This window comes from Mustela nivalis (assembly GCF_964662115.1).
Source record: "Mustela nivalis genome assembly, chromosome: 4".
In the NCBI taxonomy this organism is placed as follows: domain Eukaryota; kingdom Metazoa; phylum Chordata; class Mammalia; order Carnivora; family Mustelidae; genus Mustela; species Mustela nivalis.
The window spans coordinates 78,725,784-78,797,872 of record NC_139023.1 but is presented as its reverse complement, the minus strand read 5'-3'; positions in this window follow the sequence as shown (position 1 = coordinate 78,797,872).

Here is a 72,089-nt window from a genome sequence, read left to right as displayed (position 1 = left end):
GAAGGATCACATTTAATACTCTACCTAAACTATGATAGCCACCAGATTTAGACTAATAGATGAATCCATGTGCATGTGTAGTAAAGAAATCTACTGAAATAGAAAAGCAATTTGAGAGAAAATAATAATCTCTAGTTGTCAGATATACATGTCTGGTTCAGGAAAATGAGTCCGGATCAGAGAGAAGCAGGTGATTCATAGTAGAGTAGAATGAACATTCTCATCATTAGTACATGTAAGAAATGTTTCACCTAAGATGTAACAATTTTCAGGGGACTAAAAAAAGTAGTTTATTTTGTATTCATATAATAATCCAAATGGGTGTTAGTCAGTTAATTGGTTTTCTAGTGACTGCCTCTCCTTTCTGAAGTAATTCAAGAAGTCTCCTCTCACTGACTTTGCCTATGTCTATTAGCATCAGCATCCAGCCAGAAAAAAGGGAAAGGAAAAAGAAGGCATCAAGGCCTCTCTAAATCCCTGTTCTGGAAGTCATACAAAGCAGTTATTTTGACATTCTATTGGGGAATTCAAGACTATGCCAAGCCAATATGCAAAAGAAAAAGGAGCCAACAAACAGGTAACAACACCACAGTATGGAAAAGGGGTATAGATATCCATGGTGAAATTTCTTCCGTAAACCACATCAAATAAAACTAAGTATTTCAAGAGCAGGGTGGCCCTTTCTTGGATGGTAGAAAGATGGGGCATTTGTCAACCATCACTGCTGTCTAGGAGGAGAGGGCTCTGATAAATTTTAACACTATGAAAAGAAAGAACAAAGTTCAATGAAAAACTGAAGAATGGAGTAAAAGTTCTTATTTTCCTTTGATAAAGAGGAATTTGTTAAGAAATTCCAAATTAGATCCATATATCAACAAACACCAATTGAAAACTTTACTGGTTTAAAAGGAAATATATAATTATTACCTTGTATGTTCAGACATTTATTTAAAAAAGTCTTACTAATAATTTAACCCACTGAGCCACCCAGATGCCCTGATATTTTAATTTTAATTTAATTTAGGTATTTAGCTTATCAAATTGTATTTGTTAAATTAATTTATTTATCAAGTTATTGGATTCTTTTGAAAATGGACCTAGTTTCTCTATCAAGTTTAATATTCCATGTAATACAGAAAATAGTTTTTAGGATATTACTGAATATCTTGTACTTGAAGAATTGGACTAAAGAGTTCCATTGGCAAGAAAGCATTTTTTTAGATGCCTTCTGTCATGATTAGATAACTATAAAATATTTAAAGATATGCTTTATATTCAAGTAATAATATATTTATAATCTCAGTCCCTTAATGCTGCTGTAAGAAAATACCACAGACTATGTGACCTATAAACTACAGAAACTTATTTCTCAAGGGGCCTGGAGCCTGGAAGTCCAAGATCAGTTTGCCAGCATGATTGCATGAGGACCTGCTTCCTGATGGATAACACTTGATAGAAGCCAGGGGAGACTACTGTAGCCATTGCTTAGCTTATAATGGCTTGGTGGTCAAGCTGGAGATGGTGTTCTCTGAGGCTATAAATTTTTTGCCATTTATGAGCATGGAATTCACAAGAAGATACATAAATTAAAGCATTAAAAATAGCCTTTGGAATTCAAATAAGTAGAAGCTGCCAATTAAAACCATTACGTATAGCATTTTTTCCTGCTGTTCTTATTTTTTTTATTATTATTAATTTTTTATTTTTTATAAACATATATTTTTATCCCCAGGGGTACAGGTCTGTGAATCACCAGGTTTACACACTTCACAGCACTCACCAAAGCACATACCCTCCCCAATGTTCATAATCCCACCCCCTTCTCCCAAAACCCCTCCCCACAGCAACCCTCAGTTTGTTTTGTGAGATTAAGAGTCACTTAAGGTTTGTCTCCCTCCCAATCCCATCCTGCAGTTGTTATTGTCTCAGGCAAATTGTGTTTTAGTCTGTAAACAATACCAATATGCTGAACATGCTAATGATTTCCATTTATTTTGCTACTAAACATTAAATTAATGTGATTTGAGCAAATGGATTACTCAGGCATTATTAAATACTTTTAGTAGTATCCAATATCTGAAATCAGTATATGACAAACTAAAATTAAGCAACAGAGACCAAAAACTACACACTGAGTATTTTATTGACATCTATAATAGTTTTGAATTTAACTGATGACATAAATATGGGTTTTGTTTGGCATACTGCTAATGTTTTCAGGTTTTATTTTCTGGGCATATAAGAAATACCTTCTTTTCTCTTAAATAATCTATAAATCATAAGATTTAAGTAGACCATAATTTAAAATAAACAAAACAAAAATAAAGGATTTATAAATTGTGTATGTTTTTTCTCCCTGCATATTTCTCTAGAATTGGAAACTCTTATTAAGTATTCTTATTTTTATGGCAGTATAATTACTTACATAAGTTCCATAAGAATCTATCCTCCATTTTCCTGGGAGTTAAGGTAATTGGAAACATTGATTTTGTACCTTAGTTGTTCCCTGTAACGTCACATTTGAGAGCGATGCTAATATCATCATATGTGACCAAACACTTTGAAGAAACTAAGTTTAACTCTATGGAGACAATGCTTAAAAAGTTCTAATGAGAAAATTGGCCTGGTATCTGGCTTACAGAATTACTGATCTTTCACATAAGTAAAGATCATTTTTGGCAGGTCCAGAAATCTTAGGATATTTTAGATTCAACAAGGAAGAAAAGGATTTACCCAAATTTACAGGCACTGCAGATGAAATCTGATGAAGTGTTTATAGCTTGGTTTCATACTCTCAAGAAGCTTGTGAAAGTCTAATCTGAGATTCTTCATAAAATTTTCCAGCAAAACAAATTTAAGTATGTCTATATAATAAAATACTATTTTTGGCTCTCCTACATAAGTGATTTGGCCAACTATAATAACACTAGCCTTATTTTTTAATAAAGAATAATCTCTCTTTGAAATTATTTTTGGTCAAAAGAGGGGTAATTGTACACTATTTTTATTTGTAAATAGAAAACTATGCATCTTCTATAGCACACCCTTCCCAGTTACTGCAAGTAACTGATGTGTGTGTGTAACACACACACACATTTTGTTTTATCTCAATAAAATTTAATTGACCCATTCCTTCCTTCCCTCAAAAAAAAAAATTGTTAGCTTATTATAAGAACCATTTTTTTAAAAAGATTTTATTTATTTATTTGACAGAGAGGGAGATCACAAGTAGGCAGAGAGAGAGGGGGAAGCAGGCTCTCCCTCTGAGCAGAGACCCCAATTCGGAGCTTGATACCAGGACACTGAGATCCTGACCTAAGCCAAGGCAGTGGCTGAACCCACTGAGCCACCCAGGTACCCCATTAGAACCAATTGTTAATCCTTACCAATTTTTCAATTCTTTGGCTACAATTCTCCAGTCTAACCTTTCCAGTTTTTCTTCCCCCTTCCTGACTGGACAGCTGAAGAAATAAAAATTGACTTCTTGGATCCTCATTTGGACACTAGCTTGCCTTGTAGTTGGCCCTTCTATCCTATGAATCCAAAACACTGATCTAAATATAGCTCAATAGCTTGAAATAAGCTTCTACCACAGAACTCTCCACAACAGCAAAACATGGGTGGACCAATTCTTCCATGAACACGCTGATGTGTGGGCTGTTAAGGAAGTCTCATGCAATGTTTGGATTCATGTAAGTTCTTATATAAGAGGTAAACAAGACTTGAATAACATCACCATGAACTTGGCATTCTAGCTTGAGAACGTCAGGACTCTAGCAGTTGTGCTGTATAATTGAAAGATTTTTTCCTTATAGGCCTCTTTAAATCTATAATATTGAAATCTTCAGAATTAACATCAGAACTTTAATACAACCTTTTATGTTAATTCTTTTTCTTCATCCGTCTTTTAGATGTCTGAACTTCAAGACCCTAAAAATAAAACCAGATCCCTACCACCACCATTCATCAGATAGTCCAACTAGTGTTAAGGGAATAACTCCACAAAGAATCTCCTAGAAACTGTGTCTTTGATCCTGTTTCACTCTATTCAAGAAGTTTAATTTTGCCTCTTACTTATTTAGGGACAAATTCTTTTTATTCATCTTTATGAAAGAGGAAATTGACATGTTGATTTTATCTGACTTTGTAATCCCAGAAAGTGATATTTGAGAAATTTCATTCTACTGTGATCCTAGAAACAGTAAAATGCAAAACCCATTCTGCTCTTACAGAATCCAGGAAAAGATCTGCTTTCATCTTCCTTCATGACTCAGATTAGGACTAGTCTCCATTCCTCCTCAAGACATTTTTAAGATTCCATGCTGACTCTCTTGTTTACCTGCCTCTATAAAAGTCACTGTTTTGGAAACTACTTGTAATACTGAGCATTCTGTTTATTGCAATGGACTGAATAAAGTCATATTAGTTGCCCTGTGCATTTTGTCTTTCGTAATTTATGTCATCAAATTTACCATCCAGAAATGCAAACTCTTCAACTCTAAACTTATCTAAACATTAAGAATGAGTTAAACAGTCTTATCAAAAATCTTTATATATATTTAAGTGTAGATAAGACTTCTATTATAAATAAAATAGGGGTGCCTGAGTGACTTAGTTGGTTAAGTGTCTGACTCGACTTCAACTCAAGTCATAGTTCCAGGGTCTTGGGATCAAGCCCCACATAGGGCTCCACACTGAGCATGGAGCCTACTTAAGATTCTTTTTCTCCCTCTGCTCTGCTCTCCCTGCCCCTCCTTCTTAAATAAATAAATAACCAAATGGGGTAGACATAGTTAACAACAATGATTGATTATTTGTTTACTTTTTTTCACTTGTTAACTTGGATAATATAATAGAAAAATTAATTCTTTTAAGGCTTAATAATAAGTACTAAATGGCAGTCTTATATTCATTTGTTTGTTGCAGTTAAAACAAAGGGCTTTACAGATATCTAATGTTATATGAATGGAATACTTATTCTCTTTAAAAAAAAGTTTTATTTAAATTCTAGGTAGTTAACATACAGTATAACATTATTTTCAGGTGTACAATATAATGATTCAACACTTCCATACAATACCCAGTGTTTACCACAAGTGCCCTCCTTATCCTTATCATCCCCCCCACCTCCCCTCTGATAACCATCAGTTTGTTCTCTGTAGTTGAATCTGTTTCTTAGTTTGCCTCTTTCTTTTTTCTTCCCCAATGTTTATTTATTTTGTTTCTTAAATTTCACAAATGAGTGAAATCTTATGGTATTTGTCTTTCTCTGACTTATTTTGCTTAGCACAATACTCTGTAGCTCTATCCAAGTCATTGCAAATGGCAAAAATTTCATTTTTTTAAGATCATATTTATTTATTTGACAAAGAGAGACACAGTGGGAGAGGGAACACAAGCAGAGGGAGTGGGAGAGGGAGAAGCAGACTTCCTGCTGAGCATGGAGCTGGATGCAGGGCTCCATTCCAGGACCCTGGGATCATGACCTGAGCCAAAGGCAGACACTTAATGACTGAGCCACCCAGGTGCTCCAATTTCATTTTCTTTTATGGCTTGATAATATCTGATATCTATATATAGATAGATAGATAAAAAAGAGGTGAATATATATATATTTATATACAATAATTTATATAATATGTATTTATATTATAATATAAATATTAAATATAAATATAATATTAAATATAAATATTGAATACAAATATATAAATATAATATAAATATATAATATATATTCACCTCTTCTTTATATATTATATAATATATAATATTTATATAATATGTATATATTTTATATTTATATAAAATATTTTATATTTTACTTTACTTTATATTTTACTTTACTCTACTTTATTATACTTTATATAATATTATATAATATATAATATTATAATATAATTATATATATATATATTCACCTCTTTATCTATCTATCTATCTATCTATTCACCTCTTCTTTATCCATTCATTAGTCAACAACAAATTAAGTTGTTTCCATAATTTGTCAATCAGAGATAATGCTGCTATAAACCTTGGGGTGCATGTATTGTCTTGATTAGAGATTTTTTAAAAGACCTAATTCAAACCTAGAGATTCAAATTCATGAAGTTCCTTGAAAACTTTATCTGTATCAATCAGTTTGGCAAATATCAACTTCTCTATTTCTCTATCAAAAATAATAGATACAGATCTTTGGTGGTGTTTTAAAATTTAAATCCTTTGTTTTCTAAAACTATCTCAAGTGAAAATTAAGCATGCAATATAGCTATATTTTAATAATCTCAAATGATAGCATACACTCATTTAGCTTCTAATATTTTTTGTGCATAAAATGACAATGATTTAAGTTGTTATGCATTGTTAATCATAACTTTGAAGTAACTGAGTTAACTTCAAAGACTTGAACTAAGTGTGTGCTTTCATGTCAGATGAAAGAAGAAAGAACTGTGCCCATCTTTTGTTTATAGTTATTACAGTGTGCAATCCTTACTCTATACTCAATACATTTTTAAGTGAATGGATGACTGAATAAATACGTCAATATATAAATTTGTATAAATGTAGTATAATCCTTTAAAACAACCTTAGCAACAAACAATCCTAAAATTTATATGGAACCAGAAAGACCCTGAATAGCCAGATGAATGTTAAAAAAGAAAACCAAAATTGGTGGCAGCACAATTCCAGACTTCATGCTCTATTACAAAGCTGTAATCATCAAGACAGTATGGTACTGTATCAAAAACAGATACATAGATCAATGGAACAAAATAGAGAGCCCAGCAATCGACCCTCAACTCTATGGCCAACTAATCTTCAACAAACAGGAAAAAATGTCCAATGGAAAAAAGACAGTCTCTTCCAATGTCCAATGGCAATAGATAGTCTCTTCAACAAATGGTGTTGGGAAATTGGACAGCCATATGCAGAAGGATGAAATTGGACCATTTCCTTACACCACACACAGAAATAGACTCAAAATGGATGAAAGACCTCAATGTAAGACAGAGAATCCATCAAAATCCTCGAGGATAACACAAGCAGTAACCTCTTCAAACTCAGACAGAGCAACTTCTTCCTAGGAACATCAGCAAAGTTGAGGAAAGCAAAGGCAAAGATGAACTATTGGGACTTCATCAAGATAAAAAACTTTTGCATAGTAAAAGCCAAAAGATAAATGACAGAATAGGAGAAGATATTTGCAAATGACATATCAGATAAAGGGCTTGTATCCAAAATGTATAAAAACAATTTATCAAACTCAACACCCAAAGAATAAATAATCCAATCAAGAAATGGACAGAAGACATGTAAAGACACTTTCACAGAGAAGACATCCAAATGGCCAATAGACACATGAAAAAATGTTAACATCATTTGGAATCAGGGAAATATAAATAAAAATCACAGTGAGATACCACCTCACACCAGTCAGAATGGCTAAAATTAACCAGTGAGGAAATGACAGATGTTGGTGAGCGTGCAGAGAAAGGATCACCCTCCTACATTGTTAGTGTGAATGCAAGCTGGTGCAGCCACTCTTTAAAACAGTATGGAGCTTCCTCAAAAAATTGAAAACAGAGCTACCCTAAGATCCAGCAGTTGCACTACTGGGTACCCTAAAGATACAAATGTAGTGATCCAAAGTGGCACGTACACCCCAATGTTTATAGTAGCAATGTCCACAGTAGCCAAACTATGGAAAGAACCTAGCTGTCCATCAAAAGATGAATGGATAAAGAAGGTGTGGTATACATACCCAATGGGATACTATGCAGCCACCAAAAATGAAATCTTGCCATTTGCAATGAAAAAAATGGAACTAGAGGGTATTATGCTAAGTGGAAAAAGTCACTCAGAAAAAGACAATTATCATATTGATATGAAGAATTTGAGAAACAAGACAGAAGATCATAGGGGAAGGGAGGAAAAAATGAAAAATGCAAAACCAGAGAGAGAGAGAGAGACAAACCATGAGATACTCTTAATCTCAGGAAACAGACTGAGAGTTGCTGTAGTGGAGGAAGGTGGGAGGGATGGAGTGGCTGGGAAATAGACACTGGCAGGGTATGTGTTATTGTGAGTTCTGTGAATTATATAAGACTGATGAATCACAGACCTGTACCCCTAAAACAAATAATATATTATATGTTAATAAAAATATGTTAAAACATCGTTAGCTCTCCTTCATACTTTTTTTCAACTAATCTGGACATGTGGAGGTAATGTCTTATATTACTATATATAAAAAGCCAACTGAATATGTAAGTAGAGAGAAGAAATCACCTTTTATGTTTCCATATGCTAAAATCCTAGATCTTGCTATATAATGTGATGTATTTGTTGTTAGAAAAAGGAGTGATCGAGGATGTCAACTTAAAAAATTTACATGGTATCACACAGCTAGCAGAATCACAGTTGAATCACAGACTTCATCTATATTGACAACAGTCCAAGGTCTTTTCATTACACCATTTTAAACTGAGAGGAGTTGAAGTATGTGCAGATGGGATGCACATAGAGAAAGTGATGGAATGCAAAGTCTAATGGTTGTACTTACACTACAATTAGAAAATCAGTTAATGAACATTAAATGAAAACTAACTTACTCAATAGCTCAATTAGCTTCCTGTAATTTGATATATTTTGGAGTTCTAGAATAATTAGGTTTTAATTTAGAGATCTTTAGAGAGTTATATATTTATGTATGTACACACACACACACACACACACATTAGAATAAAATTGCCTAGCTATGCTTGTGTGGTCTATAAATGTGTTTTTGAGTGTGTTTGAGAAGATGAAAAGAATAAGGACAAGGCCAGGAAGGAAAATAGAGAAGGACTAGAGAGATGAGAATTAAAATATCTTTAGAATAGTTTTCTCCCTTCCTTTCTAATTTTTGTAAGCCTCAGGTTTTCTTCTTAAGAGATAATATAAAAAATAACAGATTCCAATGCATTGAAAAATAGATATATCAGTCAGTGCCTTTAAAAATCTTAGTCATTATGGCATATTCTTTAAGAAGTACTAATTACACTAAAAATCTAGACAATTTTACAAAAAAAATAAAAAAGAAGAAGATTTTCATTTAGACACAATGATAAAGTCAACTACTTCTATGTAGTACTAACCTTGAAGCTTCTGGCTGTCCATAAGTGTTTAAGAATATGTTCACTCTACATCATTTTTATCCTGTTAGGACATGGTAATATACATTATAGAAGAACTGTAAGGAAATGTGAAGTAAATATTATTTACTTGAAATGAAGATAAAGAAGGTACATTACCAAAGAAATGAGAATGAATTGCACAGTAGAAGTTCAAAGACCCACTAAATTACTATTTGGGAAATAGCAAATGTGTGCTTTCTCAAAACATTGAGTTTTCTGGCATTGAAGCATAATGAAGAGGGAAGAACTGAAAATATAAAGGAGTTTAAACAACAACAACAAAAAAAATAGGTGGAGCAAAAATGTAGTTTGTTTGGGAGAGTTACTTGGAGGGAAAGGTGAAGAGAAAGAAGAAGGAGGAGGAAGAGAAAGAGGAGGAGAAAGGGAGAAGGAAGGGAAGAAAGAGGGAGGAGCCAAGAAAAGGGAAGGGAGAGGAAGAAGAAAGACAAGAACAAGAACAAGAAGGAAAGAAAGATTGGGAATAAAAGGTATTGGCCATTATCTACTGGGTATCTTTTAAAAGACTAGAACACTGATATGGACACAAATGTAACTTTTAAGGCCTAAATACTCAGGGAGATAAAATAAATATATATAGCTAGAAAAGAAAAACACATACAGATATGAGGATTAATTCCAGTCCTATATAAGGGCTTTAGTGATTAATGCTGCTTCATATTCTATGTACTTAAATATGTAGTCTTTTCTTAATGAAGTCTGAAGTTGACCCTTGATCTTGCAAAATTTTCACAAGATATGCAACACCTAAAATGATTTTAAAAATAAAATAAAATTAAATTAAGATGTTAAAAAATAAGGCACCTGGGTGGCTCAGTGGGTTAAGCCGCTGCCTTCGGCTCAGGTCATGATCTCTGGGTCCTGGAATCGAGCCCCGCATCGGGCTCTCTGCTCGGCAGAGAGCCGGCTTCCCCCTCTCTCTCTCTCTCTCTGCCTGCATCTCCATCTACTTGTGATCTCTGTCAAATAAATAAATAAAATCTTAAAAGAAAAAGATGTTAAAAAATAAAATTAAAAATAAAATAAAATAAAATAAAATATTCTCCTAAATTTTTCTATACTTCTTGAAAGTGCTTTTAAACATTTGCTTAAGTGCATTTAACTCAGTTTAGTATGTAGGGAGAGACTGCCCCCTACCCCAAATATGGAAACCAAAACAGCTGGGAAGTATTTACTAAATTGTCTATTTTTCAGTATATCAGGAATATCAAATATTCATAAGCTAGCTTCACCATTTAGATCTATTTTTGGGTTATCTGTTTTGTTTATAGACATATCTGTATATACCTAATTAAAACATCAGAGTGTTCTAATTGTGATTGATTTATGGTGTTTTGATATCACACAAGGCAAGTAACTCTGTTATTCAACTCTGCAATTATATTTGTTAAGCCAATTTTTGAATCAAGTTTTAAATCACATAAAAATCACAGGATAGTGTTTAAAAATATTTACTCTTCCAAAACAAATAAAGAGATAAAGATTAACAAGGTGTATATTTGTTTTCCCCATAATGATCCCATCTGAAAATCCTTATCCTACTCTGTGAGATGCTTTAATATTGACAAATCAAAATAGAATTTACTTTTAAGTACAGATTTCTGGACTTAAAGTGTTTTCATTATTCAAATTCAGTAAAAAATATTATAGAAGTGTCCATCTTATTCCCAGAAATGAATATAATACACTGATTTTTTTTAAATGAAAATTTTATCCTAATTGTTTTTTGTATACATCTATAAATAACTTGCCATAATGAAATATGTGTCAATATCTTGGGGAGATTTGTTGCTGGTATTATTAAATTATATTCAATTAATTGCTTTACTGGTTGAGTTCTATTTATTTTAAACATGCTAAAGTAAGATTGGGCAAAATTTCATTTGTACTTTAAGTAATATATGAATTTGGTTTGAGACGTAGATAGAAGTATTGTTTCTGACATTGGAATCAGCAAAGGGTAACAGACAATAACATGGCTGATTACTAAAGTAGAAGATGTAAATTCTGCTACATTTCTATGCATTAAAAGCCTCAGAATCCCTGAATTTTAATATAACATACAATGAAGTGTATCAAATGAGATTCCCCTATCTCGCCTAGTAATAATGTGGTTAAATCACAATGTGAACACTTTAAAGGGCAAAAAAATGGCTTTAAAAAACCTTTGCCTCACTTAGCTTCAAGAATATCTCATTTTATTTCAAAATCTTATTGAACTTTCCTACACTTTCTTCCATGACTGACTTTTACAATATTAGTGTCTTGGTTGTCACCTCACCTAAAGAACCAAAGACAAGAATGGTGAATGATTCTCTGGCAAGATATAATCTAGAAATTGGATGCAATGAAACTAAGATGCAGAAGTACATAAAGCAAAAAAAAAAAAAAAAAAGAACTATCGTATATTTAAGTGACAAGTTATCTGCTTAACCATGCTTCATTCATAGTGATGAAAAGTAGTGGCACTCAAATAGCGTAAGCTTTTAAAAGTACAAAGGCATCACCTATCATCTGCCTTTGAAGGGAATTCTACTTAAAACTCCAATTTATCTAGTAAATGTAAAATTCAGATATTATTGTGCCTGTGAGACCTAACTTGATTAAGACATAAAATTTCACTAGTTTCATGTAGTAAGAAAAGAAGGCAGAGTATTTTCACCTTTATCTTAAGAATTCAGACTGGTATTTCAGATTACACTGTTGTATATGCAGAATGTACAAAGGCTTTGTTTTATGTTAACACAATCAAATAATCAAGAGAAAACATAGTCTAATGCTTATTAGTATGGTCCTCTGAGACAGACCTCTAGAATTCAGCTTCTTGCTCTGATGCTTACAACCTGTGTGACTTTGCATAAATTCCTAAACCTCTGTCTGTCTTACTTTCCTCAATATCAGAATACGAAAATAAGAGCACTTTCCTCATGGAATTCTAATAATAGCAAAATTTTTTAAAATTTATAAAAAACTTAGAGAAATGTTCACTTTGTGAAATGAAGAGACATTAGAATATTTTAATGGGGGGAGAGAAATGACTTGATATTTATTGTTAAATATTTACATTCGCTGATTTGTGAGGAAAGTACATGAGGGATGGAAGAAAAAGATATACAATGGGATAAGTTATGTAGAAATTGAAGGTACCCAAATTTTAAAAGTTGGTGTTTTGGGCCAAGGTATTAGTAGGAAAAATGGGGATATGTTTTATTCAGAGAGTCAACAGAATTCCCTATAGGATGAGTAGGCTTGAGAGTGATTTTATAGCTAGAATGAAGCAGATCTATGCTTATCTCCAGGTATGCCTTGATGTCTGGTTTTAACATGGCAAATATAATAGAAATTATCTAAATAACTAATAAATGATTTATGATGTCTTTTTCATAGTCTGCAGTTCTCTGGGAGTACCTAGGCCAAGTTTTCTTTCTTTCTTTTTTTTTTTTTTTTAAAGATTTTATTTATTTATTTGACAGAGAAATCGCAAGTAGATGGAGAGGCAGACAGAGAGAGAGAGAGAGAGGGAAGCAGGCTCCCCGCTGAGCAGAGAGCCCGATTCGGGACTCGATCCCAGGACTCTGAGATCATGACCTGAGCCGAAGGCAGCGGCTTAACCCACTGAGCCACCCAGGCGCCCCCCAAGTTTTCTTTATTAGTGTCTTTCGCATGACTGATCAGGTCAACAACCAAGTTTAGCCATATGACCAAAGAGGTATATATAACCCTACTGTGAACTCCTGCCTTGATCTGTCCTGAAACCATATTTTGTCAGACAAATCTTTACATTTCCATCTGGTGGGGGGAGGGGGATGTATCTTTTTAGGAATAAAAAGAATCCCAGGGATTTTGTGCTTGGATATCTTTCAGAACTTCAATGTTTGCCTGCACTCTCTTTGCCATCATTAAAAGTCTTACATGAGGATACTCTTTGAATTCTGGTGAGCTCTTTCAAAAAACCTCCAAGCTTCTTGAATATTTGCCTGGGATTTAGGGATTGAATGAAAGAGAGAAATCAAGGATGATCCCCAAGTCCTGACAGGGGCAACTGGCTAAATCCAGTGCCATATACTGAGAGAGGGGCAGTGTTGGGATATAGAGATATAGAGCAAGAGTTTATTTTGTACATGTTAATGGTGACATACTCATTAATTAGAGCATATTAAGTTGAGATACTGTGTAAATACCTAGAATTCAGAGAATGGATTGGTGCCGAAAATACAAATAAGCTTTGCTTAAGATTATTCATGTTATTTAAGACCATGAAAGAAATGATATGAGAGTTACAGAGTGAATTAAACATCAATCAAGGAAAGGGAGCTAGAAAAGGAAACTGAGAAGATGAAGTCATTTAAATGAAATGAAAAAACAGGTGTGCATTGTGACAAGGTCAAGAAAAGAATGTTTTAAGAAGGTGATTTGACTTGAACAATTTCAAAAGTATATGTAAGATGCATTCAAAGACATACTGCTGAATTTGGTCACATGGAGGCCACTGGTGACTTTTTTTTTTTTTTTTTAATTTGACAGACAGAGATCACAAGTAGGCAGAGAGAAGAGAAAAAGGCAGAGAGAGGAGGAGGAAGCAGGCTCCTCATGGAGCAGAGAGCCTGATGTGGGGCTCGGTCCCAAGACCTTGGGATCATGACCTGAGCCGAAGGCAGAGGCTTTAACCCACTGAGCCACCCAGGTGCCCCACCACTGGTGATTTTAAAAAGAGAAATTTTACAGTGGATTTGGGAGGAGAGAATTCTTATAAGTGGATTAAGATGAACTCTTGAGGGCTGCTATTATTGAAAATTCTTTCTAGAGTTTATGTAATGCTAGAAAATGGAGACATGGGGGACTGGTTATTGAACCAAGGTAATATTTTGTCTTTTTTTTTTAATAGAAGGTGCTTTAGTATGTGGATATCTTATGGACATGTTCTAATAGAGAAGGATTAATAAATGATATGAGGGGTTAATAAACGATTAAAAATCATATGAAATGATTTTAGAAGAGATATCCTTGAAAAGTCAAGAGCACAAATGGAGATACTGAGCTTTGATAGAACAAAGGCTGCTTCATCCACCAAATAGAAGACAATAGGTACAGGTACAGAAATATTTATAGAAATAGTACAGATAGAATGATTGGAAGATGAAGGAATTCTAGGTTTATTGGTGCCATTTTCTTAATGAAGTAAGAACAAGTTCATAATGAAAAATAAAAATGGAAAGAAAAATAACAGAAGGAATGAGGAGAAAATAAGAAACCATGAAATATTTATTTGGAAATGGAAGGATTCCTATAAATAAAACAAGAGACTTAGTACTAGCTAGCAGTCTTAATGTGTCATTTGTGATGGATGTTGTTGAATTAAGTGTTGTTAAATTCTTCATATTTATATGAACTTTTTCCTCTATTAAACAGATTCAATTTTCATTGCTACCAAGATTACTCTCATTCTAGAGATGAGGAAGAATCTGTAAGATTAAAAAAAAAATTCAGCACAAATTTTCTTTGTGGTGAAATTTTTATGTGGTAACTAGAGAAGAACTTTTCATAGAATTTATTCAAGTGATCATTTGAATTATTTTTTGAAATTTAAGTGCTTGTAAAGCATATACATATATACATCCATAAACATATATGCATATGCATATATACATCGATACATATGTATATGTATATGTTTATATATTTTGCCTTGATCATTTCTTTTTTTTTTTTTTAAAGATTTCATCTATTTATTTGACAGAGAGAAATCACAAGTAGTCGGAGAGGCAGGCAGAGAGAGAGAGAGAGGGAAGCAGGCTCCCCGCTGAGCAGAGAGCCCGACGCGGGACTCGATCCCAGGACCCTGAGATCATGACCTGAGCCGAAGGCAGCGGCTTAACCCACTGAGCCACCCAGGCGCCCCTTGCCTTGATCATTTCTTTAAAGTATTTTCTGAGATCACCCTGATTACTTTTTCTCAATTTCTAAATCTTTCTAAATTCCTCATAATGCTTTCTTTAGTAATGGGAAGATGGATATTGCTTTAACCCTGTTGGGTTTTTCTTGAACATATTGCTCCTCTGCAAGCCATAGAATATTTCAATTAAACTTATGCTCCACTGATGTGTACATACTCTATTGTAATTGGTATTTCTTAAGTGTGTCTTTACATATTTTCCTCCAAAGATGTTCTATTTAGATTTTAAACATGTAAAAGCATTGCACTCTGTCTATTTACCTAGCTTTGCACATATCCATAACAGCTCTGGGGATATTTGCCACTAATTCAAGTCGGTGTTTATATACTAAGCGTTTGTTTATTCATGACAGTTTCAAATGTTTAAAAAGTGTAAAAAAAATCAATAATCTTGTGGTCATTGAAATGCTCCTTAAATTTCAATTTAAGTTATGTTTATATTCTCAACATTTTACGAACACTTAGAGCAGTTTAACTGTTGTTTCCTTTGAAGTAAACCTGGAAATACTTTTGCCACAACAACTGCACTTAAAACAGTAGCTAGTTAGGTGAAATGGTGGTTCTCTGTTGGGTGTGAGTTCAGAATTACAGGCATTCTTACATCAATGTCATCTTCCTTTTTTCCTAAAATACACACGTGCACACACACAGGTACACTCTGCATTCAAATATTCTGTGAAGCACAAATTTTTTCTATATGTTTTGATGTATTAGTTTTGTAACCACAGAGTCAGTGAATTCAAGATTATTGTATCAAAAAAGTTATTTTAATGATGGCTGATTGTGAAAGAAATATATAGATTTATCAATTAGCCTTTTTTCACGGTCTTAGCAAAGTTCTTCAATTATCCAGTTACTCGTATTAGTTTCCTGTGGCTGCAAAACAAGTCACTACAATCTTGACTTAAAACTGCAGAAATTTACTCTCACAGTTTTGGGAAGGCCTGATGCCTGAGGTCAAGCTATCACCAAGGCCATACCCCCTCTAAAGAATCTAGAGAAGGATCTGTTCTGTCTCCAGCTTCCAGGGGCTGTTGGCATTCCTTGACCTGTGACCATGTAACTCCAGTATCTGCCTTCATGGTTACACTACCTATTCCTCTTCTCTTTCTCAAGTCTTCCTCTGCCTCTCTCTTATATGAACACTTTTTATTCGATTTAGGGCTGACCAGAATAATCTCGGATATGTTCTTCTTTTCAAAACCTTTAATTTCACCACATATTTTACTCTATAAGGTAATACTAACTGGTTCCAGAGATTAGGACCTGGATTTATTTTTGGGAGTGGGCACCATTGAGCTTACTATACATATTACCTTTAGTATCAGATGATTCTGTTCTTAACATATTAATATGTATTACATACACCAGATTACATTTTAATAGGAAGGGAATATTAGTCAATGGGCAACAGTAATGAGAAGGAGGTTTCTCAGTGATTTGTCAACACATGGACACTAATGAAAACAGCAACAGGGCCATCCAAGCTGGAGGTGATGGGTCTCTTGCAGCACCCAGTCCCAGTCCCCATCTTCTCTCTTCACGACTGCTTTCTTCTGTGGCTTCATCTCATTCTCAAATTTGATAAATTTAAGAAGTGAACATATGACTGCTCTATAAGACTACACTAAGAATGGGATAAAGTATAACTCTAGTTTTTAAAAAAATCTAAAATAACACATTTTTATTAACAAAGAAAAAAACAGTACTGTAGATAGTAAGTGGATCCATAAATGGCCATTTCTGTGTACAAATTATAAGAACATTACAAATCAATACACTGGAAGCTGTGTTTTTATAGTCACTAACATTCTAGTTTTCCTGTATTTCCTATTACTTGACCAATGGCTAGAAGTTTTCCTGTATTTCTTTTATCCCTGACTTCTGGGAGGAAACAGACCAAAATGCATAAGAAAAATAAAATATAAAATTGATAAGAGCACTTATTGAGTGTTTACTATTAATAAATATAGGATAAATATTACTATAACAGTAATAATAACTGGTTTATTTTTTTTAATATGTTATTTATTTATTTGACAGAGATCACAAGTAGGCACAGAAGCAGGCAGAGAGGGGCGGGGGGAAGCAGGCTTTCTGCTCAGCAGAGAGCATGATGCAGGGCTCGATCCCAGGACCCTGGGACCATGACCTGAGCCAAAGGCAGAGGCTTTAACTCACTGAGCCACCCAGGTGCCCCAAACTGACTTATTATTTACATGATTTTATTTTGTCTATTTCACAGGTGAAGAACCTGAAATACAAAGCATGAGAGTAAATGGTTGGGGTTAAAGAGCACAGAGCTAAGAAGTATCAGATTTAGAAGCTGTGATAGTTAATTTTGATATCTAGCTCATGAGATGGCCAGATATCTGGTTAAATGTTATTTCTGGGAGCCTCTGTGAGGATGTTTCTGGAAGCGATTAGCATCTGAATGGATAGACTGAGCACAGTTGATTGTCCTCTCCAATGTGGGTGGCAACACCTAAGCCACTGAGGTCCTGAGTAGAACAAAAAGTTGGGGGAATTCACACTCCATCTGTTTCAGCTGGGATATCATAGTCTCCTGCCTTTGGAGCTCCTGCTCTCAAGCCTTTAGAACTTGGACTGGAATCTACACTGTTGATTTGTCAGCTCTAATGCCTTCCAACTATATGACAGGCTTTCCTGGGTTTCCAGCTTACAGAGAGTAGCCTGTGGGATTGGCCAGACTCTATGATCCTATGAGTCAATACTTTATAACAAGTGTTTTCCTAGATAGGTGATAGATAGATAGGTAGATAGATAGATAATAGATAATCTCCTACTGATCCTGTTTCTGAAGAATCCAGACTAAAACAGAAGTCAAACTCAGGTAGCCTTGTTCTACCATCTGAGTACTTACTGTTTAGATTATGCAGATTTTTAAATAAAATATTGCTTTATAAAACAATGTCAATATTAGCATCTAAAATTTTCATTTTATTTTAAGAAAAATAGAAGTTTTGTTCCAGCCTCGAGACATGCAAATCAACTGTGAAGTTTCTTCTTAGAACTGCCTTGAAGAATCTCTAATGTGAACCAGAACTCCTTTTTTCATTTTGTATAAACAGAAACTTTTGAGTCAGTCTCACTTATTACCTAACTTTTTAGGAACTGCTAAGGTTTAAAGCTCCAGAACAATTATTTTGGATAAAGAATAAAATTGAGTCACTCTGCATTCAAAAATATCACAGCTTCCAATTATTGACTTTCTACCACACATCAGATCACATATATTATCTTTAACTCTTGGAAGAATTATAGGGATGAGAGGGTGAGGTTCAGGGATTTTTGAACTTGATGAAGCTCATTCAACTAGTAAATGTGTAAGCCGGGATTTGGATCAATCTTGGATTGAATCCAAAGTTCGTGGTTTTTACACGAACAAATTTTACAGGACAAATTGTTTTTGACAGTATTGTAAAGATAGACCTGTTAATACTGCAAAAACTTTCAAAAGTATGTTAATTTCTCCTAAATTATAGCTAAGAACTTAGAAAATTTGGCTTCATGGTAATATTAAATCATAGTGATTGTAATGGTAATTATTGAGGGGATTAGAGTAAGGTATCTTTAGGCTGAAATCTTTCATTCAGTTCCAAGTTTATAACATTATCATTTCTCTGAAACAAAGAAATGTTCAGGCATGTCTTAGTTAAATCTGTTTTTTCAGAATAAAGTCAATACCAAAAAAATGAATATACTTATTCCTCTAGTATGCAGGTACAATTGGAAAAATAGAACATAAACCTTGAAGGGCTTGGTATTTTTAGAAGTGCTGTCAACTTCACTGGTCACAGTCACTTTCTTTTCACTAGAAACTGATGATGGATCAAATAAAAGCAATAGAAGTCATACCACATTAATCAGTATCTTAAAATTTCTACTTTATTCCTTCTGAGATAAATTCTACAGTTTCACTCCAAATTCTCCGTGAGAATAAAAGCAGTCTAGTATTACAATGCCAATATTTTTATAATTTTCTGTAGTCTTTACTATCTATCTCCCCAAATTATCATTTGAGCATCAACATTGCATTTCAGATGACCATTAGCTGTAAAATAAATAAATAAATAAATAAATTTAGCTGCTTGAAATAAGCTCATTTCTCATGATTGTTTCATTGTTTATGCAGAATAGAAAATTAGATACTTCCTGGCAAGCCGTATCAGAGGCCATTTTTGGTATAGATGTAAATATTGACAGAATCATGAACTTATTATATTTTGTTAGAAATGATGGTTAAAGAATGTCAACTCAGCAGAAAATATAGTGTAAGTCTAATTATATAATATCGTGAGTTCATGAAGAATTCAAGATAAAGATCACAAGTAGGAGGCTAAAAACTGGAGTGAGAAGAAAACAAAGAAGAAAGCAAAAAAAAAACATTTTAATTTCTATTTCAAGGGACAGCATCCTCAGAGCAGATGTGCTTGTCCCAGAACCCCTTTACATGGTGACGCCAGTTAATGTTGGATAAGATTTTCCCAGTGATGTTATATAATTCCTGCATCACTATGCATCAGTTCTATGCAAATATTTTGGGTCCCATTTGCCCTTGTTTTATATTTTACACACCATGCATTATTCATCTTTTGTTCTTTGTATTTTTCCATCATTACAGAACATAAAATGAATAGCTTTACCTGTATGAAATGCAAATAAAGGCACATCTTAACTCCCCACCTCTTTCAAACTTGCACTTAACCCCTGACATACCTTTATCTTTAGAAAATCCAATGTCCCCCCACTTAGACTTTCATTAACCGAATTTTTGAATAAGTTTGAGAGTTTTCTCATTTCGTGTTGTGCCAGATGGTGAGGAAGGATCAGTTTTATAATGCTAAGATAAAAAGATTCTAAGATAAAAATACTCTCTTAAATCCTCTAGCACTTGAGCTCCAGCTCTGTAGCCACTGTCAGTAGGTGGCGCTCTGGAGTACTGTCCTGCCTGCTCTACCAGATGCTTGTTTGCTGACTCAACGGTATATGACCCTAATTCAGAGTGACAGAGTCCAGAAAGACTTCAAGTTTACCTACCAACTGTCTGTCATCAGTACTTAGGTCCTTTGTGTTGACACTAATTCACTAGCCTGTTCCTCTCCTTGCAACTCCCACATTCAAGTCCTTAGTCTGAGTAGACTTACTCTGGATAGAAGCTGGGCAATATTGATCATCTCCTCCAGGAATATTCAGGAATCCTACCCTACATCAGTACTTCTCACTATACATCTAGGGTCCCAAACAGAGAACACCTTCAAGCCATGCTATTCTATCAATCACTTTTCCTAGCTGATGAGAACTGTGTTTGTCTACCAGGATAAGCAATTACCTGCTCTTTTCAACTATGGAAGTAGAAACAGCTGGTATATTTATGTATTTTTACTCCATCTAGCATTTTGTTATATCAAATGTTTGATATATTGAATGTTTGACCAGGAAAAAAGGAGAGAAAAATTCTCAAAAGGGTTTTTCTTGAAATTGTACTGTCCAAGATTCAAAATAGTGATTTACATTTTAGCTGTCCAAACATAGTATGTCTTTGGGAAACTTTGGGAAGTTTCTGCTTTAGAAGACAAGAAATACAGGTGCTTTTTATCTTAATGTAATATGTTTTGAAATAAGAAAAAGAAAATTGGTAAAATGCTTTTTGTCTATATTACTTGATCACACATACTTGTTCTTTTTCTAAATAGCCAACTTGCTGAAGTCTTATTCAATTTTTTAAAATGTGGGGTGCCTGGGTGGCTCAGTGGGTTAAAGCCTCTGCCTTCGGCTAGGGTCATGGTCCCAGAGTCCTGGGATCGAACCCTTTATCTGGCTCTCTGATCAGCTGGGAGCCTTCTTCCTCCTCTCTCTCTGCCTGCCTCTGCCTGCTTGTGGTTCCTGTGTGTCAAATAGATAAATAAAATCTTTAAAACGTTGTGTTGCATTCTTAACAGTGCATGTTAATCCCATTCAATGGAATGTAGTAAATATAGCATAACAATATTCTGATGCATAAACACAAACAGTTAATACATTAACTCTTGCAAATTGGTGGCTGTAGTGTTCTAAAATCTCTACAACATTCAGTAAATTTGCTAGTACAAGATAATTTGTTAATAAGCCCTTTCCATATTAAAAAAAGAAAAGTTAATAATGTATTACAAATAATTTCAAATGTCATATATTTACCATACAAAGTAGGCATTTTCAGAAGCACTGATTTCCCAAAGACATATTTTCTAATAAAAATTTGTTTTCTTATACCATCTAGCCATTAAAAGACATCTGCATTGTCAATAGATGGCAGCATAACTCTTTAGGAGTTCTGGGGAATTACTTTACAGTTTAAGATTATAGCTATTAGCATGCTAAAAATGGTAATCTTGGTGAAACTTTCTCATTGCATTTTCCTTAATACTTCATTGCACTGATGCTACCTATTTCCAAAAAGGAAGCTGAAAAATATGTAAACCATAAATACTTTATGGTCCAGTTTCCAGCGCCCCCCCCCCCCCTTTTTTAAGGCTGTATAAATTTGGTGTGAGGTCTGTGGAAGGAAGGAAAAGATATCACTGTTGACACGTTAATGTATGAGTCTTTCACTTCACTGTTAGACCTTGAAATTTTAGTTTGACGTACAGCATGTGAACTTTTAATAAATTATCAATAACTTCTCAATATGAAGGACACTTTAAAGTAATTTTTCAAGAATTTACTGAAAAATATTTGAGCATTAATCTGTTTTTCCTAAGACAAATATTTAATTAGTGAAAGTCAAATCTTTTTTCAACACTTCAGTGGATCTGCTTGGAAGGGAGGAAAGCAAGCTGAACTTTTCAAATTTCTTCCATAAAATCATACATGGGTCAGGTAACTCCTTAAGAAAAATAAAGTTCTTTATGGGCTGTTTGAAATGTATTCAGGTGGCCCAAGTCGCCTCTAAAGTTGAGGTTGCTAGGGCTACAAGACTCCTACAGATATAAACATTGGCCATAAAGATATAATGTGTTAACACTATAAGTGAAGAAAAACAGGAGGTACAATGATTTGTTTCAGTAGACAAGTTTTCTCCCCTGGAGCTATCACCAGAAGAGATATAAAATGCATCAATCACAAAGGGCAAACAAAAGGTAGTAGCTCTATAATTAGCTTTAGTAATTCTGAGCAATCAAAATTATATTATGACTTTATTAATATTAGTAAAGTAATCTTTATCAACTTTCAAGAGGGATTCCTGGAAATTTTCTATTCTTTTCTTCCCTTGTAATTCTTAATTTCCAAATAAGAAAACTCTCAATTTCTATGGAATCTGTTCTGTTTTACTAAGTCTCTGATGGGTATCTTTCTATGACAGGTATTCTCACCCACACAAAGAGTGCTAAGTCTAAGTAAAACTCAGAGAAAGAAAAAATAGTTTGATGATGGACACTGGTGTCCTTTATTATAACCACAGGGGAAAAATGGTTCTCTATTTAAAAGTCCCTCCCTACCAATTGCCTTCAAATAACAACTACTATCATTGGTAGTATTTCTCTAAGTAAACCACTTTGTTCATTCATTCATTGATTATTGATTTATTCCTGTACCAAATATTTAAATGAATGTCTCCTATGTTTCAGGCACTGCTAGGTATGATATTTGTATAGATAGGGTAGGAATCTCTTCCTTTCTTTCTCAACTAATAGAGTACAAAGATACATGAGCAGATGTTATTGCCATGGAGACTTACACAGAAGATAATAGGAGTTGCTCTTCCAACTGACCTCCACATAATCTTATTCTAAGAACATCAAATTGTGTTTCCTTTGTACAACAGACTGATGCCCAGACCATGTTGTACGTGCTAGGCTAGAGTACACTCCCACCAGTCACTTGTGTGTTTACTAAGAGTCAGTGATGTTTGCTCCAAATCCTATTTATGCCAGTCACACCTGATGTTATAATTATATAATCTGATTGCTGAAAAAATGAGGGCAAAAAATAGTTGCAAAAATAGGTTCTTTGAATACTAAGTTAAAAATAATTTTTTTTTGAGAAATGAAAAGAGCAAGGTGGTTAAAAATATTTGCCTTATTAGAAATGGTTGTGCCAGCTATAATTTTTTAAATGAAGGAAATAGATAAAGAATTTAAAGAGAAAAATATCTACATTTTAAAATATCTTTATTTTGTCTGTACTCTAAGTTTTTATTGTATTTCAAAGAAGTAAAAACTATGTTTAGAATATACATGCTTGGTTCTTTTGCAGGTAAGCTGGTGGTAAACTTCAAGAACCTTACCAGAACAAGGAATAAAATATATGTATAAAGAGTTGGAAATGAATGGCATTTTCAGTTTGTCAGTGACCAATAACAATTTACTGTGCAGTTGATAAAATATTCTATTTGTCTTCTAAGGCTAACATAACCAATTACCAAAAACTAGGTAGCTTAAGACAGTAGAAATCTATTCTCTTATAGTTCTGGAGACTAAACATCTCCAGTCAAAGTGTCATGAGGGTTATGCCCCCTTTGAAAGCTCTGAGAGACAATCTGTTCCATGTGTCTCTCTTAAATTCTGGTAGACACCTTCAACTTTTGGAATTCCTTGGCTTCTATACACATTACTCCAATCTCTGCCTCCCTGTTTGCATGGCTTTCTTCCCTGTATCTGTCTAAATTTTCCTCTTCTATAAGGACAGCAGTCATTGGATAAGGTCCTAATTTAGCATGACCCCATCTTAACTTGACATCTGCAAAGACCCTATTTTCAAATAAGATCACATTCACAGGTTCTAAGTGCACATGATTTTTTTTTTTTTTAATTAGTCAACCTAGTATGTACAAATACTGACTATATTTTGGTTTAAATGCTTGGTGGATGTGATCATCGCTTTTATGAACTTTGTTTTAACCATCCTTTTAGTTTAATTCATTGTGATGGTGATGGATGAAAGGTCTAATCTATTATTATGGGAACAGAAGGTGAGAAGTCCTGCCCTTATCCAAAAAGAGAGAGGTTGGAAATGATTTTATTTTTAATGTTTCCATAGTTATACTGAAACAAATGTGCTCATATACAAAATCAAGAGAGTGGGGAGAATAAACCTAATACTCCATTATTAGTACCTCCCAAATAATTTATTTATTTATTTATGTAAGGAATCATTTGCTTTGAAAACAATTTACTCAAGACACCCAAGCTGCTACTAAAGATTAAAAAAAAAAAAAAAAAAGTGCTTAGGAAACAAACTTAAAGTTGCTGGAGGGGAGAGGGTGAAGGCATAGGGTAACTGGGGAATGGATATTAAGGAGAGTACGTGTTGTAATGAGCACTGTGTATTATATAAGACTGATGAATCATAGACCTGTACCCCTGAAACAATTAATACATTATATGTTAATTAATTGAATTTAAATTAAAAAAAGAAGGTAAAAAGACAAGCTATAGAATAGGGTGGGGAATATTTGCTAACTAGATATCCAACAAAGAACTAGTGTCTAGAATGTATAAACTCTCAAAACTCAACAGTGAAAATGAAAACAGTCTAATTAGGCCAGAGGCAGAAGACACAAATAGACATTTTACTGGAGAAGACATACAGATAGCAAATAAGCAGATGAAAATTTGCTCAACACCATCAACTATTAGATTTCTTTAATATAATATCCTTCAAATGACAAAATTATAGAAACAAGCACATTAGTGGTTGTCATAGGTAGGGTAGGGTGGAAGAGGAGTGGGTGTGGCTGTAATAGTGAATAGGAGAGATTCTTTTGGTTTTGAAAATGTCTATAGTTTGATTCTATCATGTCTGTATTCTGGCCTTGGTATTGTATAGTGGTTTTGCAAGCAATTACCATTAATGGAAAGTGGGAAAAGGGTACACAGGATCTCTGCATTATTCTTTATCACTGCATGAATCCACATTTATCTCAAAATAAAATAAAAATGTGAAACAAGGGGCGCCTGGGTGGCTCAGTGGGTTAAGCCGCTGCCTTCGGCTCAGGTCGTGGTCTCGGGGTTCTGGGATCGAGTCCCGCATGGGGCTCTCTGCTCGGCAGGGAGCCTGCTTCCTCCTCTCTCTCTCTCTGCCTGCCTCTCTGCCTACTTGTGATCTCTCTCTGTCAAATAAATAAATAAAAAATCTTTAAAAAAAATGTGAAACAAAATAAAACAAAGCAAAACAAAAGGAATGCTTAAGAATTTTAGAATCTTACCAATTTATCTAGGATTGCTATCTGATATTTAATAATATATAGTTAATAGCTTAAGAATTCTAGATAATACCCTAGGATAAGAAGATTCATGTGTGAGGGGCACCTGGGTAGCTCAGTTGCTTGAGTCTGCCTTCCTCTCTGGTCATGATCTTGGGGTCCTGGAATCAAGCCCTGCGTTGATCCTCCCTGCTCAGCAGGGGGCCTGTTTCTCCCTCTGCTTCTGCTATAGCCCCTGCTCATGTTCTTGCTCTCTCTCTCTCTCTCTCTCTCAAATAAAAATCATTTTGTAGTGTGTCTGTGTAGTTAAAATGCTTTGTCTGGAAGTCTGTACCTATGTCTATGCCTACATAATGACGACACCTTTTTATATTATAGCAACTAATAAAAATAGAATATTTATTTATCCATGAACGAATAAATATTTGGTGAACAAAATTCTAATAGGCCCTAATATCTGACATGTACACATTACAGAAAGAAGTAAAACATTAAACAAATAAATTGTAATTTTGAAATTGCCATGAAGTCGATTCTAGTGTCTAGTTAACTATGTATCCTACAGTTAATATGGGGATTTTAGGTGTTCCTAATTATATGATTTGATTTTAGGAATGTGTTGGTCTTGTAATATCTAAGATAACAAATAATGAGGGGGGATGACAGATATACACCATTTTCTTAAAGCTCTCCTTTGGAGGCATTATCTTTAACTTTGCATGTTTAGGGAGTGAAAGAAATCTGCCCAGGTCTCTGACTGTGATAAGTAATTGAAGATAATATTGAGTGTCTTATAAAGTGACTTGTAATTTAGGCAAACCCAAATATTTTCACAGTAACCGATTTACACTTTTTTTATTAATATAATGTAAGATTTTGAAAGATACTTTTTAATCAAATATTTTAATAATAAAAACATGTCATATAGCTAGCTTGCATAAATACTTAAGATTTTAAGATTTTTAAATAATTTTAAATTTTTTTATAAACATATAATGTATTTTTAGCCCCAGGGGTACAGGTCTGTGAATCGCCAGGTTTACACATTTCACAGCACTCACCATAGCACATATCCTCCCCAATGTCCATAACCCCACCCCCCTCTCCCAAACTCCCCTCCCCCCAGAAACCCTCAGTTTCTTTTGTGAGATTAAGAGTATTTTTTAAATAATTGTTAGTGTAGTTAAAATTAAACCTAGGAGAATATATAATTAACATTACATCATTTAAGAATAAATGTTGACTGTTTTTTTGCAACCACATATAGATGCTTCTCTATTGTTTAGATTAAGGTAAAGGGTAATGAGAGAATGAAGGAAAGAAAAATGAGGAAAAAAAGAGAAAAAGCTAATAATGTAAAAATTATTTTTATTGTGTAAATTAACTAGCATTTTTGAAATTTGTTACTTTTTATTAGCTTTATGTTTATAGAAATATTGAGCTAGAGATATATTAAACTTTTATATTTTTATTCTTCCCACAACTCACACATTATCCCCTGCTAGAACATCTTGCATTAGTTTCATTAGTGTGGCATAGATGTTAGAATTGATAATTATTAACTAAAATTCCAAGATTATATTATATTATATTCATCCTTTGTGTTGTTCAGTTGCATACATTTTGACAAATGCTTAATGACATGAATCTACCATTACAGCATCATAAAGAATAGTTGCATATTCTATTTTGTGTGTTTTTTGTTGTTGTTGTTTTTTCCTCTTTAGATTTCAGTTTGGGTAATTCTACTGACTTATATCAAGTTCACTGATTCTTTTGTTGGCTACTTTTAGTCCGCTGATGGGCTCATCAGGGCATTCTTTATTTCTACAACACTTTCTAAAGTAATTTTTTGAAAATTTTTTTTATTAAAGTATAGGTGATCCCCCAATGTTACATTAGTTTGAGGTATACATCATAATTCTCTGTATACTTGCTAGCATTTATTTTTGATTCTTCCATAGAGTTTTCATGTCTTCTACTTAACATTATGAATTTGTTCTTCTATGTTGTCCAATTTTCTTTTTTTCCATTAGACCCTTTAGAATGTTAATCATAGTTGTTTTAAATTCCTGGTCTGATAAGTTTCCAAATTTTTGTCATAGACCATGTCTGATTTTGCTGTTTTTTTCTTGCCTCTTAGCATCTCTGGTAAAATTCCACTGAAATAGAGACATCATATATTGAGTAATAGGAACCTAGGTAAAGTGGCCTTTGATGTGGGGTTTTATGTTTATCTGTCCAGAGTTAGTCTATATTAAATGTTTGCATAGCTCTAAGTGTCAGAGACTTCAGTTTCCTTCAGCATTCTAATTTTCGTTCTGTCCCATTGTGTTTGGAGTTCTGTAGAAACTCCTACTTAAATAGAATATGTGTGTTGCAGTTGTCTCAGTGGTAATTCACTGCAATTATATAGAGCCAGTGTTTTTGATGTAGAGGTAAGCTAATGAGGAGGAAAGGAGTTTAATTATCTTATGATTAAATCTAGGTTTTTTGAATCAGCCGAAGTCCCTTGTTTGTGACCCTCCAAAGAATTTTTAAGGCTTTTTTGACCCCTTATGTGTGACGGAAAGGATAGAGGGTGCTCCAGCTTTTTAATTACCATTCTCTCCCCTCTTCCCATTCCCAGGTCAGATAAGGCTCCAGTAAAAGTAAAGCAGATTTTTCTGAGGCAGAATTTGATTACAGAGAACAAAACCCTGTAGGCTGGTATATTTCCAAAGGGTTCCTTTTCTCCTGGACACATTTTTAAATGGTTACTTATCCTGTCTACCTGCCCAAACAAAAAGGATAGTTTTACCAACTTTTACCAGGAAACAGGCTCCTGGAGTGTAGGGATCTTCTCAAGACTGGATTTTGGGGTGTTTTGAAGTCTTAGTGCACACTCTGTCTCTAGCCATTCATCAGTTTAAGTATTTCTACCAGTTACTGGCTCCAGTGTGTTCGGCACCTAGTAAGTTGCCATATTCACCCATTTCTCATGTTTTCTGGGTAGTGATTTTCTCCTTTGACCTCTCTGTTCACTGATGGATCTGAAAGGAATTGCTGATTTGCATTTTTTTTGGCTTTGGTTCTTCTTGTTGTGGAGGTAGAGTGATGACTTTCAAATTCTATACAAGTCAGAACAGCAATGATAAGGCTCTTTTAAAGAAATCATCTCAACTGCACAAGTGGTTAGGGGAAAAATTTACACTAAATTTCTAAGGGCTTTCTGCCAGCTTCAGTTTGTTTTGGTGAAAGTGCTTTTTATGGCAATTCAAGATGACTTTTAAATAACATTTTCTTCATTATGGATATAGTTCAAATGTAGTATAAACATTTTCCAATATAAATTTAGATTAGATTATTAGAACACTAGAAAATTAGATTAGAAAAAGTTCTCTTACATAAACTAGTAATTATTAAAATAATGATGGTAAAATTTGAAAAAAGTGTATAAAATAAAAATAAACCTTTTTTCCCTGAAGCCCTCAACATCAAATATTATTACCCTCATATATAAGTAATAACATTAATCTATTTTATATATATATATAAATTTCATAGCATATATAATTTATATATATACTATATAATTTATAATTTATATAATTTATTGAATATAAAGTTAAAAATATATAACTATTATATGAAGATATCCAACATTTCTGGGTCTTTTAACATCTTCTATTTTTTAATAACTATATAATATTCCACATATAGATTCATCAGCCGCAGTATAGCTGATGACAATGAATTTTCTTTCTTTTCTTTTTTTGAGGGGGAGGCTCCATCTCAGGACCATGGGATCATGGCCTGAGCCGAAGGCAGAGATTTAACCCACTGAGCCACCCAGGCACCCCCCTTTAAAAAAAAAATTATTTGACAGAGCACAAAATCACAAGCAGGCAGAGAGGCAGGCAGAGAAAGAGGGGAAAGCAGGCTCCCCACTGAGCAGAGACCCAGATGTGGGGCTAGATGGCAGGACCCTGAGATCATGACCTAAGCAGAAGGCAGAAGCTTGACCCACTAAGTCACCCAGGTCTCCCTAAACAGTGTTATTTTGTGGCTATCTCTGTACATATTTATCTTGTTTATCTTTGCCATATATTAATAGGATAAATTCATTAATAGAGATTACTGGTTTGAATAAAATAAACTTTTTTCCCTTAAAGATTTTATTTATTTGAGAGAAAATGTGAATTTGTGTGGGGGGAGGGGTAGAGGGAGAGAGAGAATCTCAAGCCCACTCTGTCCTGAGCATAGAGCCCAAAGTGGGGCTCTCATGAGCCATGAGATCATGACCTGAACTGAAACCAAGACTTAGATGCTTAACTGACTGAGTCACCCAGGCATCCCTGAATGAAATAAACTTAAAAAAAAAAAAAAATGCTACTTTGCTAAAGTATTGGCTCAACTATCTCTTTTGGCATTTTTACCTATTTTTCTTTAATTTTTTCCAATAAAATTTATGTAAATCCCATATTAGTAAGCTTAGTGTCATGTTAAAGATGTAATGTTCTGGAACTATATTGTTAATTTGTAATTCTAACTTTGCTAATGATCATCAGTACAACATTGCATAAGTTATTATTTTCTCAGTTAAGGGGGGGTTATTAGCATAATAAGTCCCAGAGGGTTTATTCTTAGAAACTGAATTTTTCTTACATCAGCAAGTGCTTATTTCCAACATAGCTTCATTGGTTTTTTTTTTTTTTTTTTTTTGAGTCATTATAGGGACAGTTGGGAGAACTGTTGGATACACTTAAAATATTCTTAATTTCCCTGTTTCTATATACCAATGTCTATAACGAATGACTCTAGGGTATCAAAATCCTATTACTTAAGTAAATCCTAATTACTTAAATCAACAATTCAGAAGACTCAATAGACCTCCACTGAGGTACTGAATAGATTAGGAAACTTCTGTTTATTCTTGTCGTGTTCCATTTGGTTAATTTTGCTTTCTCAACTAGATTGAGGCTATTTGGAGGTGAAGAAATGGAGCAGCAAGTGTAGTTTTTTGAGAGGTGAGAATTTTGTAGCTGGCTTTCATAGGAAGTTTGATTTAAAAAAAAAAAGATTTTTGAGGAAGTGGAACTTGAGTACTTTTAAATAGTATGGGGGGAAAAATCAAGGTGAGGAACAGCTTGAATACATAAAAAAGAAAGAGAAGAGTTGATGTTGTAAATTTTGAGAGAGAGGAAGTGATGTAATCATGTTCATGAACTCAGGAGGAAGGTTCAGTAAGAAGAGAGGAAGTTCTACTACAGTAATTGAACACTATAGGGAGAGATTAATATGAATTCAAGTAACTTTGTTCAACTGGGAATGAGAATTTTCTTCAAGTTATTATCTGGGTCTTCACTAACTTCCTTAACATTAGCATCTTGCATCCAGTGAAGGTTCTTAAAAAAAGAGAGAATTTTTGGGAATTGCTCCTTCCAAGTTTTTTATTCATAAATACATGTAGGCTATAAATCAAGGCACTTAAATTCTTCTACCTGAATCATGAGTTTGAGCTGGAGCTAAACCAATTAGACATTATTAAGATTTTAATCTTGATAATGAAAACAGAAAGCAAGGGTTTGAATTCATTCGTTACAGCAGTGCAACAATAAAATGGAGCATTTTATTCTACCTAGACTCCAGGTAGAGGTCCTATTTTGTTTCTATAGCTTGTCAATTAAGGTAGTAAAGGCTTTTAACCAAATAAAATTTCAGGAAGTTGCTAACTTATATCATTGGAAAGTCCTAAAGAAAATGATTAAGAGTAAAATTTTGTGTGCATATGTTTTATTACTATATCTTTAACCTACTCAGTGTGGAGATGAGGGCACTTAGCAGAAATTTTGCCTTCAACATGCTAGTTTGAGGAACCATGTATGTTTCTAATAATGTATGTGTATGCATACATGTGAGTCTGCATGTGGATGGGGAAATTCCAACTTCAAGATTCACTAAAGACGCTGAAAGACCAGTTATAATTTCATTTAGTATAAATAGATGAGAAAATGTAATGCCTTTAGGGGCAAGAAAAAGAATCTCTGATCCATTTCTCACAATTAATTCAACTTTTAGATTTAGGATCATTAAATAAACACTAGTTTTATTAGCTTGAGGAGGGAGTGTGGCATACTGACATTAAATCACAAATGTGTACCATATCCTGCCTTCTATTTTCCTTTGAGGTGACCTGAAGACAGCCAAAATGGTCTTTTTGAACTGATAAGAAAGAAAAAAGATCGAGACTTTAGGGAGTAGATAATGTCTTTCTAGAAGTTTGGAGAGGGTCCTGAGCTAAGTCTTATTCTTGAAGATGGTAGAGGCCAGTATGCAGGACCAGTGAGACAGGCAACAGACAGTTTGACCAAAGTATATGTCACAGTCAACTTAGAGGAATGTTGAAACCCTGAGATAGTCATTGCTCTAATTCCTACATTTGTATTGGGATACATAATTTCAATACCTGAAGAATCTCCACTGTAAGTGTGGCCCAGAGCAGGAAGCTGGTCACTGAATTCAAGTTACCCTACAAATGTTTTGCAGTGTGACCCAGTTCCAACCTACCTGATTGAATTGGCACAAAATTCCTACACAAATCCTAATAAGATATGAGGACATTTGTAACAGGCAGATGTTTCACTGACAAAAATAACAAAATCTCTTCTAAATAATAATATTAGAATCTTGGTTTGAAATATAAAATATCAAAGGTTATCAATATAAAATTTTGAGAATAAATGCTTTTCTGACTTGGTCCAAAACAAAATGAGTGTTATCTAATTCAACCCTCAGTAGTGTTGGATGTACCTAGCAGAACTCTAACATACAGTGAAAATGAGAGAATCAGAAGTGGGCTCAACATAAACTAAAAGTAAAAGAAACTGACCTAAGTAGATATTCCAGAGTTCCAACACATCTTCTAACAAATTGTAGAGGAACTCCATTCTGGAGGAATCGGAAGAAAAGTGAATATAGCACATTCTCTAAAGAGGTATAATTTTGAAAAGAAATTCTTTACTACTTGTCCAGATAAAGGGCTGACATGATATACGTAGGAAAAGGTGGATTGGAGCTGCTAGAATATTTTGGCTTAATAAGTATGATTAAGTTAATCAGTACACTTATATATGTTCTCTTCTATGAGCTAAGAGTGACCATTATATTTTGACAATGAATAGATCAAAATATGCTAATTTATAGTTCTTTGAGATTTCTTCCTCGTAATTATTTTTCTTCTTTTAGCAGGCTATTATTTTTTCAAGAGGATTTACAAGTAGCATTCACTGGTCATGACAAACCTTCAATTAACTGGCTTTCATGCAGTGTGTACTATTATCTCATTATCAAGTTGTCTTTTTGTTCTTTTTTTTCTTTCCCCACTCTTTCAAGTTATTTATTTATTACAATTGGCACACACAAAATTTCCTTAATTATTTTAAATGACACTTGTATTAGCATTAGCACATTTTTTATAAGTTATTCTTAAAAAAAAAATAAAAACTGAGAACCCAATTTAAATTTGCTCTTAAACACTCTGGATTCAGAGAAACAAGCTCTGATAGGGAAACTGGGAATATAAATTCTAGTTTTGTTTGCTCAAATGAACCCCTCAGAGTCTTGTTTTCTTTATCTGTAAAATTAAAGAGTTATCCCATAAGGTTTTTAGGCTCTACGATAATGTGCATTTTTGTTTGGCCTCACTATTATATAATAAAAATAATAAATGGAATAAAAACTAAGATTTCAGTTCAGTAATTGGCATTAGGTCTCTGTGAGTTCTTGTAAAAAAATTAACTCCTATAGATAGCAGGTTTTCATTTCAAAAATAGGGTTAATGATTCCAAACTTTAATTACTATCTCATTTAGAGTATATGATAATGGCTTCTGCTGCAATCTTAAATATTTATAACTTTTTTAATACCCTCAGATACCATGATTATTTTTCTGATTGTTGTAGCTTTATTGTCACATCCTAAATTTTTCAACATTATATAAAATATAGTGACAACCTACATTTAATTGAATATGTGTCTGGATTAATGGAAGCTAGTTTTATGTTGATTACACACAAGTGTCACATAAAAAATAGTTCAATGAGAACACAACCAGGAGAGCTGGAAAATATTTTAGAAATCTATTTTTGAAGGCATGGAAGATTTCCAATGTAGTGAGGAACTGAGAGGTCAAAATTCTGCACAGGAGGAAATTCAGATGTGAATCCAGAAATTGAAGATATTTTTTACCTATGGACCTAAAAAAAGCTTAGCAGAGGTGAAACTGAGCTGCTGAAAAGCCACATAGTGTCAACTAGAGTGAACATAAGAACAATTTTAGTCTCATAGACCTCAGTATAATTCCACAAATCAACAGAAATAAAATAAAAGTTATTCTTATTTGTTATTTGACAATATTATGAAGATGTTAGATTTGATGAAACTACATAAAATATTAGAGAATTTCAAGGTCTAAATGAGAATCAGAGTATTATCTATAGAACTGGCAGCCTAGAAAGAGACTTTTTAAGCACAGATAGAATTTAGATATATATTTTTAATTCAGTCATTTAGTTAATGGCATTGGGATGGGTGGGGTGAAGTAAATCAGATCAAACTCATACTCTGATGGCTTGGAATGTCAGAGCAGGGAACATTCTCATTTGTGTTTAAAATCAGCCCCACTCTTACACCTATGCTCTAAATAACCTTTCAGCCCAAAGCAAATAAGGTACAATGCTAAGCTTGTTTGTCACCTAAATATTACTTTTTCTTTTTTTATATATTATGAAGTAGAGAAAGAGTCTATAAAAACAAACCACTTGCATTGATGTTGAATTTTTCTTTTTCACTGTTGTGGCATGAATGAGCAATAATAATACCAATCTGAAAGCAAATGTGTTCCTATCTCCATTTAATAGGAACCTATCCATAGTGAGTGGCCATTGTGGAAGAAAACCACCATGACTTTGTCCCTGGAAATCAAATGTATTTACTGTATTCTAAATATCCATTCCATGTGTCTTCTTAGTCCTTACTAGAATGAACAAATCCAGGAGCATCACAAATACAATTTATCTGGTAATTCCTGAATTTTCAAATCACATTTCACTAATTGTATCAAGAGAGAACTATGTCTCCAACTTTATCACAAATTATCTCATTGTACACAATAGATTATTAAAGTTGACTCTTGTCTTCTTAAATGTATACTTTACTAATTACTTACTGTATTAAGCTATTATTTATTTAAAAGGTCTATTTTTGTAGATTCTCTGTGTTTATATATATTGTTTCATTGGCTTTGTAGGATATTTATTACATGCCTTAATAAAGGTATTTTTATTTTTACTCTTCAAAGAAAGAAAACTTTCCAGGTGTTTTTGCAATTATCTTATTTATTATTATCAATGAAAATTAAAATGTATTTCCAAACCATATATAAGTATAGAAAACAGAAATAAATACCTGAGTATGACACATAAAATGATATATAAAAAATATCTGGGGACTATAACTGGTGACTATATATAAAATATCTGGTGACTATAAACATAGAATTTTTTCCTTAAAGCTAAAAACTGACCAGTCCAATAATTTTGAACTTGTTGGTTTAATGGAGGAGTTTAGGTTGACATTTACAAGTTTTTAAAAAGACATGGGTATTAGGATTGCTAGAGAAGATTAAAACTGTGGTCCAAAAACAACAACAACAACAACACCCAAAAAACCCAGAAAACAAAAAGCAAACAAAAAGAAACCCCATAACAGCAACAGAAAATAAATAAATAAATAGACAAATAAATAAATAAATAAAAACAGTGGTCTAGTTTGGAGCCATATCCTGGAATAAGTGAAGAATCTAAATGGATTTGCCAGCAACATTAGGATTGTACCGAAATCATAGTCCATAATTAGACCAGGGAGAGAGTCAAACCATAAGAGTTTCAATCTCTGGTAACAAACTGAGGGTTTCTGGAGGGAAGGAGGAACCTTGTCCCTGAGAGGGACATGGTGGTTAGATGATGGGCTTTAGGAAGGGTTATGGTGAATGCTGTGGATTGTGTAAGACTGATGATTCACAGACCTGTACCCCTGAAACAAATAATACATTATATGTTAATAAAATTTTTTTTAAAAATGGAAGTGATTCATTTATTCTTCTCCTACCCACTTAAGCCTCCATGTTTATAAAAAATAAAAAGTTAAAAAAAAAAAAATGAAAAGTAAAAAATGGAAGTGAAAAAAAAAGTTCACAAGGTTGCTTGTCACACGTAATCATTTTAACATTTTATGCTGTCTTCCTGGATAGCATTTTTTTTTTTTTTACTTAGCTCAACATTTTTTATTTTACACCTTATGTTTAACATAAAATATCTCCCTCTATTTTAGTTTTAAGATCAATGACTTAACACGATCTTATTAGAGTATGTTATTTAACATTTCAGGTGAATAAACACAACAAATATGTTCACAATTACAAAATATGTACCAAGGAAAACATTGGCATCCATTAGTCAACTCTCTCATTTTTATAAAATGATTTTATTCAAAGCTGTATTTAGGCTTCCTGAATATATTCAGTTGACCATATAATTTAGTACCAACTGATATTACAGAAAAGAGCCTACTACTATATGAAATTGGAGAAAACCTTAAAAGGACAATTCAAAATTACGGTAATTGAGCTATATCATTGCCTCCATCTTCTCAAGGATAAAGATCCAAAAAGAAGGCTAATTTCCAAAATAAGAAATATTCAGATATCATAGTTACTCTGTACATATCTAGCAGTAGAATAAGGTAGCTCAAATAGATGAAAGTAAGTTTACATACACTGAAATTGGCAGAACTACACTGACTTTATCCAATTATTTTCAACCTCTCATCATGTTAATCCACACTTCTGCAGATTATTTGCCTCATGGGGAAAAAACAGTGAGATCAATAACTAGTGAATTACTCAAAATCATAAAAAATATAAAGATAGGTCAATCTATCAGTTCTTCTTCCTGCTAGTCTCATGTTTACTACCCCCTGACTTGTGATCTTCATCTAAGCTACTTTTTTTTTTTTTTTGCCTTAGTATCATCATCCCACATTCTTGTATTTTTTTTAGTTTTTTATTTTTTATAAACATATATTTTTATCCCCAGGGATACAGGTCTGTGAATCACCAGGTTTACACTGTTCTCCAAAGAGGATGCACCAACTTGCATTCCCACCAACAGTGTAAGAGGGTTCCCCTTTCTCCACATTCTTGTATTTTTAACCTTTTCCATACATCATCCTGTGGATACACATGAAAAACACATCTCCGCTCCATACCTCTCTCTAGTCATCACCTTATTTCTTTTCTTTCTTTTATAGCCTAGTCCTTCTACAGAAGAGGCTCCACTCATTACCCACTCATTCTTTTTTTATCCATTCTTTGTCTAACACACAGCAAACTGCTTTCCTTCAAATAAATCCATTGGCAAATTATTCTGGTGTTCCCTCAATTCTTTTTACTGAATTCCTTCTTTTCAGTACTTTTTTTTTTTTTTTTTTTTGGTGAGGGAGCACATTTGGGGGGAGGGGCAGAGGAAGAGGGAGAGAGAATCTCAAGCTGACTCCCTGCTGAGCTCAGAGCCCAACCCAGGGCTCATCTCACTACACTGAGATCAAATCACTCCCACTGTCTTAGTTAACTCTGTTACAATTTCTCACATAAACAATTGTGTTACTGTCCAAGAGGTCTCCCTAAACTTTCCATTCTATTATACGGTTGCCAGTGTATATCTGTATTCTTAGTAAAACCATATATATTTTCCCCATAAAATTTGATAATCAGTTGTCCTGTAATCTTGACAAAACTTTACATTTTTTGTAGAATTTACATAAAAAATTCATAATCCCCGGGACAGCACAGAAGGCTCTCTGGTTACTTCTTCTGACTTTATTTCTTCCTATAATATACTTAGATGCTAACTCTAAACTGCTCTCATCCTCTTGAATTTCTTTGACTGCTTCACATGCCTTTACCTTTGTTGAAGCTGACCTTATAATGCTGTTCTGGCTCTCATATCCTTTTCGTTCTCCAGACATTCCTTGCTCCACTATCTCCATGATTACCTGTTGATTGTCATCTTTAAAACTGAGCATCACTTTACCTAGAGTGAAAACTTTCCTAATTAGGAGGAGCACACCAACTCCCTTTGAGGACTCCTTTGTGTGCTTTTTGTGATATTTATAAATGCACCACTTTATTACATTACTTGCTTATATGTCTACCTTTATTTAGAAAAATGAACTACTTTATGGACATCTAACATTTAACAGTCTTTGTCCTGTGCACAATACTATCTTTGGCATATATTGTATGATATATATATGCACATTTGGTAAATAAACACTGAGCAGCTTTTAGGCAACTAAGCATATTTTCATTTATTCAGTAGCACTTACAGCTTTGTTCAAGATATTGAATATTATTTCTACAATATACTTTCAGTCTTGAAGAACACAATAAAGCTTTATACATAACATAAATGACAAAGAATCTCATGAATAAATTTTATATGTGCTCTTCAAAGCCATGAACATTATGTTAAAAAAAAAAGAAAAGAAAAAACTTTATATAGCTGGAATTAAAGAGGTAAAGCAAACATTTTAAAAAAAATGCATTGAGAGGTAGATGAGCAGAAAAGCATGCTTAATTAATACCCTCACTATGAAAATGTCTTAAAGTTTGTGATGACTCTCTGATATGTTTTGAGAAGAATCAACATAAATCATAATTGGGATTGATAAACAATGCTGTACCCCCTCCCCAATCCCTACCTTCTCCCTACATCTCAAAAAGACCAGAGAAAAGGAAGAAGAAGAGTTAAGTCTTCTTGAAATGTATATCAGAAAGCCAGGACCATTTAGCATGAGGCTGGCACTTCACTTCTCACACACTGATATTTCTTTAAGCTTTATTCTATAATATATATTGTTTTATATATAAATAAAGTGTATAAATCTGTTATTGATTATATGATTTTACTTTGGAATTTTTCTTTAAAGACTTATTTATTTACTTTAGAGAGATAGAGAATGGAGTGGGTGGAGGCAGAGGGAGAAGGAAAGAAGAGAGAATTTCAAGCAGACTCCTCCCTGAACATGGTGCCCAATTCAGGACTCTTTCCCATGACCCCGAGGTCATCACCTGAACCAAAATCAAGAGTCAGACTTCCAAATGACTGAGCCACCCAGGTGCCTCACTTCAAGATTTGGTTTTATAGAAAATTTTTAAAAAGTGATTGACTTACTTTCAGTTATTTATATCTGGAAAAACAAAGACAAACAAATAAAAAACTCCAGCATATTATTCAAACTTAATACCACACCAAGAACACATTTTATTCGTTTTATAATTTTATTTAGCTCACCATAATATCTAGGAACAAGTAATTGTGGCTGATTTTATAGTGTATTCTTAGAAAGTGATAGCATCACCAGGTTTACACATTTCACAGCACAGACCTGTACCCCTGGGGATAAAAATATATGTTTATTAAAAAAAAAAAAAGAAAGTGATAGATATTTCACTTTTAATTTGAAAATTTTCTGCAAATAATCTTAAGAAACATAATATTGTTAGCTGAATTAGAAAAAATACATGATGTAAGACAATGCAATGTTCTACAAGCACAACTTACAAAACTTAGTACTTTTATACTCATTTCACTAAAAAGAAGCTACATTATTGGATATTTGAGTGATCATAACCAAGCTCACAGAAAAAACAATAGATTTGAAAATTTGAAAATTTATTCTGTCTTCTGCCCTTAAATTTTGTTCTTATTTAGTTTATTAAAAATGGATGCAGACTCAAGCTCAGTGATTCCCAATAGGATTATTAAATATGTAAAATAAAATATCCCTGTGTCTCATTTAGCTTATCAGCCAAGCAAGATTAATGTTAGTAATACCTATTCCCTTGAAAAATGCATGACAAGAAGAATATGTATAAACAAAGCACAAAACATGAGGCTTTTTTATGTTTCTTCTTGAAATACAGGTATCAATCTTATTTGAAAAGACCTAGGTTAATACAGCTTCAACTGTAGAATTCAGATTTTGGTTTACGTTAAAGAAAATAAGTAGGAAGAAGATGTTCCTACAGGGAAGATTTTTTTTTTTTCTTCTAATGACCAAATTTACAAATAAACTTTTACCAAGTATCTCCTGAAATCAGAATATTTTTCCACATTTTCAAATGCTATTCAACTCATTTCCACTGTTTCTTTAAACATATGCAACTATAAGAAATATGATCACAATGCCAACTTTGTTTTTGGGAAACAAGTGCACTTTAGATTAAATATCCATATTTCATGTTGTATAAGTGAGAAGTTAACGTTAAAAATTCAAACTTTTAAAAATACCCAAAAATTCTTTATATATTTGGAAGCTCAGGGTTATAAATTCACTCAAACAAAATTCTCTTTTGGATATGACTGTTTATGAAGAAGATACATTTCCAGTTATTTTAATTCATTTCAGAACTTTATTAGTAATAATATAGACTCTGCCCTAATGATAAATTATAACTTATAATTACTTATAGATGAATAACAAGGGATTAAAATGTTTTTTAAAAAACATTTCACAATAATTTCCCTCTGGTTTTCTTTCAACAACATTTCCTCATATTCAGCTGCTTAGCATTCTTTATGCAACAATGCAGACTTGATTAGAGCAGGGTAGATTATGATTTTCTCTTTGAAAAGATATTTATGCTCATTATGTGAAAATTTTTGCGGTATTGTGTATTTACCATTGTCCCCAGTGGTTAGGCATTTGAACTTCCTGGATAGCTATCAGAATAATATGACTAATAAAAACTTAGTATATGTACAATCAAAGGCAGCTTTGAGTTCTTCATTTCCCCTTTCTCTGCCAACCTCCACTTCTGAGGAGTTTGACAATCTCTTATTTATTTAAACTTCCCACTAATTAATTTTACTTAAAGAATTAAAAAAAAATGTTTATCTGTACATGGGCTTCCCAAACTGAGTTAGGTCTTCTTTAGAAAAATTATGTATTTGTGACTGAATCAGAGAAACTTGTGAAATATTTAAAAAATAATATGACTCACTGTGGGGGGCTCCTTGGTGGCTCAGTTTGTTAAACGTGTGCCTTCACCTCAGGTAACGGTCTCAGGGTCCTGGGATCAAGCCCCTGCATTGGGCTTCTTGCTCAGCAGGGAGTGGATTTCTCCTTCTCACTCTTCCTCTGTGCTCTCTCTCAAATAAGTAAATAAAATCTTTAAAAAATATGTAACTTGCTAGAGGTTTCATAATTCACAGCATGACACGATAATGCATCAGAGTTCCAGCCCTGTCCAGCTGCCCTCTCATCTTCAAGCCGAGCTATAACAAGGTAATTTCTTCCCCTTCCAGCAAGATCTGTTAGAGTTGGTCCCAACTCATTTAAGTGGTTTTGAGGTGATGGTAGAGGAGAAATGGTGATTTAAAAAGACAATATTCTCCCCATTCATAATCAAGATTACTATAATTTGGCACCTTTACTATAACACTATTACTAATAAGTAGATATATTTCATACCATAGTCATGATCTTTAAGCTGCTTTCATGTGCATTAGATCATGTGAACATTACAGAGAAATCTGAGTCAATATAGTAGATAGGTAGAATTCATATCAACAAAAATATAGAACAGAGTGATCCAAGGTGTTTAATAACTTCAGTTATAATATTTTATAACAAAATAGTATATAGAAGGACCCTACAGTCTTTTTATTATTTTATTTTTTACTTATATATATATATATATATATTTTAAATTAAATTTATTTATTTTCAGCATAACAGTATTCATTATTTTTGCACCACACCCAGTGCTCCATGCAATCTGTGCCCTCTATAATACACACCACCTGGTACCCCAACCTCCCACCCCCCCACCACTTCATTCCCCTCAGATTGTTTTTCAGAGTCCATAGTCTCTCATGGTTCACCTCCCCTTCCAATTTCCCCCAACTCCCTTCTCCTCTCCAACTCCCCATGTCCTCCATGATATTTGTTATGCTCCACAAGTAAGTGAAACCATATGATAATTGACTCTCTCTGCTTGACTTATTTCACTTATATATTTTTAAAGGTTTTATTTATTTATTTGACAGAGATCACAAGTAGGCAGAGAGGCAGGCAGAGAGAGAGGAGGAAGAGGCTCCCCACTGAGTAGAGAGCCTGATGCCAGGCTCAATTCCTGGACCCTGAAATCATGACCTGAACCCAAGGCAGAGGTTTTAAGCCACTGAGCCACCCAGGTGCCCCTTAATCTTTTAAAATAAATGAATATTTCTACCTTACACAGTATCTCAACTATTACTTCTCCTGATGTTAATAATAATAAAATATGAATTTTATTAGAATTTGTATGTAGCTGGTTATTTTTGCACAGTGTATCAGTTGAAAGAATTGGGGCAGATACAGGAATTTTTCCTTCAAATGTTACTTAAAACTATAGTAGATAGTCATCCTTGAAAGTAAAACAAATAGAACACATTGGGTAACATCTAAAAATGAGAAAGGTTAAAGAAAAACATGAACAGATTATGAAATAATGTGAGGGGAAACTTGACTAACAAATAGCCATAGAGAAAAGGTCATGGAGAATGAGAAAGGGAAAGCCACGCCATTAAGAGCCTGGACCCCAGCTCCCGAAGTGTAGCATTTTAATCCAGCTCTGCTGTTTCCAAGGAAATCTGACCTTGAACGCACTGCCTGACTTTCCTGTACCTTCCTTTGACCATAAGTAAAATGGAGTACTGGTCTTACCTACCTTGTCAGGTTGGTAGGTACATTAAATGAATTCATCTTTGAAAGAATGTAACAATTGTGAGGTACCATATGCCTTCCTCGATATTTTCGCGGGGTATTTGACAGCAGGGCCTTGCCTGCATAGGCACCATTCCCGTGACGGTGAGGAAGAGGGCTCCTCTTGTGCTGTTCTCCCAACAATTCTATGAAGAAGTATGTTCACTTATTACTCCCCAGTGTGTTAAACACAAGAGGAAAGGACATAAACAATTTCCTTCCGTGAAGGAGTTTACAGTTTAGGAAATTTAGGAAGAAATATGACAAGTATATGAATCACCAATATAAGGTGCCTGGGCTAAATTCACCTCAAAGGGTAAAAATGCTGTGATCAGAAAAATAAAAAAAAAAAAAGCAATTGCTAATTAACCTACTAATTTAAACATTTGTGAAATAAAAAAAAAATAAAGGTTATGGATTCAAATGCTAGTATTTTGACTTTGGAAGACAATTATATCAAGCATGTTGTTTTAGATGAGGGGGCAACGCTGATTTATAATAAAAATGTTACATCTCATAAATATGCAGGAAATTTCAAAAATATTAAGTATACAATTTATTGAATATTTTTCTAAACTCATGGAACTGCTATCAAGATTAACATATGGTATATTTCCAGCACAAGAAAAAGTCTCTGTGTACCTGTTGGTAACCACACAATGTAACTCGTTCTGATGCCTAAAGCTGTACCTTCAGGTTTTGCCCATCCTTGAACTGCACATAAAGAGCATGTATTATTTTTTATATTGGGCTTTTTTGCATCTCATATTAAACATGTGAAATGCATTAATCTTGTATGACTCACCACTTTCTCGTTTTCCTTTTTGAGTAATATCTTATAGTAGGAATACATAACTTTGTTTCCAATCTACTGATGCACTTTTGGTTCTTTCCACATTGGGGCCATTATGGATAAACGGCGTTGTGAAATGTTTACATATATATTTTGGTGTTTTACACTCATTTTTTTGTTGGATATATAGATAGATAGATAGATATATCTATCTATCTATCTATCTATAGAGAGAAGAATCTCTGGAAGTGATATAGTCTGATTCTCTGTTTAATTAGACACCATCAAATAAGTTTCCAACAGGGCTACATTCTTTAACACTCTCATAAGCAAGTATGTGAGTTCCACTTTGTCCACATTCTTACCACCAGCACTTTTTAAAATTGTGTAGCTCTTTTTAAAATTTTTGGTCTGAACATAATAATAATAATAATAATAATAATAATAATAATAATAATAAAGCCTGTATGTTGTGGTACTCATTTTTAGTTGCATCTCCTTGAAGTCTAATGGTTTGCCCATCTTTACATACGTCATGTGCCAATCTAGATACATTTTGCTATGCTTTTGATCATTTGGGGGTGTGTAGGTATTTTCTTTTTCCTGGTAATTTGTAGGAATACTTTTTTAAAAGAGTATTCAACAGAGGAGCACTTTCCTCCACTCTGTAGATTGTATTTTTTACTCAATGCCTTTTAATGAACATAAATTCTTAATGCTAATGAATTTTAATACATCAGTCTTCCATTCTGTTTGGTGCATTGCTGCATGTTAAGTAAATCTTTGCCTAACATAAATTTTTCTTTGTTGTGTCAATTTTAGCTTTATGTATTTTAAATGTTATTAGATATATTTAGACTACTTTTTCTTCTTTGTGAATTGACCCTGTTTCCATTATGATGATACTCTTTATTTCTGGGAATATCCTTTAACTTGGACTTTGCTTTTTTGTTTAGTGACTTCATACCTGTATTTTATTTAAAACCTAACTATAGTAGCACCAGAGTGGCTCAGTCGGTTGAGACTTCAACTCTTGATTTTGGCTCAGATTGTGATCTCAGTGTCTTGGGATCAAACCCTGCATCAGGCTCCCTGCTCTGCACAAAGTCTGTTTATCCCTCTCCTTTTGTTCCTCCCCTTGCTTGCACGTTCTCTCTCTCTCTCAAATAAATAGATAAAATCTTAAAAAAATATAAAAAATAAAATCTAAATATATTATCTTTAGAATTCTTTCATTTTAACAAAATACAACAACCTTTATTTATTTTTTTTTAATTCTGTTGTCTTAGTTTCCTATAGCTTTTATAATACAGGACCACAAACCGAATGGCTTAAGTCAACAGAAATTTATTCTATCACAGATCAGTCATATGGGGCTAAAATGAAAGGTGCTGGAGGAGCTGGCGTTTCTGGAGGCTTCCAGGGAGAATCTGCTTTCTTGGTTGTTCCAGCTTCTAGAGGTTCTCATCATTCCATTGCTACATGATACCCACATGATACCCCTTGCTCTCCCTTGCATCCCACATGGCCTTATTCTCTCCTATTGTCAAAACTCTCTACCTCCTTCTCAAAAGGACAATTGTGCTTACATTAAACAGCCACCAGAGGGGCACATGGCTGGCTTAGAGGGGAGAGAATACTACTCTTGATCTTGGGGTAGTGCATTCAAGCCCCGTGCTGGGCACAGGGCATACTTAAAAATAATAATAATAATAATAATAATAATAATAATAATAATAAAAAGGCCACCAGAGTAATGCAGGATAATCTCTCCATCTCAAAATCCTTAACATCTGAAAAGTTTCTTTTGCCATATTAGCTAACATTGATTGATCCAGAGATTAAAACCTGGATATTGTGGCAGGCTGTTCATTCAGCCTACCATAGCAATCTATTTTTTTTTTCCTTTCTTTTTTTCTTTTAAATTGGAGGGTATTGTTTATTTCTATTTAATATAATTAAATTATTTATATATTTGGGTTCCATGTACCACTTTATGTCTCATCTCTTTTGGTTCCTGTATTTTTTCTTTTCTTGCCTTCTCTTAGAAGATACAAATATCTTTTATACTCTTATACTTCTCTGTTGGTGTAATATTCATGCACTCTTCTTATACTGGTACTTACACTGGTTGCCCTGGAGATTGCATCATGTCATCTATGCAACTTTTTTTTTAAGATTTTATTTATTTATTTGACAGAGAGATCACAAGTAGGCAGAGAGGCAGGCAGAGAGATAGCGGGGAGATGCAGGCCCCCTGCTGAGCAGATAGCCCGATGTGGGGCTTGATCCCAGGACCCCAGGATCATGACCTGAGCCGAAGGCAGAGGCTTAACCCACTGAGCCACCCAGGTGCCCCATCTATGCAACTTCTGTTACAAATTTGACTATTTCCAAAACAATACAAAATTGTATTGTAGTTTAATTTTATTTAACTGTCTCATTTTTGAGCCTTTTTAGTTATATATTTTAATTCTACTTATATTTTATATTTGGAGGTTTTATATTTTGCTCATAAAAATCACATATTTCTCACATATTTTACTCTTTCTTATGTTCTTCCTATGCATCTGAAATTTTATATTCCATCTTGGAACGTTTTCTGTCTGTCTGACATTGTCCCTTCCTTTTGTGTAGGTATACTGGCAATCATTCACTCAGCTTTCCTTCTCTTTACTTAAAATAATGTATCTTTAATTTTCTTTCCATTGGTATAGAATTCTGTGTTGAATTCTTTTCCTTGTCTTAGAAATATGCCATTCCATGCCACCCATTCTGGTATCCCTTGTTTTGGAAAGTGTGTTGTCAATCTTATGATTGTGAATTTAAGGTAATTCTTATTTTCTATTGCTGTCTTTAAGATTATGTTTTATTTAGTTTTTGGCAGGATGCAATAGGTGTTATTTTCTTAATGTTAACTACATTGGAAACTTGTATGACTGCTTATAACACTAATTTGAAGTATTTTATTATAGTTTACAAAATCGTAGCCAATCTTTCTTCAAATGATTCTTCTGTCTTACACTCCCCATCCTCTCCTCTGTCTCTAATTACATTTCAGTTTGCTTTTAGGATCCCACATGACTCTTAGGTTCATCACCACATTCTCCACACAAATTTTCTCTCTGTAGTTCCATGTGGATACCTTCTGTTGAACTTTATTCTTTCTTTGTTAGCCCTCTATCACTTCTCGGCCTTTTAGCTAAGATCAAATGTTTACTAGTCCTCTCATCCGTTAATAAACATATATATGAATTTTATTTTCTATTCAAGTCTAATTAACATACAATGTTATATTAGTTTTATGTGTAAGATATGGCTCAGCGATTCTATACATTCCTCAATGTTCATCAAGATAAGTGTACTCTTTGTTTTAAGATTTTATTTATTTACTTTCAGGGCTCCTAGGTGGCTCAGTGTGTTAAGCCTTTGCCTTTGGCTCAGGTCATCATCTCAGCATCCTGGGATAGAGCCCCACATCAGGCTCTCTGCTTAACAGGGAGCAAATTTCTCTCCCTCCCTCTCTGCCTTCCATTTCTGCAGAATGGAAGATTCTGCAGATCTACTTGTGATCTCTCTCTCTCTCTGTCAAATAAATAAATAAATAAAATCTGTAAATATTTTATTTATTTACTTTAGAGAGAGAGAGATAATGCACACTAAAGAGTGGGGGGGGACGGGCAAAGAGAGAGGGAGAGAAATCTCAAGCGGACCCTCAGCTGAGTATGGAGCCCCATGCAGGGCTCTATTTTAGACCTTGAGATCAGAACTTGAACTGAAATCAAGAGTGGGCTGCTTAACGGAATGAGCCACCCAAGTGTCCCAAGATAATTGTACACTTAATCCCCTTTATCTGTTTCACCCATCCCGCCTTCCACCTCCCCCAGCATTTTGTTCTCTGTGTTTAAGAGTTAGCCCCACCACTGTTACTAAAACCTACCACCACCAACAGCAAAAGAGCTAGTTTTTTTGTTCGTCTCTTTTGTTTGTTTGTTTTTTCATTTGTTTCATTTCTTAAATTTCACATCTGAGTGAAATCATGTGGTATTTATCCTTCTTTGGCTGACTTATTTCACTTAGCATTATACTATCTGGGTCTAGATGAATGGATAAAGAAGATGTGAGATATATATATCTCAAATATTATCATTTGCAAATTATGTATTTAATTTTTAAATCTTAATTTATTATGCATATCAGTTATTTAACTTATTAAATGTAAAACTTTATTTATAAAATATGTATGTATGTTACTTACTATTATAAACATTAAAGTAAGCACCAAGTAGAAATTTTAAAAGGACACAAAACAATAAAGTTCTGACATTTTCTTCAACATTGGAGTTTTTCTTAGCACCCCAGGGAATCATAGAATCCTTGTGGTAAATGATCTTTCCTTTAGAGAGCACTATTTTAAGCAATTTTAATGAAATAAATCACTGCAATATGTATATAACTATGAAAATAACAGTATATGTAGGTGAAACATATAATAATATATCCGGACTGTAGACAGTTCTTGATAAGTATGTGCTTTAAGATATCTCTTGAGATAAACCTCTGGTGCCCACAGCGTCTGGTGGACATCCTGCAAATATCAGAACTCAAGTATGTAAGGAGAATTCATCAGTGAGGCCTCTGCTTTTCCTCAACTGTCAGTCTTTCCTTTTTTATTTATTTTATTTTTTTAATTTTTGTATTGGGTCATTTCTACTCATTCCATATCAAATAGTAGCATGATAGGAGCTCCAAGTACAGAGATACAAGTGCAAGTGGTATTAGAAGAGTTCAGTTATTAGGTGAGTGCATGGACATATGTACTCTTTCTATTGTTTTTTATTTCTAGCTTCAAATCTTCACTTTCATCTACTCTCATTTTCATTCATCCTGAAGAACTTCTTGTAGCTTTTTTTGCAATGCAGAACTTATCTCTAAAATCAGAGTAAATAAGACCTTGGAGTATTTACCAGAGCTCTTCCACCTTGGATGGTCCAGAATTCCAATCTGTCTCCCTATACATTCCAACTGCTGAGATACCTGATCACATATTTAGGATCTTTCTTATTTTTATCTCATGTTAGCCTTGGAGCCTTGCCCCATTCAACACAGGGTAGAATTCAGGGGGAAAAAAAATCAAGGGGAAAACTGCAGGCAGATTTTGAGGCTCCCTTCTCCATTGCACTCTTTTCTAGGATTTTGTTGCTTGAGGACAAGTCATCTGGGCAGCCGCTAGCACTAATTCTATTTACTAACTTACCAACACAAAGAGACCCCATTTTTGCCTTGATGCCACTCCTCTGAGGTGGGAATTGGACAAAGTCATTAAGGCAAAATGTGAAGTAATAGAACTCATTCCTCATCTGTAGCTTCTTTTCCACTAATACTAGTCACAGAAGACATGACAAACAACAAAAATCACTGCATTCACTATGTTTGGCTGCAAATTGTTGTTTGTGTCTTAAATGATGGAACTAAATGGGATCTACTGACATATATTATCAGCAATTCCCTGTATATCTCATCAATGTCACATAGTTATATTATATATTATCATTATATATATATATATATATGTATATATATATATAATTATTTAGGAATTTTAAGAAAGTTTTCAGGGAATAGAAACCACTGTCATTCCAGGCTGGTGGCTCAATTTATCATCTTCACTATTTTTAATTATCTTTATATAAAAGGAATTTTGAAGTCATTCAAAGACTGTTAGACATTTTATTTCAGATTGAGTTATAAAGAACTTATTTTAGTCTCTAAGTATATAGATATGGCTTTAAAAATGCAAGCATCTTCATAATATAGATTCTGAGTGGCAGGAGAGCAAGATTTTGCATTAGAACTACAAAATAAGCATATTTGTATCTCTGAGGAGTACAGAAAATAATCCTCAAACTCCAGTAAAATAAATGGCTTTTTTGTCAGCTTTCCTTTTTAAAGGGGAAGTCATTTGTTAATAGTTTTTGCTTTAATAGGGAGAACATGATTATGCCACTATCAAACATTTCAAAATTGAAATGCTGTAAATGACTTTCTTTAAAGAAAAAAAATAAACATTTCTAATGGCTAAATCACACTTTCCCATGTGCTTCATGCATCAAAGGGTACCCTGGAAAATACATTTTGCATGTGCAGGCATGCTGCAGAGCAGATTTGAAGAGATAAGTGACAATACACGCTGCTTATTTCAGAACTGAATCTCAGTGCTTTAGCAAAAATTGAAAATGGAAAGGAAAACAATATTTTCCTACCCATCAGTAAAATAAATACCATTCACAGAGTTTTATGCAACTTTTAAAGTGTTATTGCTTATATTAACATTTATTAATCACAATACACAATTTCATACACAGAGAATTTATTAGTCCATAATAGCACTATGAATACACAAACAACTAGAAAAACCAGCTCTCTTGACTGAAAAATAAAAGAAATTTTGCAACTGAATAATGCTGCCTGTGACCAAAGACTTACAATTCATATCTGTATTTGAGGTGTGTGAAACTGCCCAATCTTCCCCCAGCAGTTCACAGGAAATGCTTTCAATCTCAGACTTTCACAGCTCTTTGAGTTTTGCAAACCTCACCAGCACTTAAACAGGTTGCTGTCAAACTTCCCCAATATTTCTAAAGCTGTGAGCCTTGTAGCAAAATTTAAAACTCAAAGGCCATTTAAAGTGGCATTTATTTGTATCCAGAGAAATGAAGAATTATGTATATCTCAAAATTCTCATAATCGAAATAAGTTAAAATTCAATGTCGGCATGGGGAAAGTGAACTTATGTAGGCAAAATGTTTAGTATTTAGGTAGAGTTGGCAAATAAAAGCTTTAATTTACCCTTAAAAATAAAGCTGGGAAGCACCTTTAGAATTTAGACTCAACACTTAAATTTGTACCCAAAGCATTTTAGAAAACACATTGAATTTAAATTTGTGAGCTTTATCTCTATGGATTAGTAACAAGGAATAGTGATTTTCTGAATAATTAAAAGTAAGTATAAATATTTAAAATTTTATATAATAACCATAAAGTCAGCTTACCTATCAAATTAGTATTTAAATTATTCCATAATACTTTAGAGAGATATAATCATGTTTTTATGTAAGATTATTTAGAAATTTAAATTAGAACAATAAGACATTTATCTAAAATGATTTTAAAAGATAGTATGTAAAAGATCATATTTAAAAATATTATAAAATAGTTGTAAAAGTCTAATTAAAGTTTTCTTCTCATTGCTTCTCTAAACCAATTTATTTATTTATTTATTTATTTTAAAGATTTTATTTATTTATTTGACAGAGAGAGATCACAAGTAGGTAGATAGGCAGGCAGAGAGAGAGAGGAGAAAGCATGCTCTCTGCTTGGCAGGGACTCGATCCCAGGACCCTGAGATCATGACCCGAGCTAAAGGCAGAGGCTTAACCCACTGAGCCACCCAGGTGCCCTCTAAACCAATTTAAAACAGCAAAATATTGCCAAAAAATCCATAAATTGTATTGTTACATCTATAAAATCAAGATATAATATACAAGACTGTACAAAGAAAGAGGAGGGAAAATGGATTATCCAATGAATTATTGTCATTAAGTGTCATTTATTGAATTACTTAGTTTTGGCACTCTTGTGTCTAGAAGTTCAAGCACTAAGAGTACACACCTACACATGCATATACATGTAAGAATATATATATATAACACACCTAGACATATAAATTCTACACATAAAAATACATGCATATAATATAAATGTGTTTGATAATATATACATATATGTTAGAGCTCGATTATCTCTCCTAGGTTCTTCATTTTTCAGTGTATGAACCCACTGTAATAGTATTCTTAGCAATAAATATATTTTAATAATTTAAGATCATAATACTTGTTTATATCAATTATTTTGAGATATTTTTATTTCTATAACTATTTGCAAATAATATAGAATACACACTTCTTGTAAAATCCAATCAATATGAAGTATTTGTTACTGAATAAAAATAGAAAGTTTCTCTCATTGGAAACTCAGGCTGTTTTTTCACTTTGTGTCTTAAATAGAACCATTCATTTTTAGATTTATAAAAATACATTATATATCTATTGTTTCCTTTTAAAAAATTAACAACATTTAATATAATTAATTGTTTAAAATATAAAATAATTTTCAATAAAATTAGTAATTTTCAGTTGGGCATAAAAATACATAATATACTTTGTGAATATATTACAAGAAATATTTCCAGAAGTGAAACTGCTGGGTGAAAGGATATAAATATTTTTTCTACTTTCATGAGACTCTTCAAATTTTCTTTCCAAGATACTGGACTGATTTCCATTTCTACAATCTAATAAATAAGGATGCTGATTCTACTCCATGGTCACCAAAAACAGATGTTTCAAGACTTTTAGAAATCTGATGATAAAAAAAAATTTTTGATTATTTTAAATTATATTTCTTGATTGACACTGAAATTGGTTGTCTTTTTTGTTTTTTTTTAAGGTGTAATTGACATATAACATATTAGTTTCAGATTACAACATAGTGATTTACATTTGTATGTAATGTAAAATGATCACCACAATGAGTGTAGTTAACATCCATCATGGTACATAGTTATAATTTTTTTATGATTGTCTTTATATATGTTTAAGTGTTGTATCATTTGCTCAAATGCAAATTATCCTTGGACTTATCACAAAATGTTTGTGAACCTTTACTTCCTCATTGATATAATGGATTTAATGTATTTTAAACGACTGGATTTTCATAAAAAATCAGTAAGATCCAACATGTGTCAGGATCAGAGCAGATTCCCTGATAGCTTGGTAACAGATAATTGTTTAGCCAAAACTGGTCAAGGCTAGTCCCCAGTCTTCCTTTCAGGTGTTGGCATAAAATTCTCTTCCTGGCCACCAGGTGAAGAGGCAGGTGAAAAAGAGATAAAGATTAAAGTACATGACATACTCTACAGCATGTATACTATGAATTGCAAAATGTTAAACCAGGGCAATGACAATGAAATCTCCTAGCATGGATGACTAGGTTAGAATAATTTTCATCTTTCCAGGTTATATGATAAAAGACATGTCAATAAAACCTCAGTGATAGAAATCAGACCTACCATGAGGTAGCTACATACTCCAGCTTGAATGATTAAATTTGTCTTTTGATAATATTACTTTGAAAATAATTTCAGACTGTATTTTCATAAACACCTAATTATCCATTATACAATTATGACAAAGTGGAATAACAGATACACAACATTCTTACAATATAAGCATGGATTTGTACTTTTGCTTATGTTTTAACTTGTAAAATCATTAGTTTGATTTCTAGTTATTGGCAATAATATGTGTTTGTGATGGTAATAAATTAAAATTTAGCTGTGTTGATTTAATAGAACCAAATCCAGATATTTCATGTTATTTTTTTAAAAGAAAATGTAGACTAGAAGAAAAAAAGTTATCTTAGTTTTTCTTCTATTGAACACTAAAATAAAAATCCTAATTATTCAGTTCTACTAAGAAGAGTGAACAGACTTAAGATTTAAAAAGTAAATAGTCAAAGGAAAAAATGGATATTTCTGTCTGAAGACTAATTGAGTTAGTTAAAGAAGTATGTAAATGTCCTTGTTTTAGAGTGGTTGATAAATCCCTGAGCTATAATGTGGTTGCCAAAAATCTAAATAAACTTCATTACTACATAATAAAACAGCTCAGCTTTAAAATTGGTCAGTTTATTGATTTTAGTGGCAAGGGATTTGAATGTGTTTTCTTTGTTTGCTGTTAATTTCTTGCTTTCTGAAACCAATCTGTTACTGCCAATGGAGAATTATACATGCAGATATTATTATAATCAGACACAAAATGAAGTGTAGGCTCTTGGGGTGTTTATGATAAATTATGAAAACAGCTCCTTTATAATCTTTTTTCAAGTGCATAAGATACCAGTCTGGGTTATTTTGAAACTTTATGATTTTTTTGTTATTTATTTTTCATCCAAATTAGTGAGTTTTGATTCACTCAGTTAAATCTCAGAGTCTAAAACTCATTGGTTCAATCTGCTTGTGTTTTTCACATTTCCATTTTGAAATTATCAAAATCAAGTCATAACTTAGCTCACAAGATGCTCCACTATGCCCTCCTGAGTTTTGGTCTTCATGAAATACAATATCTTCTCATTGATCAATTCTAATTTTTTAGTCTCAGTGACCTCAATGGTTTCTTCTGAGCTCTCTGCTCAGATGCTATCTATTCATGTACTGAATTCCCTATGCTGTATGCTTCTCATATAATTTTTCATACTCTGTTCTTTTTAAATTATTTGTATCTGCATAGAGGTCTCATGTCCAATTTTAGCTTTTATGCTCCAGGAGAAAGTGTTACGGAGTGTTGAAAGTAGGACCAATCCTTAGTAGCATTTTTATTTGTGAGCAAATGTTAAATATTCAGTATGCCAGTTTTCATTCTTTATCCTATAATAATTGACATGTAAATTCACAATCAGTATCTGATTTAAAATTATTAAAAACAGAATCACATTTTAAGAAGGCACTTATGGAGGTGATTCCTATCTAGCACTTGAGAGGCAGTACAAAATATCATTTAGTCAAACATTCTGGATATCAATTATATACCAATTCAGAGCTCAAGGCAGGCCTCAGTGTTTTTCATGTCTCAATAGAGAAGGCATTGGTATCCCCCTTACAATCAAGAAACTGATGCCTTACTTTGTGTATGAGCCCTAGCAACTGACCCCAGTAGATATTGCAGACTGGTGCATACATAAAAAGAGTGTTCACTGCAGTGCCTAGGTGAGATGATGTATTGCTGAGGATGCTGATTACCCTTGCAATACAGTGGTGTGTTTAATGCAGTAACAATATTTCCTTTGTGTTGTAAACAACATCTAAAGAAACTGCCAAATGAGTCTTGGGCCATCCACCAAATTTCCCAACAATAAGGAACTGGTAAACTGAGTATATTTAGCCCACTCTCTGCAAATGAGTGTTTTTTTAAAAAAGTATTATTATTATTATTATTTTGGCAAGTGAGTATTTTAAATATGCCTCGGTTTATGGGACATTGCATCTGGCCTAACTCAAACTTTCTCCCGTCACTGTGTGAACCAGTCTGCTGTCATTAGGCAATTAAAGAAGCTGAGTAACAATCACCTTATCAACTAGACAGTGATCAGAAGTCACAATGCAAAAGTAATGATGTACAAGACTGAGCAAAAGGAAATGACATTCTGTGGAGGTTCCATCTTCCCTATAACCTGTAGTAGCAGTGTTGGTAAAAAGGACACAGAATATTAAAACAGCATATTAAATTACTAACAGGTAAAATCACCTTGTCCAGGTGGACTGTAGTATCAACCCAGGATTTACTGCATTTAAATGATCACCTGGTAAGGCTTGTTGCCCTATATACCAGACTGGGGACCCCTGCTGAGTCACTCAATAATGAAAAAGTATGAAGGTCACAAGAAACAGCTATTGCCCTGACTCTCACTGTGGATCTATCTGTTATTCTGATGAGAAAAACAAGCTCCGTCCTTCCTGGGAAAGGAGTTGTCTACTGGAATTGACAATGGAACAACCTGCAGGGATGGGTGAGTTACTTTGTACCCCTAGGTAAGGAGGAACTGCACACTCTCCACTGGGATCACATTGTCTTGCTGCAGGCTGGATCAGATGAAATGTATTATACCTTAAATGGACCACACACTACTGAAAGAAGGGAGAAGGTGAGGGTCCTATCTGGCAGTACTGCCAGTGCCCTTTCCCCTGGCAGACATGTATGGTATATGAAACTTGGTCAAATTCATAAAGCTGCAGTCACATTAATATCTAAAGATCAGGCCATTAAGTTAAATTTTCATAGAAGGGGAAGATCTCCCCATTCAATTTCCTAATAAGGTGTCTGTCTTTTTGACTTTAGATTTCTGCTGCTCCTGTAGTGTCCAGTCATGAGATGGACCCCTGATGAAAATACCTTCCTACAGTGGTCTCACTCATATGACTGACAAAGGAACCATTACAATTGTTGGGCATATAGGCAGCTGCCCATTCATCTAGCTCATCAGGATCTCCGAGGTGAGTATCATTAGTCCAGAAAACAGACTGGAAAGTCCTAAAACAATACATTAAGGATGAACAAGCTATGACTAGTACTCTGATATTACCATTATTGATCCAGAAACCCGGCCTCTGACATACACTATCGGTAACATTGGGCATGGGTATTCTTTTTGTGTCACTTAAACTACACAAGCAACCCATCAAATTGCTGGCCAGAAAGTTCCTAGAAATACCACTGTGAGAGTTGTAGGTGGCTATTCTCAGATTTGGATTGGGTTTATTTGGTTTATCCTGGGTTATAAACATTTGAACACCCAGGGACCCCCCCACTATATTCGGAACAGAAAAATCACTCTAAACAGATCCAACCCTAGTGTACCAGAAATATGGGATGGATACCTCTGGAACTGTGTAGTTATTATGTCATATCAAAGTATAGCTTGTGGTTTGGCACTGACTGGTCACCCCACCCATGTATTTATTGGGTGGCCCAATGGAACTCAACGGGTTGTGTGTCATATATCCTGTGTCTTCCACCTGGGTAGTTGGGACAGCTACACCCTGGGTTTTCTCTAAACACAGAGGAGAATCTGCACAAACAGTAACAGAAATTTCCAACTACCTTCTCAAGGCCAGGTTGACACCTTTCTGTTTTCCATTGGTATAGTATTTAGTATAATATATTTGATAAAAAGAACTTGAATCTCAAAATAAGTAAACACTTCAAACTCAAATACAAGAAAACTGAATAATAAACTGTGGTGTACCTTTTCAATGGAATATTACTTAACAATAAAATGAAATGGGCTATAAAGCCGGACAGATAAATGGATAAATCTTAATTGCATTTTGGTAATTTAAAGAAGACAGTCTGAAAAAGGCTACATACTATGTATAATTCCATTTATATTTCTTTTTTTTTTTTTAATTTGACAGAAAGCGATGACAAGTAGGCAGAGAAGCAGGGTGGGGGTGGGAAGCAGACATCCCACTGAGCAGAGAGCCTGATATGGAACTGGATCCCAGGATGCTGGGATCATGACCCGGGCTGAAGGCAGAGGCTTTAACTCACTGAGCCACCAAGGCGCCCCCATTTATATGACATTTTGAAAAGGCATATTTATAGAGATAATACTTTGATCTGTAATTGCCGGGCATTTAGGGAGCTGGAAGGTGAAGCACAAGGGGAAGTTTTATGGTAGTTAAATTCCATAATTAATTGTAATATGTAATTACTGTACATGACTCTATAGTTTGATAAACCCACAGAACTGTATAGTACTAGGAATGAACTTTAAGTATGCAAATTTTTATAAAAATACTTCAGGAAGTCAAGATATTCTGGGAAGGAATAAATACTATGATAAAAGAATCTAACTACATTGCATATATACAAAATAGCCTAATTGAAAGGGATAGGAGAAAAATGATCTGAATTAAGTATCTGGAAATCTGTGAATATTATATGAGTAAAAGCCGAAAGTACATAAATGTAGCCCTGTTGTTGATAAAGCTATTTCCTGTGAATTTACCAATTCTTAAAACATGTATACTGGAATCTAACAATTAAGAAATAAATGGCACATGAAGGGGTATAGATTTTTTACTGCTGAAGTGAGAAGTTACTGACAGGGTGGAGGAAAGGTGGAATAATCCATGTGGTACTAGCTTACAGATGAAAGCATTGGTACAGGGGCACCTGGGTGGCTCAGTGGGGTAAGCCTCTGCCTTCAGCTCAGGTCATGATCTCAGGGTCCTGGGACCGAGCCCTGCATCAGGCTCTCTGCTCAGCAGGGAACCTGCTTTTCTTCTTCTCCTCTCTGTCTGCCACTCTGCCTACTTGTGATCTCTGTCTGTCAAATAAATAAAATCTTAAAAAAAAAAAAGAAAGCATTAGTACGAACTTATATTTAACTTATGCACAGGTATAAAAATATTTATGGGTATGTATACATACATGAGTTAGTATATAAATGTGTGTTTCCTTGCTCTGTTAACTGAAATGGTCTAGAAAGAAGACAAGCTCAAAGCAAATAGTTCTTCTGTTTTTAATTTTTTTAAAGATTTGTATCTATTTATTTGTATTTAAAGATTTGTATCTATTTATTTATTTGGTAGAGAGAGAGGGCACAAGCAGGAGGAACAACAGACAGAGAGGGAGAAGCAAACTCCCCACTATAGAGGGAGCCCAATGTGGGGCTTGATCCCAGAGCCCTGGGATCATGACCTAAGCTGAAGGCAGACACTTACTGAGCCAGCCACATACCCCAAAGCAACTATTTCTTGCAGCCAGATCTTGTTTTCTAACACCATCCTTACCCGCCCACCCCCAAAAAAGTATTTCTTGGAGAAATTGCTGATTCTAGGGCTGTGAAAAGGGATATATGACTTCAGTCAGAAAGTGAGGAAGTGCCCCCAACCAAATAAAACATAGTAATGGGGTATGTCAAAGGACAAGGAACCAAATGAAAAATTGTCTTATTGTTAGAAGAATTTGAGAAATCACTTAAATAATATGTTATTGATATAAGAAAATGATTGAAAAAAATAGAATGGACTAATCTTTCACACAGAAAAAAAATCCTATTAACTTATATAAGCAGTGCCTTCTCAAAGAGAAGTAGCAATACTTTCCATTCATTAAGTGTGGGATGTGCACAGTGACTTTCTCCTAAAATGGGAAGGAGAAAAATGAATAACTACACTGGAAGAAATGTAACAAAAATAACAAGTCCAGTGATCAAGGTGAACAAAAATAGTAATAATCATGCTGTTAGTATGTATCCTAAAGATAACGTGTTGGGAATGGCCCCTTACCTCTGTAGTCCTCTCCAAAACCCATACCCTACTCTAATCACAAAATACATCAGATAAACCCTAAATCAGGATATTCCACAAAATGCTTGGCAAGTGCTTTTCAAAACTGTCATGAACATACTGAGAAAGAATATAATGTAAAGAGACTTAATCTTCAAGGCAAAAATTGCCTATTATGAAATGATGAACATTAAACATGATGATATTGCTTAATGTATCTACAAATAAATATACCTCTGGGAAAAAAAGAGAAGGTACAAAACTAAGTATACATTTTCATTTAGTTTTGTTCATAAATCAGATCCCATCCTTTTAATATACACACAACAAATACATTTTAAGTAATTGAATATTGTTAAGAATTATGTCCATCCATTTTTAAGACTTTTTATGTTTTTAGGTTTTTTTGAAGATTGATTTATTTCAGACAGAGAATGAGCATAAGTGGTGCAGGGGTGGAGACGCAGACTCTCTACTGAGCCAGGAGCCTGAGTAGGGCTTGATCTAAGGACCCTGGGATCATGACCTGAGTTGAAGGCAGACGCTTAACGACTGAGCCAACCAGATGCCCCTAGACTCATCTTTTAAAGGTTTATTGAAACATACTCGGGAGTTTGAATTAGGATAATATTAGTGATAATTTGGGGAAATGTCTATTATAATTTTAAATATTTAAAACATATTTAAGTAGGTTTTTTCATTGATATAGACATTCTACTATTCCTTTTGGTCAATTTTTTTAAGTTTACTTCAATTAGGTTTATACATTTCTTCAATATTAAGGTATATTTTTATTAATAAAAATCCCCTTTATTAATAAAGGGGATCCTTCTTTCTTATTAGTGTTTTCTCTTTGGTTGTTGTTTTAGTTATGTATTGCATAAACATAGAAGTTCGGCCATAACATTACTGCACTTTTTAATTACTCTTAATAATTCTTCCGAAATGTCTTTCATTGCATAATTTGGTAGTGTAATCTTTTATTTTTTTCTGCATGCTTATTGACATGATTAGTTGGTCCATAGCTTAAAATCATTAAAGTGCTCAAGAAAGAGTTTAACCAAACATATTTTAGTTTCCTGCAGATATGCACTAAGTTTAGAAACCTACCTTGTAATAATACATAAATGCTTAAGAACATGAATTTGATTGTTGGTGAACTATAAAATTACGTGGGGATAATAGTGATATATTTGTTTGAAAGTCTTCACCTACTTTAATTTAGAATACTTTTTGAGGTATTATATATATGTGTTCTTTTCTAATATACACTTCAAGCTGCTTTATCACATTTTGATTAAATTATACTTGTCAACATTGAAGAAGCAAGAAGCTCTTTGACACCTTTACCCATGGTATCTGACCATACAAAAACCAGTGAACTTATCTTTGGAGAATGGAGTTAGGGCATGGATGGGGAATCCCTAGACTGCAAATCTGCATTCTTTTTGAATTCTGCTTAAAATGAAATTTGTGGAAGTTTGTTTGAAATCTAAATAGTAGCTATTATGATGAAGCCAGCTTTCGCCTTTTATAGTTTTTTATCCTTTATGACTGCTCTGTTCCCTACAGCGTATCTGTGAAGTGCAGAAAAAGTTCACAGCAGATGATTATATGAAGGCACCAAAGCCACTGGAGTGTGAGATAATCTTCAGAGCTGAGAATTAGTGTCTCAGGCAACCAAGTGGGAAAGCAAAGGGGAGTTATTCCTTCAGTCAAGTTTAACATCTAAGATACACCTGAAGCTATAGCTCTTTATTATTGCTCAAATCCATACTTTTGATCATTTGGTTACACGTTAGTAAAGGTTGCATTTTTCTCTCTCTCTTACTTATCTTTGCTCAGTTGGTGAAATGTAAATTTCCGAGACAATAGGTAGAACACGTAATCAAAATAGTGCAGTTTTCAATATTTGCAATTTCGTGGAAAGATTAAGCAAGCAAGGTAATTTGTATTAAATCTTTGTAGTAGATTATGTAGAGGCGAGTTGGCTTTGGATTTTTTCACATTTTTGCACAAGATGCCATTAAGGAAATAAGTGTTTGACACAGAGAGAAACCACAGGATATAGAAAACATTATAATGAAACAAGTAAGAACACATTTACACAGAATTCGTGTTTTTATTTGGAAGTTATGTTGGTAGAGGATAATTTACTTAATCAGGAATAAAGTTCTAAGCTCAATTTCTTCTTGGTATTGAGAAGAGTTTTTCATTTATATAAATAGTGTATTTTACTACCTCTAATTTAGGGTAGAAGGATCTTAGTGCTATTTAATAACTCTGTCAAATTATAATTTGTATATTCACTTTTATATCTTAATTGGCTCACAAAGAACACAAGCATTGGGTCATGTGTTGCTATTTTATAAATTTATTAGTTATTATATGTGTAACTATCACTATTGTGTCCAAGCCAACGCTCATAAATATGCCCATAATTTACAATTAAGAAATTTATCAAATATTACTAAATTCCACATTTATGTTTACTAAAGTTGACCTGACCAAATTTCCTTTGCTTTGAAAAAGTTTAACTGTTAATAACTTTCACCAAATATTCACAGCTAAGCATTGTATAAATTGTGGGACAATAAACGCGAAATTTTATTAACTCCTTATGTATATGTATATATATATACATGTATATATATATATATATACCTTATGATCCTCTTCTCTAATTAACACTTATTGGGGGAATATAATAAAACAATCCTTCCAACAATATATTTCTAAAAAGTGGGTTAAAAGGTGAAGTGGAGATGTCATTTAAAAATTGATGGATTAAATTGAAAAAGAAAGAAACGAAAAGAAATCATATGAAGGAATGAACAGCCTCAGGGGTCTGAAGGCACGACAGCACATAGCACATCTACTCATGGCCACACTAATCAAATTCACCATGACCAAGTTTATTTATTATTACAGTGAAACTGAACATGCTGCTTTACTCTCCATAATTCAAAATATATATCATTAAAAATATGACATTGAAAAAGGCAATTTAACTTTTTTTCTATTAATTATAGGATATGAAAAATAAATTTCCCTTTGGAACTTCCCATTGTGTTCATCTTGCTACAAAATCACAGTTTTGGCAAATTTGTTAGAAATACACTGACTTTTTTCCCACTGTTTTCTGTTGTCTCTGCAAATATGCCTTTGCCTTCTAATGTTTCTGTGGCATTTTCACAACAGGAATTGTCATTATATGTAGTTTCAGGCATTAAAGCATCAAGCCAAGTATGATTAGAGATGTAAGGAAGTAGTAAACACCTGCCATTCCAAACTGTCTTCGATAATACAAACTGAGTCGGCTTTGTGTTTATAACTGACCCATTAATTATGTGTTGGAAATTCCAAGCAAAGCCCCTGCTGTTTTTAGAATTGAGAACTCAGTGCTGATTAGTCTTATAAGAATTTCCAAGAGATAATAAGAAATGATTTAAGGGGATATAAAAACGAATTCTTCATGCTATTTGAGGCTCTATTTCAGAATTTGTGAGTAATGTGTAATGTCAGATTTTTTTTTTACCTCTAGCTATGCTAATTATGTGATGAAATAACTGTTTTTTAAATTAAATCTTGATTTTGATTCTTTCTAATATGAAAACTATTGATATGGTAGAAATGTCTTTGTAAACAATATTAGTGCACTATTTTAGATAAATATTGCTTAATAAATTACATCTCCATTATGTTATTTAACCACTCAAAATATTTCATGCTTTCCTCTTCACCTGTTAAAAGCAAGAAAGTTAAGTATTTCTGAAAATTCACCATTGAGGTTTTCATATATTGGATTCTCCCATGGAAAATCGCACTTATAAATATGAGGTGCTTAAACTTAAATGGGAAGGGGTCTAGCAGAAAAAGTACTGTGATGAACAAGGTAACACACCACCATATTTTGCTTTCAGGTAGGATTTAGTGCCTCAAATGCTGGGAGTGCTGTCAGCGATAGCCTCTTGATCTCAGCACCATCAGAGAATGTCTTTACTAAAGATTAAGTAATGTGATTCTTGACGTTCACACATCTCAAGACTGATCAAAACAGGTCATAAAGCCTGATCTTTTTGAACCAATACAGAACACGTCTCATGGGTGAAGTATAAATGCCTTGAAGCTACTTCTGGGGTATCCAGGGCTATCATTCAGGCCTGCAATACAGCAGCTCACAGTCTCTCTCTGCCTGGTCCTGCTCCTTCTCTTCCCTTCCATAGATGCTTTTTAAAAGACATTCCTAAAAAAAAAAAAAAAAAAAAAAAAAATTCCTTACACACTGTTCTGTTGTGTTTCCTCATTTGCCAAAATCAAACGTTGATGTTCTCACACCCATTTCCTCCTAGGTAATTGTATTTGGGAATAAAGGTTTCAAACCTTAGTTAGGTTAAAGTGAGGCCATAATGGTGGGCCCTAATTCCATGTGAGTGGTGCTCTTATAAAAAGAGGGGATTAGGACATACAGAGAGACACCAGCAGCATGCATGCGCAGGGTAACAACCATGTGAAGTGGTGGCCGTCTGTAAGCCAAGGAGAAAGCAAACCAGTCCTGCAGGTAAGTTTGTACTCATGATCAGAAACCTGAAGAATTTATTTCTCAATTAAAAAAAAAAAAGTATTTTTATTTGTTTGAACATCTACATTTATACCTATTTGTAAGTATTTGATATGTATTCTTCCCAAATTATTACAGTGATTTGCTCAGCAGGGAGCCTGCTCCCCCACCAACCTCTGTCTGCCTCTCTGCCTGCTTGTGATCTCTGTCTGTCAAATAAATAAATAAAATCTTAAAAAAAATAGAGTGCATTTTGATGCATCACTGGTGCAAGATGATGAATGAATGATGAATGGTCAACAGAAAACTTACTTCAGACTCTCATGCTATTGGAATCTGATGACTTTGTATGGCCCAAGTCATTTTTTTTTTTTTTTTGCAGCTTATGAATACATACTTTTTTTTTTAATTTTTATTTTTTATAAACATATATTTTTATCAGGCCATTTAAAATTATGAATAGAATTAGGGATAGGATATTTAAAAAAAAAATAACTGACCACAGATCAAGGATACATGACCCTACCTAAAGCAAAACTCTGTTTTTTCCAAGAAACCATTAAAGAGAGTGGTAACAGGACTTAAAACTCCAGTGCACAACAGATGTTGGGCCAGTGTATTATCTCTGTTAGAAACTGATTATTTAACATATATAATTTTTCTAGAAACTGCCTATGAGGTTCATATGAAATTATAACATAATCATATAATGCACTGCAGACCCCATATTGATTAAATAAAATTTTTTCCTGAAAATGCTAAAGGGTTCCAACTTACATTTTAAAAAATTAAAATAAATGCATTCATTCACTTAGAATAACTTTACTGAAGTCTTTCTATTTTTTTTTCCCCTTTGATAATAGGCCCAAAACAGTGAGTAGAAAAGATAAAACCATTGCCCTTACAAAACTTAGGTTTACAGATGAAGAATTTCTCTCTTCCATAAAATGACTCATATTTTATTAAAAAATGTTTGAGTCTAAAATTTTCATTTTCTTCCATTCTAAACTTTCCTCCACTCTGTCACAAAAATAATCGCAGTAGAATGAGATCCAATTGTAACTTTTACTTTATTAGAAACATTTGCACCCATTTACATATTATCTGCTACATTTCTTTAAAAACACAGAGCACACCAAGCAGAGAGAAATAACTCAAAGAAAGAAGGATTTATGACAACCCTGAATCATTACCCAAAATTAATTTAATGATACACGGATCTAGTCAGAGATGATGCCAAACAAAGAAACACACCCCTAAAAGTCTTGGATGCATGCAAAGTTTTCCACAGGTTAGTGATGTTGGCCTTTATTTTTATTTTTATTTTTCATTTATTTATTTTTTTAATTTTTTTTTAAGATTTTATGTATTTATTTGACAAAGAGAAATCACAAGTAGATGGAGAGGCAGGCAGAGAGAGAGAGGGAAGCAGGCTTCCTGAATTAATATTCAGTCTCATATATTGAGATCATAAAATATTTTCAAACAAAATATAATTAATCAAGCAAATTCCAACTACAACTTATGACAAATAATTAATGGTATCAAGTGAAATCTCTTCCAGGAATTCAATAGTAGCTCATTGTCAGAGCATCTTTATTATAATTCACCATGTTAAAAAGTCAATGTGGATATGATCACCTCAACAAGTGCCAAAAAGTCATTTGATAAAATATAGCATGCATTTCTGACAAAAACTGTTAATAAAATAGGAAGGAATATTATTTATCAATGTAAATTAAAATATATATCATAAGGTAAAAGCCAGTATCATGTATAATGTCAAATCATCAGAAGTACAAATTTTAAGAAAATAAAGTTGGCATTACAAACATTAATATTTAACAGTATTCTAAAAGAACTTTCTAGTCAATTAGTTAAAGTCAAAGGAAAAAGCAAAATTCTCATTGTTTTAGATAATATTATTGTACATCTAAAACATTTTACAAAATGGACTTGAAAGTTTAAGATAATTTTTCTTGCAGTGGTTTGTTAAAAAATGAATAAATAAATAATTAGATTCTATATATAAAATTAGGAGATAGATCATTGAATGGAAAAAAATATATGCCTTTACTAAAGCAAGCTATAGATTAAATGAAAAAGGGAAGGAAGAAATTCAAACACAATGCATCGTACCACTTAAGTGTAAGTTTTGTGTTCTTTTCCTTAAATACCAGAGTACTTCCAGATCTTGGTTTCAAGGGAGATAAATGTATTCTGTCAAACTTACATGAAAAGGAAATTCATTGGACAGATGCCAGGGCTTTATTGATTTTATTTAAGGTTTGAAGTTTTTGCTTAGACAAAAAACTCAGAAACTAAGACAGTGCTGTTGGAACAAAGAATAAATGGTACATAGGATATTAATGTAAATCCTCAGGAAAAGACATTGGGGCAAACATGAGACATTGCAGCTACCTCTGTTGGATGAAGTGCTTGCTGCCACTGGATAGCTTTACTGCAGCAATTGCAAAAAGCATTTTTCACTGTTTTGGTGTTGTTGTTTGTTTGTTTCTGGTTGCATTGCTCACACAAGTTTAAAATACAAGGCAGCATATAAAGTATTATGTCATCTCTGAAGAGAGAGAGAGTTTGACTTCTTCTTTGCCAATTTGAATACATTTTATTTCTTTTTGTTGTCTGATTCCTGTTGTTAGGACTTCTAGTACTATGTTGAACAACAGTGGTGAGGGTGGACATCCTTGTTGTGTTCCTGATCTCAAAGGAAAGGCTGTCATCTTTTTCCCCCAATGAGAATGATATTTGCTGTGTGTGGGTTTTTCATAGATAGATTTTATGAAGTGGAAGAATGTTCCCTCATCCCTATACTTGGAAGTGTTTTAATCAGGAACAGATGTTGTAACTTGTCAAATGCTTTTTCTGCATCAATTGAGAAGATCATGTGGTTCTTACTTCTCTTATTGATTTGTTCTATCCCATTGATTGATTTGTGAATGTTGAACTACCCTTGAATCACATGGATAAATTCTACCTGGCCATAGTGGAGATTTTTTAATGTACTGTTGGAACCTATTAGCTAAGATCTTGTTGAGAAACTTGGCATCTGTATTCATCAGGGATATTAGTCTGAAATTCTCCTTTTTGGTGGGGTCTTTGCCTGGTTTGGGGATCAAGGTATTTCTGGCTTCATAAAAAGAGTCTGGAAGTTTTCCTTCTCTTTCTATTTTTGGAAACAGCTTCAGGAAAATACGTATTATTTGTTCTCTGAATGTCTGGTAGAATTTTCCAGGGAAAACATCAGGTCCTGGACTCTTGTTTTTTGGGAAGTTTTTGATCACTGCTTCAATCTCTTTACTAGATATCGGTGTATTCAGTAATGTGGCAAGGTACAACATCAATGTACAAAAATCAGTTCTTTTCTTATACACTAATAATGAAAATATAGAAAGGGAAATTAGAGAACCAATTCCATTTACTATAGCACCAAGAACCATAAGATGTGTGGGAATAAACCTAACCAATCAGGTAAAGGATCTGTACTCCAGGAACTATAGAACACTCATGAAAGAAATTGAAGAAGACACAAAAAGGTGGAAAAGCATTCCATGCTCATGGATCAGAAAAATAAACATTGTTAAAAAGTCTATATGACCCAGAGCAATTTATACTTTCAATGCCATCCTGATCAAAATTCCACCGGCATTTTTCAGAGAGCTGGAACAAATAATCCTAAATTTGCATGGAACCAGAAGAGACCCCAAATTGCTAAGAAAATGTTGAAAAAGAAAAACAAAACTGGGGCATCATGTTTTGTGATTTTAAACTTTACTACAAAGCTGTGATCACCAGGACAACATGATACTAGCACAAAAACAGACACATAGACCAGGGGAGCATAGAAGAGAGCCCAGGTATGGACCCTCAACTCTATGGTCAAGTAATCTTCAACAAAGCAGGAAAAAATATCCAATGGAAAAAAATACAGTCTCTTCAATAAATGGTTCTGGGAAAATTGGACAGCTATGTGCAGAAGAATGAAACTCAACCATTCTCTTACATGATATACAAAGATAAACTCAAAATGGGTAAAAGACCTCAAGGTGATTCAGGAATCCATCAAAATCCTAGAGGAGAAGAAAGGCAGTAACCTCTTCAACATCGGCCACAGCAACTTCTTTCAAGATATGTCTCCAAAGACAAAGGATACAAAAGTGAAGAGGAACTTTTGGGACTTCATCAAGATCAATAGTTTCTGCAGAGCAAAGGAAACAGTCAACAAAATAAAGAGGCAACCCACGGAATGGGAGAAGATATTTGCAAATGACAGTAGAGACAAAGGGCTGATATCCAAGATCTATAAAGAACTTCTCAAATACAACGCACACAAAACAGATCATCATGTCAAAAAATGGACAAATACATGAACAGACACTTCTCCAAAGAAGATATACAAAGAGCTAACAGATACATGAAAAAAATGTTCATTATCATTAGCCGTCAGGAGACTCAAATCCTAACCACATTGAAATACCACCTTATGGCAGTCAGAATGGACAAAATTAACAAGACAGTAAACAATATGTGTTGGAGAGGATGTGGAGAAAGAATCAAGAGTGGAGATCCCTTAAGAAATTAAAAATAGAGCTACCCTATGACCGTGCAATTGCACTACTGGGCTTACCCAAAAGATGCAGACATAGTGTAAAGAAGGACCATCTCTACCCTGATGTTCATAGCAGCATTGGCCACAGTCACCAAACTGTGGAAGGAACCAAGATGTCCTTCAACAGATGAATGGATAAGGAAGATATGGTCCATATATGCAATAGAGTATTATGCCTCCATCAGAAAGGATGAATACCTAACTTTTGTATCAACACGGACAGGACTGTAAGAGATTATGTTGAGTGAAATAAGTTAAGCAGAGAGAGTCAATTATCATATGGTTTCACTTACTTGTGGAGCCTAACGAATAACACGGAGGAGATTGAGAGATGGAGAGGAGAAATGAGTTAGGGAAATCAGAGGGGGAAACAAAGCATGAGAAACTGTGGAGTCTGATAAACAGAGTTTTAGAGGGGAGAGGGTTGAGGGGTTGGGTGAGCCTGGTGGTGGGTATTATGGAGGGCACGTATTGTATGGAGCACTGGGAGTGGTGCATAAACAATGGATTTTGGAACACTGAATAAATAAAAATTTAAAAAAAAAACCTAAAATAAAATATAAGGCAGCAGTTTATGTTTGGACAAGGTGTAAGTGCTCCATTTTCTGTGAAACTGAGAGAGAAATATCTGGCATACTCTTGTTCCTGTAATGAAAGGTAGAAAAATGCCTCCCACCAGGCTATGAACAGGCATGGTGAAGAACCAAAACATAGTGAAAATCCTATTGGTTTCCTAACCCTGGCACTCATCCTTCTCTCTAGAGTTAAACTGCCAAAATACTGTCTGCTTGTAAATGCAGTCTTCCCTTTTCAATAAAGAAAACAAAGGAGACCCCACCTCCCCAAAGGATTTCAACCCTAAATCTCTTCATGATTGCATGTGCCCCAGTACCATTATCTTGGGGCAAGTCTGTTGTACTCCTAATGTTATGTCTCTGCCAATATTCTACAAATGGTCCAATGGACAAGTTAACCACTACTACAACTTTCAAATACATTTGTCAGGAAGAGGGAATAAAGAGAAACAGATGTTGAAATCACACTACAAATCTTATTCTGCAATTGGTAAATCGCAAATTTACCTTTATGATGTTCTTCTTCTACTACCCAACCATTTAGTCTGCAACTTTGCTAATAAGCTGCTAAAAGCTCTTTGACCATTAGGGTGAGCCACAGTTTTCATTTCTGAGACTAGGTGTTTACGGTGGTAATGTTTCTTTGGGGTACCCTTGTGTCATCTTAATATTTAACATTGGACATATTAATAATAGGAAGCTCCCTCCGCAGCTTCTAGTTTTATCTACTTGATTATCAGGAACATCCATTTCCATCAGAATACTCATCTTGTTTTTGCCTGTTTACCAATTGGAATAAAGAGCCTCAAGAGGCCTGGTTGCAGATTCACCTTATGATATTCTAGAACCACTCATTTTTCTTAGATTGGAAAGATCATAAAGGTGCAGAGGCTGGAATTACACCAATAAAAATCATTGTTTTCCCTGACAATCCAAATATCCATTTTGAAAGGTGCCATCCTATTTCTAGCCCTTGGGTGATAGGCAATAGTATTTTTTCCATGGAGGAACAGCTCCATAGAGTTATTTCTGGTACAAATTCCTCATTATATCCCAAGGTCCTGCATCCTGTCCTGCAAAAAGCCCTCTCAGTTGGCCAGATGGCTCTCTTTCATATATTTCATGCCTTCGTCTCTCACATGTTCTCAGGTCTCTGATGAAATACAGCCCCTTGGAGCATACTTTTCTGACTGTTGCAGAAACTGCCATTGACCATCACAAGCCAAAAAAGGAGAGGTTATCAGAAGTGTGCTGGGCATCTTGACAGGAGACTGAATAGCCAGGCTTTGAAAACAGGAAGGAACTAATCTACTTTGGAGGACCTTGAAGTGGTGCCAGGGATGTTGGAGAACCAAGAAGTAAATAGCACTTCTGAAGAAGAGCCCCTCTGCCACAGGATACCAACCAACATGCTGGGCATAAACTCTGCCATCATTCCTTTCCAGACATCTTAGCTGTATTTTGTTGTTGTTCCCCAAGTTTCAGAGTTTCAGGCTGAGCCTAGTGAACTTGCTTTAATTACCTGAGACTGGTGATGGAGGTTCTTGTCCTTTTGGTCACTTAAAAACAATATATCAAGAAGTGGTCTGAAATGCACAAATATGCAATTTATCTTCTGAGTGGCATAAAGGTAATATTGAAGAAATGAAAAAAGAAACATATCACACCTAAGGGGAAAATCAAATATAGTAAATTTGTCTAAATCTTCTCTTTCTCTCCCTCTTTCTCTCACTAAATACATAATGTTAAATGGAAGATTATCCCAATAATATGGGATATTATGGGATAATATGTGATTGTAGGATTTTATTTGCTTATTTTACAGAATACATGCTTATGAGAAAGAAAAGTAGTCATAAAGTATGAATATTCACATAGAAATTAAGCATTCTTAAGTGGATAGGAATTTCAGAAAATTTGATGAGGGATGAATTAATCATAGTACAAGAAATTGAAAGATATTATGGATTTAGAATAATTAAAATGGTTTGGACATAAGAATTCATTAACAGATCAACATAACGTTATAGAACATATAAAAATAGATGCTAAATTATAGTGATTTAAGATAAAATAAAACATTCAGTACATTTGCTAATTACAAAAAGCCAGCCATTTTATTAAGACATGGATTGTTGATTTTCTAATATTTTAAATATTAAAAGAAAATAAATTCATTATTAAAAAGTGTGAGACTTTAACGAAAAGAGTGAAGAAAACATTACTAAGGCAGCCACAACTTTACAAAACATAATATAAAACATAATACACAGCAGTAAAAATTTTGCTGTAGCTCACCCAAAGTTAAAAAGTAAATCATACATTTTTAAAGGTTATGTTATTACCAAAAAGGCTAATTGTCTCAATGCATGTTCTAAAAATCAAGTGGAAAATACTAGAAGCCAAATAGAAAAAAAAAAAAAAGATTAACAGAGTATGAACTTTCAGAAATACAAATCACTTAGAAAAACATGAAAATGTGCTTATGCACTCATTATAAGAAAAATGAAAATATTAATAAATGTAAGCTCACCTATATGGTTATGGGTTGGTAAAAGATTTGGAGGATTTGGCCATATGGGCAAATATTAAAGTGTCCCAAACTATTGATGTTAGAAACTTATTTTCCAACATTTTATTTTAGAAATATACTTACAGAAGTACATAAAAGTATAGAAATAAGATTTATTCCAGAATAGTATTTAGTGGGAAACAGAGGATGGAAAATTATTCTAATATTATGTATCTTAATATTTGGAAAGCTGTGTATTTATTTTGAAGAAATGGTTAAATCTACAGAGATTTATTTTCTCATAGTAGAACGGAAGATATATGTGTGCTATTTGAATGTCCAAAAAATATATGTTATTTTCATAGTATTAAAGAAATTACAGAACTAAAAAGAAGTTAAAATATGGTTCTAAAATAGAGTCCTGCAATCTTGAATTCATTAGCAATCTGACAGAAACAAATGTACTTGAAAACATGAATCCATATAACAGTATTGTGATGTCAGAAGTCATTACTTCTATTGTCCAGCTCATGAAAAAAAGTAACACTATAGTCCACTTTAGGAATCCTTCAAAATAGTGCTATAATGGAGCTCACCACATTTGTGTTAGAAATTTGGGAAAAACTGTATTTATAAGTTAATCGAATTGTGTTAGAATAATAAATTGTTTGGCATCTGGACATTAATTCCCAGGACACTATTTTTTCAAAGTACACTTGGACCTACATGGACCAGTTGTGTTATAACACAATCAATATACTATTAATGAATCTGGCCCTTCCAGCCAGATTTATATAGCCCAGAACATACAAAGTGGAGTACTCTTGGAAATACAAAGACATTTTTGTTTCCTAATAGAAATTTACACTTCAATAGAAGTTAATCTTATTGTTACATAATGCCTTTCTCTGGAATCAGGGAGAAAACACCTATATTTCTCGTGTTGGTGATTTAGGAAATTACTTTTAGATGCAGTTTGACTTAAATCATTTAAGAATAAAATTTAGTAATTTGTGGGTATATGCATTTATGTTGAATATAGTCAATATAGATAAAACACAGAATGTCATTATTTTAATTGAATAACTGCATGTAGCTAAATGACTAAAAGCATATTACCTACTTTTCAATAAAAGTTACTGAAGGAATCCTTAACCTCTTCTGAAAATATCCATCAGGACAATTAGCTTCAGGGATTAATATTAGATCAAAGCTTGAGGTTTTGGGAAATGAGTTTGTGCATAATAGCCATTCACCAACCTTCTCATTCTGCAAATTCTATCTCTAAGGTACCCTTTGCAATTATTCCAAGTAGCGATGTTTCTTTAAAAAGCAATTATACCAGTCATTAACACCACGGAAGCACAGCTCAAAGCCAACATTGGTACTTCTATAGTAGTTAAACTTAGAAACAATAGGGGGGTAAAAGAAAGAGTACCTCAAGGCTATGGATACACCTCATCAAAATTTCAAGTGGAAATTGAATACATCTTGAGAATTTAAAGTATTAAAGCAAAACAAAATTAAAGAAAATTATGAAAACCTAACCAAGACACATGGAAAAGAAATATTTGCATCAGGGATATTTAATGGATTGTGTGAAACATAAAAATGCAGAAGTGAGGCAACGGATTTTTTTGCCAAGTGAAATATATGCAGAAATCTACACTTAACAACAGTGTATCTGAGTTCAAATATTGGTTCTTTCTCCTTAGTGCACTTGTGACTTTAGGCAAGTAAATTATTTTCTCCATGCATCAGTCTCATCTAAAATAAGATAACAATTAAACTCTACTTAAGACTTGTAGAAAGAAATAAGTTCATATATGCAAAACTATTGAAATGGGAATTGACATGCAGTGACACACTCTAATGTGTTTTCTTATTGGTATTTGTTATTGCTATTAC